Here is a 72,089-nt window from a genome sequence, read left to right on the forward strand (position 1 = left end):
CTCACAGGCCAGCACATAGTCCCAGGGCCAGCTAACCAAGCTTCTCGGTTCCCTTGCAGGTGTTAGAGGAGTCCAAATGCCTGGTCCGGAGCTTCTTGAAGTCAGTACTGGAAGATGTGAATGAGAAGGAGTGCCTCATGCTCAAGCAGCTCTGGAGCTCCTCTAAAGGCCTGGATTCCCTGTTCAGCTACCTGCAGGACAAAATCTACGAGGTCTGAAGAGCCCTCGCTCACCTGCCCCCGCGTTCATGGGCGCCTGACTTCCAGCTTGGCCCTGTGTTCTGGCCATTGGAGCCCAGGATCTGCCCCTGCCAAGAGTTCATCAGGGTGTCTCTTTACACCTAGGGTTGTGTCCATTCCTGTGTTTGGTTGTTCCTCATTGGTTTGCTTTCGTTTTACAAGGAAGCGCAGCACACCTGACCTCCCCACACGCTGCCCCAATTTGCCACAGAGCTGTCGAGGGCTACATCTTCCCAAAGCTCTGTTGGGTTCTGCTGTCCTTTCCCTATTTGCTGGAATGCACCGCCATGGTCCACGAGGGGAAGACCACTCTCCCTTGTCCTGACTCAGGCTGTGTCTACACAGTGCCTCTGATTTAGAGGCCACCATAGTTCTCTGGTTCAGTGCAGATTTGTGGCCAGGGGTTGACTGTCTTAGGGAATTCTCAGACCAGTGAGCAAGCCACTGTGTAGACCCGGCCTCAGTCTCCTCTCCAATGCAATTCTGTGTGACTATTAGGGCTTTGGTCTTAAAACCGAACTGAGCGATTCACAAACCCAGATATTGTACATTTAGAAATGTTTTGTTAAATATATATTTTTAAAACAATGTACGTGGAAATTCTGATAATTTATGTGTATTATATGTAAAGCTAGTTTTGCAAAATGTGAACTACTAGGAAATTTTTTTCTCTTTATTTGGGCTTATTTATTTATTTTTGTTTATATATTATGATGTCTGATGTTCACACAGATCTTATTTTCATATTGCCCTGGACCAAATACCATTCAAAGTTCATGTCATTTGGTGTACTCTAGCAATGAACCACATAGAAAGATAATTCAGACAGATGAAAACAGAAGGATTTCTGCATCAGGCCCTCTTGTGTAGCTGTAATGTCCTAATACCAGTTCTGCAGTTTGTTCTTAGGAGAAATCCTGCTGGAGTCTTCTTCTCACTTGCTGTCTTTAAGGAGGCAAAGGTTTCTGCCAGCCTGCGTGGTCCCGGAGCACACCCAGTCCCTAACTATGTGCCATGGGGAGGAGGAGGGGAGACCCTGCTGGGGATGGTGTATTTCCCAGAATGTGATGCTGACTGAACTTGGGTTGTAGAGACCGTCTCCCTTCTGCAGAAATTCAGTGATTTCTGGTTTTTGCCTTCCAGGGAGGTGGGAAAGAAATTGATACCTCTTTGTTTCTAGCTGTTCACTTACTTAAAAGAGCAGCAGCCAGGAGGAGGTACCTTTGCCCCAGTGCCCGTGGGCAGCAAGAGGTCTCCAGCATCTGCACGCGGACCATCCGCCTATAGTCTCTGGATCTGCGGCAAGAGGGAGGCGCTCATTTGAGGTTTGTTTTTGGTTTGCGGTTTGGGTCAGTGAAGAGTGGTATGAGCACTGAGGCTGGAGCAGCTCTGCACCAGTCGAAAATTCTTAGGGAGATGGGATTTTTCATTTTTAGTCACAACCTCAAGTATTTCTTTGTTCTCTCTCCTTCTTTTCCTCTGAGTTGCCAGCCTTTGCTTGGCTCTTTCTTGGAACCCTGAGTGCGGCAGAAAGAGTTGGGCACAGCTGGCAGAGAGGAAGCTGGTTGGCTACAAAGAGGAAGAGCCAGGGGGAGCCTTCTCTGCCTCCTGTGGTCCTTTGGTCTTTTTCCTTTTCCTACAAGTGGCTAGGTGCTCCGGGCAGCATAGGTAGAAGGGGTTGCATAGTCCCGGGCTTTGAGTTCACAGCTGAATGTCTACCCTAGAGCAAGAGAAACGGCCCTTGAAACAGTGGCTCTCACGGATATCAAGCCTCCTGGCTCTTAAGATGACCTTTTCTTCACCAGAAAACCTTTTCAGTCCAGGGAAGAGGAAGTTCCCTGCCATTCTCCTCCAGCCTCTGCCATTTTGAGGGCCGAAAGAGACAACCTCCTTGGCTATGTTTAGCCAGAGGAAGTTGGGATTGAAGTCATGCCTAGCTCCCTTGTAGGATCCCATAGGAGCCGAGTACCTGGAGCATAGGAACGAGCACTGGGAAATGCTTGCTTCTGCCCTGGTGCCTGAGTGAGTCTCATGATTGCTGCCCCCCAAGCCCTTAGGTAAACGTCATTCTTGTGTGTGTGGCAGAGACTCATCGCTGTTGCTGCATCTCCGCTGTTTAGCGTCTGATGAGGGTGGTGCTTGTGTTTGATGTCTACAGAATCCCACTGAAAATGGAAAGGGAATGTTTTGAATTTTCTTTATCAGTCTGTACCTTTGTTTTCTGCTGAAAGAAGCGGAAGTGTTTAAGCGTTGGGCATATCATTATTTCCAAGTATATGAACACGCCAGGGATTTATAATGTCTATGGTAGCTGTGTGAACCCCTCTTTAAGGTAGAATTCATGCTGGTCATTTTTAGGTTCTGGGTGCAATTGGATTTTTATTTTAAAGACTCTTCATTTTGGTTGTTTGTACAAAGTCAATTCAATAGGAGAGTTCTACCAACAGAGAAAAAGTTAGTAAATGTGATTGCTCCAGGTTAGACGAGACCGTTATAATTTTTATTTTTCAAATAGTTGTTTGGGCAACATATACCAGATCTATGGTTGTGTCAAAGGATAGCTTTCTCATGATAGGACTCAGACTTGTTTTTAATCTTACACCCCAGTGTCTTTTCTCCACCCCTAGAGTGCTTTCTCCCTTTCTTTCCTTTCCCCTGCTCCCTCTACCCTTGCTGGGGCTTGGAAGGATCTTTGAGGAATTGTGGTTGGATTTAGCAATCCCATCCCAGAATTCCTTGTGGAATTCCTAAGTAAACAGCTATGGTGGGAAGTTGGGAGGACCTCTATTTACCAAGGACCCCAGCAAACCACCATCTCCATTTCTTTGCCGCCCTTGGAACTTTCCTTCCTGCTCTGTCTCAGCGCTCATGATCTCTCTCATAATTTTGCCATGGAGCCATTGGAGTGAAAGCCTTGTTCCAGACTTTTTTCTTTTGCATAGTTTTTGTCGAGATGATCAGACATTCTCATCAATTGGAAGCCAGAGCCTAATGTGGAGGTCATATTCGCGTGTCCCTTCCTGCTTAGAAATAATGTCTGTGCATAAAAACCAAGTTGTTGGTTTTTGTTGTTTTTTTTTGCTAAGAATGAAATTGGATAACTATGAGAAAGAAGGAAGTAGAGAACTAATGTAAACGTTGTCTTGTTGTTTGGTGTAGATTAAACTAGGAAATGTTCTCTCCAAAGCATGAAAATACATTTTCCCCACGTGAAGTTTAGTATGAAGATGGGAAAGTAGTAATCACAATAGACTTTGAACAATGCAACCCTATTTCTGAATAGCCACATTTAAAAATAGCCTTGACCGAATGCTGAATTGCATTTCCCATTATTAACTGTTGGTTTTAAAACTAAAAAAAAAGACACTTTTTAAAAGTTTGTAAACTTTTTTTAATTTGGAATTTAGTCACATTCATGCAGTTTTTCAATCTAGTTTCTGTAGAAAATTTTTTTAACAAAGAGAAACAAATAGAAACATCTGCAGATCTTCCTAAGTAAATAGTTAAGATGCAGAATTGCGTCTTTAATGTGTTTCTGTATTTAGATATTTAGATCTGTTGTATATATTAGTCAAGATACTCTCGCTAATATACACAGTATTTAAGACTCAAAATGAGATTTCTTAAGTATTTTATTTTATTCTCTGTAAATGGTTTTGTAAAATCTTTAAAAAAATCTACACTTTGCCTTTGTAGATACATCTTTGGGGTTTGTCTTGCATGTCTACTTTTGTTGTAGATAAGTGTTATTTAGTTCTTTCTGCAAATTTGGGTTAAAATGCTTACAGACTTTAATACAGTATATATTTTCAGAATATAAACTTTTATATTTCCGTGGTAAGTTAAGATATGCGTTTTAGGCAATCTTTTCCATTAATATCATTTGTTCTTTTTAAAAATAGCATACTGGTTTGGTGCCAATGTGTTTTTTTTTTTAAACATAATGCTCTTATATTGTTAGAGAGCAGAGGTTAATTTTCTTTTTTTTTTTTAAAGAAATTATTGGGTTTGAAGTATCATTTGAAAATGTACTGAATTTGTGAATAAGCCTTACCATTAGGATCAGTTAAACTTTCCAACTTTTGCAACTACGTGTAGAGTTTAAGGTCGTCTCATAAGTTCTCATTGTGTGGCTATTGAAGGAGTTTGGGAACAGAGCCTTAAGCTTGTTGCAAATATATAGATATATATATTAACAAATAGGGTAATACGGGTTGTTTCCTCCATGTAACCATGTTAATGGGCTCAGTGCAGTCTGTAATTCATGGCTAATCTGAAGAGTGTGGTTTAATTGATGGTGGCAGGGACCAGGTAGATTCCTTAGTGATGGTCTTTAGCCCTCCAATTGGACCAGGGACAGGTTTTCTAGAGCCACTTACTTACTATTCGCATAGTTCAGACACGGTCATGAGGAGGAATGCTGGTTCATCATTTGTTTTGAACAAATGGTATTTCCTGCTTCTGACCCAGGTGGTGGACCACAGGTTCCTTGTGGATGACCTGGAAATGTCCATTTTGGCTGAGCTCAGCACTCCTTGAGAGATGTTAACAAAGTTTACATATGAGTCTTACTGTGTAGACAATCTGAAGTCAATTTTCGTTCCACAATCAGCATTCCACGTGTCCTCTGTGTCTCTGTGTGTCAAGCCATACGAAGGTGGAATGGAGCAGGATGAAGGCAGACTAGATGCAGAACAGGAACACCAGCTGTGTCAGTCTCTTCAGGCTGAGACAGTACAGTCATGAAATTTATCAGCGATGTGTTCTCTGTGTCTGGGATCTCATAAAACCAATTAAGATTCCCATTTATTTTTATTTAAATATGATTCCTTTTGGTTGGCCATACTCCAGTAGTCATCCATTGAATATTCTCACCAACACTTTAAGTAGGAGCTTTAGTCCAGGGCTATAGTGTAGCTGAAGCCATATGGTCCACCTCTAGTAAGTTTTCATTGTCACTTGATCACCCATTTGCATGAAGATTTGCTGATTTGCTTCCCATTTCTTCAGTGTGTGTGTTTGTGTGTGCGCATGTGTGTATGTGTGTGTGTGTGTGTGTGTGTGTGAGAGAGAGAGAGAGAGAGAGAGAGAGAGAGAGAGAGAGAGAGAGAGAGAGAGAGAGAGAGAAAGAACCAAAGTCTGATGTTAAACTTCTTCTCTGATGTCTCTCTGGTTTGACCTCAACTTGGTGGCCCAATGCCTCTCTTGATCCTGGACCTCATTATGTTGATTTTGGATAGTTTAGAGATACAGGCTTTTCCACCTAGTATTTATTTTGTCCCTGTGCCATTAGTCCCAACTTGAAGTCATTTGCCAATGTCTGTGTTGACAGGATTGTGAAAATAATTGCCTTTCATAAAACCAAGGACCAAAGAATTCCATTATTCCAACAAAACTTAAGTTATCGTAGTTGATAGGCACATCTGGACAGATGTGTGAGCTTGATGGCACAGAGAAACCACTCAGTTTCCCCCAATCTCCTGCTTTCCCCTGGCTGGCCATACTGAGAGGATTGTTGTCACATGGAGAAGGCTCTGAAAGAGGAGTTTCTAAGATTGGAACTCAGTATCTCAGGTGGATGTTTTCTGCTGTGTAGTCCTCTGTCTTTATTCATATCATAAGTAGTGGAGGTCTGGCATTTCCCCGGGTTGTGTGACCAGTGTAGACTCATCCATTTGCATCTGAGCCTCCAGCAGGAGCTCTGCAGATGTGTCTCCCCGAGCAATGGGATCCTGCAACTGCCAGACGTCCACCTCTTTTGTTCCACATGGACCCATTCCAGTTCCTGTTTGGCAGAGGAGAGCTTTTTCTCAGTTCTCACACCAGGTGTTACTCCATTCTCATTCATGATGAAATCATTGATCCATTAACCAATTGAGAAATGAAGGATGCTGATGAAGTGCTATTCTATTGGTAAGGCTTATTACCAAACTTCTGATAATGAAGCAGGCTACCAAAAACATAATCCAGCCCACTCTCAGAATGTTTGGGTTTGATCATGGATGTAGCACACACACCCAAATCCACGGAGACCTTTGCAAATTAGGCTACTTGTTTTTATTTTGCCAGATTATCATGAGAAAGTCTTTTAACTAGTTCTGAATACTTGTAAGTATGAGTACTTCATAGAGTTACAAAGCAGGTACAGCTGGCTCATTCTCACCACGTTGTAAATACTTCCCTGAACTGGGTGCAGTACTGAGGATAATAATCAGATTTATCAACTGCTGACTGTCTAGAGCAAATTGTACACTCTCTTTGTGAATGGTCCTGTAACGTGTATGAACACATTTCTGGGTGCCTTAGAAGTTGTATTTTTCATGTGTGCTAATACGCAGTATTTATACATTGTGAGAAGCTGCTTTGAATAAAAAGGTTGAAACTTCGCCTCCATTTGCTGTGTTCCCACTTTGGCAGTCTGTACTGAAAGCTCACAAACAAGCTCTGTGGTTTCTGAGTAGAGAAGTCTCTGGTTTTATGTCTGGATTCTTGCAAGCCCGGGGCCCCTGGCCTCCCTACCCAGCTCTTACCTGAAGCTCTAGGTATTCAGGGAGATAGCTGTAGGGGAAGTGAGGGGACCCTAGAAATGGAGAGAACACATGGGGCTCACACATTTATCTATTCCCTAACTCACTCGAAGCATTTCTCACACGGGTCCCCCTCTTCAGTGTGGACAGCCTTCCGTAGAGCTTGATTTCGTACAACCCAAGCTGCTACATTTGACCAACAATATTTGTCACTGTGGATGATGTCCTTTCATGGCATGATCTCATTGCTTTGTTCGTACAACATGGCTCTGAGGAGAGATCTGGCTTCCAGGGCTAAATTCAAACACATGGGACTGCAGGGACGAGAAAGAGGAAGGCATGAGGAAGGCATTCCGGATGTTGAGATAATGGATACTGCAAAAGGGATTTACATAAGATTACCTGTGTGTCTGTCTGCCCACTCACCTATCCATCTTTCTGTCCACCTGTCTGTCCATTCAGTCTCCCATCTGGCAGCAATCATTGTTGACCACCCCATCCACTGTGAATCAACCTGTATGGGTGCTGGGATGCAGATTCCTCAGACAGCTCTTGTATAAATGACCTTAGATCTCGTCGTGTATGAAAGGTGATTCTCAAGATGTCCACATCCCAGGACTGCAGAGGGCATGTTCTCAGAAATCATTACCTTTGAAGTTGAGAAGATAGTGTGTCACTCATGGTCCATATTCTCTTGAGTCACTTAGTTTGTGTGCTGCATTTCTGCTCCTTTTTCCTTGGTGCCCTCATCATTATCTTCATGGTGGTGATTATGAGTACCTCTTCCTCTTCAAGGTCCTGATTCCATCCTAGGTAGGTGGTCCAAGTCAAGCCTGAAAGTCCTTTGCGTCTCCATTGTCATGCGGTCCTCCTGCAGGTTGGAGGAGTGTTTTGAACGTTGGTTGTAACATCTGTAAACACAAAAAAACTCGCTGTCTATACTGTCACTCAAAGGCTTCTTTGATGTGATATTTTGCTCAACGAGCCCCTTCCTCAATAGGAGAGAGGAAAATGAGTGATGGAACTGAAACTCCCTGCTTGGCCGGAAATACCAACAATTAGATGATACGTAGTACATTGGAGATTCAGTAATGGAGTATAAGCACAAAAGCAACTTTCTGTTACCTCTCAAGGTCCCTTTAGGTCTGCCTGATTTAGGGTAAGGTGACAGGGTAGTCCTTCTGTGATCAGAATGAAGCCCTAAAAATGTACTTCTGGACCTTTCTGCTATCATAGATTCTAGGAGTCACAAACAGACTCAACTCATTCACAATTACCATGTTGGGTTTAGAAGTCCTTTCAGCTATATTCAAGAGTACAGCTTTGCTGACACACGCTTGCCTTTACTGGCTGGATGCAGACAGTAGGAAAGATGTTGCACGAATGGTGATGTCAGATGGGGTTTTGTTCTGTGGGCCTCAAAGATGTTCATTCTCGACTCTCAGAATTTCATGGGTTTCTTGGTAACTCCCTAAGTGTACAGTGGGCAGTCCCTGTAGTTGAATCAATTAATTCTATGTAATACTCATCCCCCTTTCACCTCAACAGTCCCAAGGAGTCTGGGAAGAATATTCCTCACACACCCTTCTGGATGCACAGAGGCACAGATTACAGGTAGACATCAGTCAGGTTCTAACAGTGATGTCAATGTGTGGGCGAGTCTCCTAAGAGAGGCAGGCTGTAGGGCTTTGGGGGTTGTAATGAGAGCAGGACTCGGGGGGGGGGGGCCCTGGAGGGTGCAGGGGGAGTGGCCCTGGCTGACTTAGCTTTCACAGATTTGTTCCAGGACAGCAGAGGAGACCAGGGAGGGCAGAAGCAAAGTCACCAGCAGGAGACTTGGGATTGCACCTTGACTCGGGCTTGAACCAGGGATGAGGCAGGCAGCTAGGCAGTGGTGAGGAGTGAAATCCCGTCTATGGTGATGACAGATCAAGATTTGCAGGTTGGTTCGTTGGCAAGTTGGGGAGTCAGTCAGGTGGACCTGAGCTTGAGCTCAAGGGTCTGGCAGAGGAAACTTCCCCTAACTGATGCAGGGATGGAGCTGGGACTAAAGAATGTTGCTGTGAGTGAAATTGCCAGAGGCTGGGCTGAGACCTGGCTTCTCAGGCAGCAGGTAGCAGGTATGCAGCCTTGCTCAGCCTGAGGATGGTGGCCTGGGCCTCTGGCGAGGTTTTGAATGATGAAAGGAAGTTTACACATACACGTGCATATGTATGGGTGTGCCTGTGCCTGTGTGTAATTTCATACATTTGAGATGTATTGAAGTCTGGAAATAACATTGATTGTATATATGAACCTCCTGTGGGCAGGGAGTCATTTTTAATGGACATATGATTCATATAAAATACGTCATTGTGTATAATTTTTATGTTATGAACACAGTCGTTATACAATGACTTAATAAGATACACATATGTGTATATGTGAGCTTTTATGTACGTGAGATTTACGCACACATAAAGGTTTATTTAAGTGAGACGTACATACTTGCAATTTTTCTATATATAAAACTGTCTAGAACTGTTGGTTGTTGGCAAGTGATCAGTAATTAAATGAGGTTTACATATATGCATACAATTATGTATTAGATTGACTGAAAATACCAATAGTAGTCAGATATATCGAAACGCCCACAGCTTCAGGACACTTGTTGGCACAGTATATTGGCACCATGTAATAGCAGTAGCTATACTAGGACTTCACTGCAGGATACCTTGGCTAGAGCTGGGCTGTCGCTCCTCCTCTCTTCTGTACTTAGACCTCCCAGTGCCTCTGTCAGGGAGTCTTGAGGATGCAGGGTGTGTGTGTGTGTCCCTGAGATTCCATAGAGGTGCTCTGGCGACTCCTGCATGCTGAGGCTTCTAGAGAAGACACCGAGGCAGTGGTATTGAGGCAGGGATGCACCAAGATCGTTCCTAAACAACCTGGAGTCAAGTCTAAAGTCAGGATTAGGAGACTTGAACAGAGCATCAGTCTGGGAAAAGCCAGGGCCCAGAGTGGCAGAGGGACAAGAGCCACTGTGAGGCTGTGTGACGTGGACAGGTGTGGGGCAGAACACGGGCACTTGGATGGGGCTGTGGCCATCAGGCCTGTGGACCGGGAGCTGGCTCTAGGAACCAGGTGGACAGGAAGTGCCACTGTGTGTGTGAATCAAGGCTGACTGGTCCTGCCAGCCATCAGCTGGAACAACTGTGCAGAGATCTGACTCCACCAAGTGTGTAGACAGAAAGAGCATAGTTGGGAGCAGAACAACCTTGTAATTAAGCTCTCCAATTAGTTTTCTTCTTGATTGTGTCACACACCTTTCCTCATCTGGACAACGGGCAGTAATACCCACTATAGTTATTACAAAGCTCATTCAGGCTAACTGGAGGACGCCCAGAAGAGGAACTGCCTCATAGCAAGCATCCTCTGAGCACATTCATCTTCTCTTTACCAAAAAAGCGACAGAAACCTGGCTGGAGGGCGGGGGAAAGAGTGCAGGGAGCAAATCGGGAGACAGCGCGCCTCAGCAAGGTGCCATCAGGGACTGACACCCAAGCCGAAGTAGTTGAAGGGTGTCAGGAGACCGCCCCCGCTCCCCCCCCCCGGGGGAAAGCCCCCTGCCAGATGGTGCCTTGTGGGATGTAACTTAATAACATCCTAGATTAAAGGACTTAAAAATGATCTGTGGCTGCAGAATGGTTGGCGTCCGTAGGTTTAGCTCTATGTGCAGAGAAACATTCGGGTGCCAGCATCCCTGTGGCACTTGGCGATGTGCACCTGGGAGACTGCAGGAACCGCTGATCCTGGCCACCGTGGAACACAGAGTCTTTGTCTCTGTGAGTGCACGGTGCCCAGGTGACAGGATACCTGGTGGGTCTAACTTCATGCGTGCATGGTGTCCCAGGATGCCACCTATAACATTGTTAACCCTCTCCTTAACAGAGAGACACATGAGCTGCTGTTCCAGCAATTGGGTGGCAACAAAGAGGGGAAAATTCAGATGTTGTAGGTTAATGCCTGGTTGACGATTTTTTTTAAAGAATCTCATGGTCTGGGCTAGGAGGTTGGCTCAGTGGTAGAGTGCTTGCCTCGCATGCATGAGGCCCTGGGTTCAATTCCTCAGCTCCACATAAGCAAAAAAACCTGGAAGTGATGCTGTGGCTCAAGTGGTAGGGTGCTAGCCTTGAACTAAAGAGATGAGGGACAATGCCCAGAGTTCAAGCCCCACGACTGACAAAAAAAAAGAATCTCACGGTCATGTCTTTAAGGTGGGATCTCTCCTCAGCTACACTTTCTGTTTGATTATGAAGCTTTTCTCTACCCCCTGCAAGCCCTTGCATGCTTCCCCATACTATTAGCATAACTAAGAAGGTGATCTACCACTTGAACCACACCTCAGCCATTCTTTCCTCTTATGTATTTTTCAGGTAGAGTCTTGCATTTGTCTAGGGCCAGGCTCAGACTGCCATCCTTCTGCCTATGGTCCCTCACGTAGCTGGAATCATGGGTGCTTACCACCACGCCGGGCTTGTTGATAACATTTAGTCCCAACTCCAGTCCTTCTGAACTCTTGCTTCCTGAGTAGCTGGAATTACAGGTATGAACCACAGCACCTAGCTATACATAACATTTTTCATGAAAAATCATTGTATCCTGTCAGATAAGAAAAGAGTGAGGGAGCTGGGAAGGTGGCTCAGTGGTAGAGTGCTTGCCTTGCATGCCTGAGGCCCTGGATTCGATTCCTCAGCACCACATAAGAAAAAAGCCAGAAGTGGCACTGTGGCTCAAGTGGTAGAGAAGAGCTGAGGGACAGCGCCCAGGCCCAGAGTTCAGACCCCACGACCGGACCAAAAAAAAAAAGAGTGAGAAGAGTGGTATTCTTTTGCAATTTTTCAAATCTCTTTAACGTCAGGCTGGATAGATTTTTATATCAGTTTCTACATTCAATCTGTTCTGGTATCTTAGGTTATTTAATGTCTAGAATATACTATCAGACACATGAGAAGATGACTGTTTACAATAGCATGCTATTATTATTAATATGACAATACCACCATGATGTAGGTCCCCAGGAAGAGCCTTAGGGACAACCTCCCTCTGTCCCTACAGAGTACCTAGACCACACTTTGAGAGCTGCAGTTCTACACCACAGGTCATGAAAGAAAAGAGAAGATGAGTTTGAACACACTTCTTTGGGAGTTGCATTGGATAGTCCCTCAGTTCTTGGTTGACAGGTAACACTCATGAGGTGTCTAGAACTTTGACTCAAAGGAAAGCAGCTCATTAGTCTGGCTGTTCTAGGTCCCAGAAGTTTTCATAACAGGAAAGAGGATGTGATAACTGGAGGAGTGCTGATGATGAGAGTCAAAGTGTGTCTCAAAATGATGCTGATGGGGCTGGAAAGGAGTGCTTGCCTCTCATGCATGAGACCCTGGGTTCGAATTCTCAGCACCACATACACTGAAAAACCTGGAAGTGGCACTGTGGCTCAAGTAGTAGAGTTCTAGCCTTGAGATGAAGAGCTGAAGGTTAGCAGAGTTCAGGCCCCATGACCAACACACACACACACACACACACACACACACACACACACACACACACACACACACACACACACACACACACACACACACACACACACACGATGATTACGATGATTACTATTAGGGTGTGCCTATAAATCTACAAGTACATCGGATAGATTGTGAAAGACAAATAATTACACCTGGCCATGATTAATTAAACCACACAGTGTGAACAAAGAAGGATAGATATTCTTAGGAGAGAATCACAAGGGTTCAGTAGCTATGTGCATATGATCATATAAAATGCTTAGTGAACTGAACTCCCAAGAAATGGAAACAAAGGTTTTCTATTGTACTGTTTGCAGTTATTTCCCTCTCCCTTTGGTTTACTCCCTTTTGCCACTGTTTTTGATTTCTGTAGTTTTTGTCTTGTATATAAGTTTATTTGATTTGGGGAGGAGAAGGGGAAGCAAAGATACGGTGGGAGAAAGGGTAGACCCATTCAGCAGTGATACTAGTAGACACTATGTTAGAAATGAACCCTACAACTTGGAAGGGAGGAGGGAAGTCAGGAGGGGAAAAACTGGGAGAAAACAAGGGAGGGGTGACACTGCTCAAAAAGAAATGTACTCATTACTTATGTAACTCTAACCCCTTTGTACATCACCTTAACAATAAAATTTAAGTAAAAAAAGAAGAAAACTGATGATCATGACTAAAACATATTGAGTAATCGCTAAATGCTCTACTAATCAAATTTGCCCCATCGTTTAATATGAGAAACAACTAGAGAGAGATCTTGCCATCTCACACCTGGCAGATGGCAGAGCTGAGCATGAAAGTAGGAGAGGGAAACTTTATTTTTTAATTTTAATTTTTTTTTAACCTAAGTATAGCTTGGCTTCATGCCTTCAGGGCCTCTGGTCTGGTCTTTTGTTGTTTGTTTCTTTGCTTTCTTTTGTTATTTTTAGCTTTAGTTTTTACTTAGTCTAGTCTTTCTTGGGGTGAATGCTCCAACCACAAGATGAATGTGCAAGTTGTAGCTTTTCGAGCTGTGGTTTTTAGCAAAGTCTAGCTTAGGGACTTTTCTGTGGTATTCCTTCTAGACAATTTTGAAAAAAAAAATACCCAATTGTCAGCTCCCTACCCGGAAAAGAAATGCCAAAAACAAATCTGATTAAGACCAAAACTCCTAATGTCACCAACTTTCCAAGCACGTGCCCTCCGGAGGTGGTGCGTGGCAGGCTGTAGCTAGGGGAGCTGACTCATCTGACTAGGAACCTGGTAGCTTTGGCTATTGCCCACAAGAGCATTTCACCTGCCCACTGCCCTCTTGGCACTGTGGATCTGCCCTTCTCCAAGCCACACTGTTCTCACTAAGTGCAAGGCTGGCCCTCAGGAAGGGTCAGTCATTATGTAAACACAGCAGAGCCCAAGCATACTTGGTCTTGGAGTTCCTGATGGACAATTCAGAGCCTCGTCCTCCTTTCGGTGGGGTTGGAGGGCTGAGGTCATGAAGTTGCCTTCTTGTTGCTTGATTTTTAATCTTCCATGTGGAGTCCCTCAGCCTGTCAGGAACTAAGTCTTTGCCAGGGTTCTCATGTTTCTCCACATCTTGTTTCCTCTGTGATGTCCTCCTCTGTGATCCTCTACCCTCTGGACCTCACCAGCATTTCCCATCTTCTTCCTTTGGATTTGGGGCCATATTTTTGCCCATCTGCACTATTCGATTCTCCCAGCTCTATTATGTGAATTTTCATATCGCACAATGTAATGTGTACATGTGTACATGTACACGTGTAATTTTTGAAACTTAGAGCTATATCTCACTCTTCACATTGTCCCTCGCAGCCCTCACAGGTCATCCCTGGGTGTGCAGAGTAGAGTATTTTGTAAATGTGTGACTGCATGAATAAAGTGTCACCCAAATCATGGAGCATTTATTGAACAATCACAACAAACAGAAAGACGCTTGTAAGGTTTACAGTGTACAGTGACAAAAAAGCAAAGAGGCTATGCATGAGTCTTTACAAAACCAGTCCAGCACTAGGAAAACAACTGGACATTTGAAGCTTCCACTTGCTGGTCAGCAGGTTGTTCTGAATGGAAGTTGTGGCTTGGGGACATGATTTGTTGAATTTGCTTGGAGTTGGGGAAAGTCTAGAGGACAGTAGATGGCATCATGAAGGTTTCTAGCTAGAATCTTCTTGGAAAAGAGCATTCATAGGGAAGAAGTTTGATCTCTGATAGGAGTCAGATGCAGGTACCCACTGACATTCCCCCTGGCAAAGCAGGTATAGTGGGGCCTGAACAACAACAACAAAAATTAGAGAGCAGCTTCACATCAAAACTGGGTAAAGCATTGAGAGCACAAGGCTGCGATGGTTTTGTAACTGGGGAAACTGCGTCAGGAGTGGGGCCTGGTACGTCCCCAGCTGGAGTGGCCTCCTTCATGGCTCCATGGAGCACCCAAGAGGAGTTTTCAAGGCCTCTGTGAACTCAACTAAACTGATGAGGAGAGTGATCAGGGCTGATGGGAGGCATGTCAGAAAATAAAAGTATTGGTATTGGCATCACAACTTTGTACTTTTTATTGTTGGTGCAAGTCAGAAAGAGACATACTTGATCCCAGTGCACCAAAGATGTTACTAGAAAGTTTACAGCAGTTAAATCAGCCAAGAGAATCTGACAAGAGAATTCAGCAAGACCTGAAAGTAAGTAATGATGACAGAAAAGTTTGTTAGAGGAGAAATATGCCAAAGAAAGAGAGCACATGGCCTAGACATGCCATAGAGAGACAGCACTTCAGGCATCCCTGCCAGCTGGAGCCATCTTCCTCATTACAGAGCTAGGCCTTGGGTTAAACAGTGAGAACTGGGTGGCTTTCTGATTGATGGGTCTCTTCTGTTTTCTGTGAAGTTGTTATGGTAAAGATTTACTCTCATATCTGTATTTCCTTATTCTCTTGTCCTTCTTACTTCCTCATTCTTTTGCAGCCCCCTGAACCCATTTCCTTGTCAGGCTGGTTTTGGTTTACCAGTTTATCCTGCTATCTGCAAGTTCTAAACGCCACAATCCCCTGATTGGCTGCTTCTCTACCAACGCATATCAGTTGAATCAAGTAAACTCTAGTCCTGAGCTATATAGCTATTGATAGCTGAATGGAATTATACGATAATTCATGTCTCTACATAGTGCTCCACATCTCTTATCTAATAATACTATCTTTTAAAATAATTATTAACAAAGCTAATGGTACCATCAATGGCAGAGGGAGTTTAAAAATAGACTAGGAGTTTCCAAACAGAAAGTTCATGGACTCAATGACGCCCATCTCAGGATAGGTATATTAGCCAGTTCTTACTACTATGACAAAACACTATAAACTTCGTAACCTATAAACAACTGGAATCTGTCCTCACAGTTCTGGAGTCTAAGAAGTTCAAAGTCATGGAAGATAGATTCAGTGTAGGATGAAGGACCATCTTCTGTGAGACAGACAGCCCCTTTTGGTATGTTCACATGGTGGAACTGGAAAAGTTGTTCTCTGGATCTCTTTTTTAAGGACATGAATCTCATTGATGAGCGATCTGCCTTCATAAACTAATCTCTCCAAAGCCTTACCCTGGGGGTTAGGTTTGTAGGCTTGAGTTTTGGGGGAGCACATGCATCCAGACCATAGCAATCAAGTCAGAGATAGAGAAATATCTTTTGGTCATAATTACTATGGCCTCAGTTTCTATCCCTGGGTTAGTAGTAATAGGGCTTGGTAATATTGAAATAAGTGTGCTGAACTCAGGGAAAGAGAAAGGTGCAGAATAGGGACTTTCACATTCCTGGTCCCATCTCAATTCTGCCCACATAGATTGATTGGGTGCTTGATCTAGGTCTTTGGATTTGGCCTTCTTGATCAATGTATTTGAGTTCACTGGCATTTTTCTTATGTGTGTTTTCCCCTCAGGAAAGACAGGGAAACGGGCTCAGGGACAGGAAGCTCCCTGGCTAAGTCTTGTTCTTCCCTTTTAAGACTTGCTGGAATAAAGTCTCCCTCAGGTAAAGCCACTTGCCCATGGTTCTGCTCACTGACAGGTGAAGGAAACCAGAGGAAGGAAACCTCAGACACTGCGAATCTAGACTAGTTAGAGCCAGCAGACAGCAGCAACATTTGAACTTCAGACGTCTTTCACCCCACAGTACTGTCTCACACGTGAGAGAGGCCCTTGGATGGGAGGAGAACAACAACGGAGACCAAGTAAGTTTGGATCTGGGCTCCATCTGTGTCCCTGGTTCTTAGGAGGACATCCTGGTCCAGCCCAGGGGGAGACGCCTGCTGGGTGAGCCAGAGAACTGGTTTGGCTGAATGTTCTAAATTTAGAAGGGCATTTGGACTCTCCCTCCCTGGCTTTTGACTGAAGTCCAAAGCTGAGCACATTGGGCTTTTCTCTTGGTCTCCCCGCCGGGCAGGGAAGCTGTTGCCCTCTTCGATTCCTGAGGGCTCAGACGCTGGTGCCAAGTTTATAAATACCTCCTCCGGCTCCCACCCCAGCTGAGCACCAGTAACTTCAGATGTTTTCTGTGGAGCATCTGCATGCAGATTCACCGGGTGCTAATCGAGGCTGGCGGGTCCCCTCTACCTGGGCTGACTCTGCAGCACAAGAGTGGCATGAGCCCGCGAGCCCTGCTGCTGGGAGCTCCCCATGGGGGGCCACGAGGGACATTGAGGTGTCCAGTGGGGCAATGGCATGCTTCTCGGCCTCACCCATGTAAAGGAGGTGGAGGTTAGCGCTCATGAGGCAGAGAACTCTTGGGTGGGCAGGGGGTGCATGCGATGAGTACTGACTGTTTGCCAGGCCTGTGCCAAGTGATTCGATGTTAGCATACGTTGTGGGTGATGGTGAGCATTTGCTCTGGGCCAGAACAATGGGCAATTTTACATGGACTCTTATTTACTGACTCTGGTGATTCTATGTCATTGATTCCAGGGACTGACATGATCGTTTATGGAGAGACATGGGAGGCTCTGAAAAGCATAGTGACTTATTCAAATTGCACAGTAGGCACCAACGTGTTCCTTCTTTCCTCCAGGCCGCAGCAAGTGTGCTAATCTCTAGCTCTAATTGCACACTGGCAATTAAGAAGCAACCTGCAGCTAGCAAGGTGACAGGGGTTCAAGTCACAGCCCTACCCTGGTTCTGGGAACAGAGCCAAAGTGTTTAAACTGAGTCAAACCTCAGTTTCCTTGTTTGTCCAATAAGAATGAGAGCAAGATTGCACAGGCCATTTATTTGGGAAATAGTATGCCCCGGCTGAATAGCAGTGAAAGATTATAAATAAAAACTAACATGTGTTATGTGCATTGTGTGTTTTATTGAATATTTTAAGCCATCTTAGGAGATTGCTCTTAATTAGCTTTGGCTTCTAAAGGAAAAGTCTTACATCCAAAGAGGCTAAGAAACTTGTTCACCGTCCCACAGTAAGTAGTGAAATGTGGATTTGAATCCAGAGATAGTGAGTCCAAATCTCTGTTCTTATATCCGTTATGCTTCTTTGTCATCATGACTACCACTAATAATGTCTTCATATCACCAGCACCATCATCATCACTGCCACCACCACCTCTACCACCATCAACATCACTACCACCATCATCATTACCACCACCACCTCCACTATTCATTATCACTACCATCATAATCACTACCACCACCGTTATAACCATCACCACCACCGTCATCAATACCACCATTATCATGATTAGATCACCACTATCATTATCATCATCACCACCATTATCAATACCACTGTCATTATCACTACCATCACCACCACCATCACTGTCTTCACTACTACCATCATCACCACCACCACCACCACCACCATCATTATTATATTACCACCATCATCTCTACTACCACCATCAACACCACCACTATCATCACTATAATCATCATCCCCATCATCAATATCACTACCACCATCACTACCACCATTACCATCATCAACCAATGTCATTATCACATCACCACCACCACCGCTGTCACCATCACCACCTCTGTCATCGACATATCACCACCATCATCATCAACACCATAATCATCATCATCACCGTCACCACCATCATCATTATCATCAGCACTGTCACCATCGTCACCAGATGTGAAACGGGTAAAATTAATAAAACCTCTCTGGGCCTCAGTTGTGAGATGGGTGCACTATGTCCGTAAGTGGTATGTGGGAGAACTGGAAGAGCTGTATCACAAGCATCACAAGGTGATAAGGATGTATTAACTCTCTTCCCCTTCTGTGATGCGTGTGCCTCTGTGTGTGTGTGTATGCATGCACACGTGTGGGCTACCATGCGCCCAGCCTCTTCTGAACCCTTTCACAGCCCAAAGCCAAAGCAGCCTGGCAGCTCCCGTCCTCTTTCCCACACCAACCCAGACCTGTAGACTCACCTTAGTCCTGCCGAGAATTTTTTCAGATTCTGTTGTTTTGTTGTGTTTTTTTAACAAAAATTTCTTTCTTCCTTTTTTTTTAAAGAAGGCAGAAGATCATGGGTCTTCACTATCAACAAAATTCAACCTTTCCTGAAATTGGAGAGAATAAAGGGATATCGGGACTCAAAGGTTCTGTCTGGCTCAGAGGTGAGCTGCCTCCCCCTCCTCTTCTCCCCTTCCCCTTCCCTCCTTCACCCCCAGCTTCCTCCTAGCCCTCCAGTCCTCCACATCCCTGAATTTCAGTCAGGAGTAGCCATAGGAAGCCAAAGGCTGTGTTTTCTTTAAATTTCACACTTCCTTTAGCGCCAATGATGATATATTGGCTTTATAACTGTAGGTGACAGTCGAGCTTGGGCGAAAGCTCAGGCTTGAGCTCGTGGTAGGATGTTGGGCAAGTTGCTTAAAATCTTTCTAAACAATTGATTCAGGCCTGTGTTTCCCTATTTGTAAAACCAGGGTGGTAATTAGACCTCTTGGCAAGATTGTGGGGACTCGGCGATGGGTTCGTGTCTGCCCAGGGCTGGCTCCACAGAGGTGGTCCCTAGTGCCTGCACCTTCTGCCTTCACCTGGGGTGTCTCACCACCGCCCAGCCGATGTTTGAGCTGGAACTTTCTTTGAGGTGGGGGCTGTCCTGGGCATTGCAGGATGTTTAAAACCTCCTCTTCCCCTACCCAGCCTGAAGCACTGAACATGTCTGGAGACATTGCCGGATGTCCCGTGTGTGTGTGTGTGTGTGTGTGTGTGTGTGTGTGTGTGTGTGTGTGTGTGTGTGTGTGTGTGTGTGTGTGTGTGTGTGTGTGTGTGAGTGTGTGATCTGCCCCTTGGGAGCGCATCACAGATGTGCCGGGAATGGCACACAGGCTGTCCTTCCCCAAGCAGCGCGGGCCGGGGGGCTGCGCGATCTGCCGGGGTGGCCAGACCTGGCTCCTGGTGCAGCTTGGCACCCAGCTCGCTGTTTTGGTGTCAATTATCTGAACAGAAGCGCCCTAATTGCCTGTGGATCGGGTTTCCTCTGGGGGTCATTTCTTTCAGGGCTCCTGTTGCAGTTTATTTATACTCATCCCAATAAAAAGCATGTGCTCAGCTGCCTGGAGTATTAATGATGGGAGGGTCGCTCCAGATGGCGCCCAGGGAGCCGCCCGCAGAGGCCCCGCATCCGCCCCTGGGACCCGGGCTGACGTGTGTGTTTGTGCACGTGCACGCTGAGAAGTGGGCGCTTGTTGCCTCTCTGTTTGCACTTGAAATAACTCAAGCAGCTTGTCCAGGACGTTCTGCCCTGGTCTGTGTCCACCACAGCAGGCTCCATCAGCCCAGACTTCCCTCGCGCACCCCAGGCCTCTGTGGCTGTCAACCTATTGGTGAGGGGTGCTGAGACCCACCGTGATCCTAGCCGGCTCCGCCCTTTGGGGAGTGAGTGAAGTTAACAAGGAAGCAGAATGGCAGTGTTGACGACTGTGCCTCCTTCACTGCGCTCTTGCCAGTGTGGGCAGCGTTCAATAAACAGCTATTGTTGAGCCCGACTGGGTGCCAACCGGGATGTTCATTCATTTGCTTATTTGTCAGTCATTCATTTAGACACTCGAACTTGGGGAAGCGGCGTGCTGCTGGGGACAAGCCGTCGCCCTGTGCTAGAAGACTGAGAAGCAGCAAGAAGCTCCCAAAGACAGGACAGTTTTGCAGACGCTGCCATCCACACACTCAGAAGAGAAGCATTCCCAATGAGCTCCCTTCAGTTGCTGATAAAAACCAGGAAGAAAACACAGGAGGCAGTTAGGGCAAGATGTGCCGAGGACAACTTCCTGAACATGGCATGCATCAGAGGGGACCCCTGATGAGACCGGAAGGGCCAAAGATGGGTGACAGTGCTCCTGCAAAGGAGTAAATGTCCACAGGTGGCAAAGAGCTTGGGCAACTCCAGGAGCAGAAAGCTTCTTAGATTCCCAGAGCTGAGAGGCAAAGAGGCCCATGCGGGGTCCCCAGGGGCAAGGGGGAGGGTGTGCTCAGAGGTCTGCAGGCACCAGGCCACCAAGGGCTTTTCAGACCCTGACGAAGAACTGAAATGACGTTCTAAGGATGATGGGTGACATTGGCAGGTTTCACGGACCAAAGTGATAGGATCTGTGAATGGACCTTAATTGGCCCACGTTGTCTGCAGGGCAGGAGATGGACAAGAAGGGGTCAGCAGGAACCTGGGGAGACCAGGAATAAGTAGAAGGCAATGAGGAGGTGGCCAAGGACTAACAAACTTGCCACTGACTTTTGAATCATGCATGTGCGGCCTCTGAGTTTGCAGATCGAGTCTAAAATGGGCCCCACAGTGCTCAGATCAAGGCAGGGCTGAGTTCTGTCTGCAGGCTCCTGGGGATGGGGCGGGGTCCATTCCCTGCCTTTCCCAGCCTCTAGTGCCACCTGCATTCATTAACCTGTAGCCACTTGCTTATCTTGTTTTCCTCTCTCTCTCTCTCTCTCTCTCTCTCTCTCTCTCTCTCTCTCTCTCTCTCTCTCTCTCTCTCTCTCTCTCTCTCTCTCTCGGTGTGTGTCTCTCTCTCTGTGGGTGCTTCTTCACCCTCCTCATCTTATCTAGACTCTCTTGGTGACCCCCCCAAGCACTTCTCCACCCCAAAGTCCTTTCCTTTATCATATCTTAAGCATCCTCTCTGTGAAGTGAGCTCACTTCACAGGTCATCATCCGTCTCTGATCAGGGCAACTGAGGCACAAGGGAAGCTGGCTGGCACTGGTGGGATGACGAGCAGCAGGTGGACTAGGGATTTGTTCTGAGGTGAATGGGGGGGGTCTGGGAGGGAAAGTCAGTGATTGAGGGGGAGCCCTCACTGAGGTGGGGAGAGCAAGCGTGAGGACAGGAGGCTGAGGGAAGGTGGAGGAGGCCACACCCATTTTGAGATGCCCACTGGACAGCCTAGGGGAAACGTCCACCAGGCATTTAAAGGGATAGTTCTAGAAATGAGGACAGAAGCCAGGGCTGGTGATAAGAATGGGTGAGTGAGTGGGAATAGTCTATGGAGAAAACTGAGTCACAAGACCAGGTGGACCATGCTAAAGACAGGGTGAGATGGAGAATGTAGAGGAGGAGGAGCCAGCAATGTAATTCTTCTAAAGCACAGCTCTGACCACGTGGCCCAGGGCGCACCGTCCCCTCGGTCAGTCTCAGCACCGGCATGGGGGGATGGAGATGGTGCCAGGCCAGCAGCTGTTGAGTACTGTGCCCACGGTCAATGCTTTGGGCTCTCTCGTCCCCTGGAGCTGCACACAGAGCATACTCAGAACTGAGCAGTGCCTCCTGGGGGAGGCTTGACACCTACCCCTTTCCTATTGCCACCAGGGCAGCGGTGGCATCTGGCCTGCTGCCACGTTAAAATAATCTGAGGAGCTTCTGGAATGTGTAAGTGGAAAAGCAACTGAATGGAAATTCAGAGAAGGGAGGCCAAAGGAGCCAGGCTTCTGTCTCTTGAAATGTTGCTAGTTGATCCTGATGCTTGGTGGGTTGAGAAGCCTGAGTGTAGGGGCCTAGGAGGTTGAACCCCATAACCGGGGCTAGAGCGAAGTAGATTCCAGAGGGGATATAGGACAGGACTGTGGATTTGACTTAGCTAGGGATGTCTGGGATGGCTTCCCAGAGGAAATGACCTTTGAGTTGAGATCAGAAGGACAAAGAAGGAAACAAAAAGATGGACAGAAAGAAGCACGTGCAAGGGCCCTGTGGCTGAGGATTAGGGCAAAGCTCTCAGAAGGAACTGCTGCGGCTGGAGCCAGGAGAGCTGGTTGGGGATGCTGGTGCGCAGGGAGTTGGAGGGGAGCAGGAGAGGAGTCAGACTCCTCAGGCTTTGTTATTTTTGCCAGCTAAAATAGAACCTTTCTGTTCCTGAGATGAAAGAGAAAGTAAAGGGTGCTGAGCATGGGCTGGCATGCCCACACTTACACGCACACCGCAGGCTGCAGGTGGAAGCGTGCACTGAGTTCCTGGTGCACTTCAGAGAGGCCAGTCGGGAGGCCATGTTGTGGTCCAGAAGGGAGGTGAGAACCTGGGATTGTGGGATTGGCGGTTAAAAAGGTGGCCTGATGCCAGGGCTTAAGTCATTTGGCTAGGATCATATGCCAACAAGTCAACCCTAGTCCAATTGTCATACAAAGCTCACGTGTCAAGCCACCGCAGTCCTAAATAGAGTGTTTGCTCATGCAATCAGGCCACCATTTTGTGGATCACAACCAACTAGAATTTGCAAAGGAAAGCAAAGCAAAAGAAATGGAAAGAAGGAAGAAAGGGAGGAAGGAAGGGAGGGAAGGAAGGAGTGAAGGTGGGAGGGAAGAAAGAGAAGGGAGGGAAGGAAGATAAGTAGAAAGGGAGGAAAGGAGAGAAAGAAAGAGGGAAGATAAGGAAGGTAGGAGGCAAGGTAAAGAGAAAGGGAAAAGGAAGGATAGAGGAAAAAGGTAGGAATAATGGATAGATGGAGGGAAGATAAGGGAAGGGAGAACAGAAGAAGAAAGGGATGAAAGAAGGGAGGAAGAAAGAATGGAGGGAGAAGAAGAAGGAGTCAGGTAGAATGAAACCCATTTCTTGCAAAGATCTGAGGGTCGCTTCCTGGGTCCAAGCTTGTTTGGTGGGCACAGCCATAGCGGCATGCCCTGGGTGTGATACAGATGGTTTATGGGGCTGGTCAAAGCCCTCTTAGAGACTCTTTTATCATCTTCCACCCCCTCTCACTGGCTGACTCTGGGCCCTGTGTAATGAGTCACAGAGAGTCATTTCCCTCCATTCTGCTATGAACATCACGGCTTCTGACAATGCAGTTGGGGAAGGCTGGTAGAGGGTCCCAGGCTGCAAACTGGGCTGCCATGGTGGGCTGTCCCCAGGGTGGGGAAGGCAATGTGGGTCCTCAGTGATGCAGAGTCCTTCCTAGCCCAGCCCCACGGTAACGTATAAGCCGCCTTGGAGTATTGCCATATTACTTATTCACAGCTACAACCCCCAGCCATGAGTCAGAGCACCCGTGACCAGATTCGCCCCCATCCCTGGCTGTGGCTGCAAGGCAGGAATGGAGCTATGGAGCCGAGAGGGCTTTAATTTGCCATCAGATGGAGTGAGTTGCCGATGACGCCTGCTCCCGAGAAAGACAGCACATAGCTCTCACAGGAAGGAGCTGGAGAGAAGAAGACAAAATGGAGACAGGCTACTCCCCTCCCCTTCATGTCCCCCCCCCTTCTCTGGGCCCTGAGAACCCATGATCTGGTCTAATGGGATGGGTGAGCATTAGTCAGGTTTCTGTCTCTGTGAAAAATAATCTAAGAAAATCAACTTATACAGAGGAAGAGTTTATTTTGGCTCATAGTTCCAAAGGTTCAAGTCCAGGTTCCTTGCTTGGTTCCATTGTTTGGGGCCTGTAGTAAGGCCATGCAATACAGTGAAGCACGTCTGGTAGAGCAAAGCTGATCATCTCATGGTGGCCAGGAAGCAGAGGGACAGAGAGACAGACAGAGGCAGAGAGAGACCGAGAGAGAAACAGGGACAGAGACACAAAGAAACAGAGACAGATTCAATAAGACAAAGGCAGAGAGAGACAGAGACAAAGACAGAGACAGAGAGGAAGGGTGTGGGGGTCCCAACACCCTCCTCAAGGCACACCCCCAATGACCTAACTACCTTCCACTAGGCTCCACCTCCTAAAGATTCTACCACCTCCCAATAGTGTTATAGGCCAGTGACAAAACCTTTAATACATGACCTTTGAGATCCAGATGATGTGGAGAAAATATACAGACCAGGGCTGCTGAGTATCTTGGAGTCAGTGTTGAGCCTCAGATGTGCAACGAAAGGCTTGAGTCACCCCTGTGAGTATCAGTCTCCTCATTTGTACAGTCCCATCACTGGAAACATGGTTATGCTTTCATTGACATGCACAGTGATTGATTTTCTTCCAGTTAGATCCTGAAGTGGAAAAGAATGGCAAGGAAGAAAGGCTGGCTCCAGTCACCTGTTTATTAACCCCTCTCCTTTGCTTCCCTCTGCTTATATTTCTAGAATCCTCTGTAGCCAGTCCTGCTTAGTAAAAGGTTGTCAGAGGTTCTTCCCCCCTCCTTCTCCTCCTCTTCTTCCTCTTCCTCTTCTTTTTCTTCCTTCTCCTCCTGCTCTTCATTTTCCTCTCTCCCCTCTCTTCTCTCTCTCTCCTGGAATCATACTTGCTAAGCAGGCACTCTACCTCTTGAGCTATGCCCTCACCCTGGAAGGCTTCTTTGTTCAACTGAACCACCTCCCTCTTCGACATGGTTATGATGTCTGGACATAGAGCAGCCATTTGAGACCATAAGGATGCATGATAAAGATAAAAGAGCAGAATTACAGTCGTGTGTTTTATGATGCTGTGTGGCATAGACTTTGAACTGTGTACCTTCAGAATTCATATTTATTTAAGCAGTGAGATTAGTTCTTTTACTTATAGGCAGGTGTACTTGACTTACATAATGATCTATTTATGTTTAGCTTTATTCTTAAATTTATTCAATAAACACCGATGCACTTATCTGTTATGTGGTAGACAGTGCAACTGCAGAGTTTAATCACATTTGGGTCCTTGCCTGTAAAAGCTTAATGTCTAATGTGTGAGGCAGGAATACAAAACCTTCTTTACAACAAGGTCTATCTGCTCTTTGAGTTCCATTTCTGAACAGGTACTCCTGTGAATTCCAAGGTGGTTTTATAAACTCAAGTTCACATTTAGCTCTGGCTTGTTTTTGCTTCTTTTGGGATGTTCTCATATCTAAATTTAATCTTCATTCCTTGTTACTTCCAGCACAGATCCAAACAGGAAACGTGTCTTCTTTTATCAACCAATAAACCACCTCTTGCTATTCAGAAAAATAATCAAACAGAAACACTTATCCAATGCCATAATGCCATACCCAATCTCATTGTATCACTTGGTAAGGAAGGACTCCTTTTTCTCCTGTAAACTGGAGAAGTACGAATCCACTCTGACTGTTATCCTTCTTTTCTTAAATTGATAGGCGCTTCATACAACATCAAATTCACCCTCTTAAAATGGGTGCAACTCAATGTGGTTAAGTCTATTCACAGAGCTGTGTAGTCATTATGACTCATTCCTGAACATTTTCACCATGTTAAAAAGAAGCCTTGTGCTGTTTGTTAGCTACCAACCCTCTTTCCCATGTCTGGTGCTCCCTAATCCATATCCATATTCTTGAAACTGTGGAGAGTTCTGGAATCAATGCCTCCAGTCTGTGGGCTGTGAACTCCCTTTTATACAGCTTTCGTCCTATACTCTGCTACTTCTCTGACAACTGTTTGTCTTGGTTGCCCTACAGGTGAATCTCCTGTGCATGTTTGTGGAACCCTTGAGTGTCCAAGTTCCTGTAGGAAGCAGTAGTCATCTGTCCCCATTAAAGTTAAATCAGCTAGAGATAGGGTTTCCCAGACTCCCTTGCAGCTAGTCCTCTGATGTATCAACTAGATTCAAGTTTAACCAATGACTTTGAATTGAAATCCATGGCCTGAAAGGCCAGAGACATTGGAGAATTTTGTCTGGAGTTGTGGTTGCAAGCTGAGTAGTATCAATGGTCTATAGGAGGTCATGGTAGGATGAGGAGCCCATGTTCAGTGGCACTGAAGTCTGTATTGGGTTATTCTGATTCTTACTGCAGCCTGGCCATCTCTTAATGTACCTTTGTTCCTGGGCACTTTTTAATCTGACTAATATGTGATCTAGACCCCATCTTTCAAATAGATTTATTTCCTGCTGAAGTTATGTAGAATTTGTTTCCGTTCTTTCAACCAAGATTTGTATCAGCAAGTAGCATTTTGTGAACAGTGTTTCAACAGGAGCAGGTATATGTACCTGCTTCAGGGTTTGACCCTGAAGTATTATAGTTTGGAGGATGCACATTAGGACATGATCTCCCCTCTCCCATACCCTTCCTTCTTGTTGCCCTACAGTGGAGAGCTAGCCTTGTCTTTTATCATTGCCCCTTTCATAGCAGGTAAAACAAGATGGAGATGCCAACTTGGATCAAGGATATTGGGTGCCCATCCTGGAGTTGCTCTGTGGGAGTAGTAGCCAAGACCTTCCTCATCTCTCTTAATCTCCTTGTTCAGAAATGTAGTTTCTGGCTACCTGAGATATGTTATAGTTCCTTCCAAAGATATCTTAAGTCCTAACACCCAGTACCTAAGGATATGGTTTTATTTAGAAATAAGGTGACTTCAGATATAAGATGAGGTCATTCAGAAGTTCCGTGGGCCTTTAAATCAGTCTAAGTGCTGTCCTAAGGAGAGGATAGAGGATGACACGAGGACACACACACCAGGAGGAGGCCATGTGCTGGCAGAGGCCGACACTGGAAAGAACCAGCTGCCAGCCAAGGCAGGCCAGAGATGCCAGTCACTGCCCCAGGGCAGGGGATGAAGGAAGGATTTTATCCTCCAGAACTGCCAGTGAGTAATTCCTGTTATTTTACACCCTCCCAATGCAGTAAAAGTGGAGGAAACGACCACATCCATCATACCTAGATTCCTGGCAATGGCTCCGCTTAAGAAAACAGCATTAGAAACAGACAACTGAGCTTGAGTCTTAGCTCCATTACTGTCATCTGCATGGGTGATGGGAGCTGTTTACCTTCCTGGAATCTCCAGTTCCTCACCTGTAAATTCCTGGTGCATATGCTTGGGATTTAGAGCGGTGCCCGGCACACAAATGGCCGCCATTAATATCAGACAAGTGTATCTTAATAGTAATAATAATCTGTCCCTGTCAGTCCTTTCCTATGATCCCTTTTTAGGGGTATGTCTAAACTCATAGGGTCCTGATCGATGCTATGTGTTATTCAAAAGCAGTGAATTTCTTTTCCAAAAACTCCAAAAAACAAAAACCCTGATAACTTCATGTCAGCCATGCTACCACTCCCTACTGATTTAATATTTTTCTGCATCCTTAATTTGGGGTGTAGGAAGATAAGTGAGAGTTAACTTGTTCACACAGGGTTGCCTGTCATTGCCCAAGCCTGCAGCCCACCTTCCTCCTAGCCTGGGCAAGAGTGGAAGGGTGCAAACGCTGCACAAAACTGTCAGGAATCTGGCCACTGATCTAGGGAAGCGCAGGGCAACTGTGCCTTTAATATCCGCTCTCCCCCGCTTCATCTCCACTAGAGATGGCTATGCTGATTGTAAGGCAATAAAGCTGGAGTTATGGGTATGTGTGTGGTGGTGGTGGGGGGTCTGCTGTTCCTGGTTATTTCATTTAGAAGCCACTGAGATGCTCTTCAGGGAGAGATAGGAGCAAGCAGGTAATTCAGGACTCTAGGAGTCCAGGATGTTGATGATTGCTTCTGACCCTGGGGATTTTATGATGCGCAGCATGTGAGTGCACAAGTCTAGCATACTGCTCACACAGGGAGACATTTAACAGGTGTGAGAACCAACCTACCTGTGTCAAGTGATTTATACACAACTGTCTACAGATTCCTTACCTACACCTTTAGGCCGCAGGAGACTGACCAGGTGCCTTGGATGTAGATCACGTAAGGGAAGGATTTCTGTGCAAGTGACTTAGTAAGCAAGACTCTCCAATAGGAAACAGGCAAAGGAAGGAAGGGGAAGGGGGAGGAGAAGTAGAAGAAGTCCAGTGAGAGTGTGATTTCAGGCCAAGACCCATGCAGGGCCTAATGTGGCTTCCCGAGCTATCATGCATGTGGCTGCCCCTTCCCTCCTCTTTGCATTTCTAATGCCCTTCATACAGAGTTTTCTTGCTGTTGACTCACTATTGAAGATGTAGGCTTTTGTACATGCCCATCCTCATGGTCACACCAGGAGCTCTTTTGGACAGGGATGATACTATTTGTTCCTAGGCACAGAGCATGCCTGGCATGAAGAAAGTTCTAGTTAAATGCTTGCAGAATGAGGGGGCACCTGTTTCATGGGCACCTGATTACAAAGCACATCTCCTTTCCTTTGACTCCTCAGATGGAGGCGATACACCTTTTTATTAATTCAAAATTTCATAAAAGGCTAATAATGCATGTTTGCCTCTCACGGAAATTGCCAGGCCTGTCAAGGGCAGGTAAACGTGTTCAGCTAACATCTCCCTCTCTCATCTGATAGTCTTGGGCTTTTTTTTGTTGTGTTTTGTTTTTCTCCTGGAGATGCTAGATGATTACTCTTCTCTATTTTCCCCAAGCTTTGATGAAATCCCCAAACAAAAAGGTTCAGAGGTGGCCAGCAGCTTAAAGTTCATGCCAGATGTGGTTGGCAGCCCTGTTTGGGAAATTGCAGTCCACAGATGCTGGCATGAGCCCATTCCCCAGAGGTCTGGGACTTGCTGATACAGGCCTGCCGTGCACACTCTGCAGAGGGTGCAGCTGGGAACGCTGGATCCACTTCTGAGGTGTTGCTCCCTCCCCCACTGGATACCTCTTTGGGAATAGCCAGGAAGCAGAAAGGTTGTAGAGGCACAGGCACAGGCGCAGGAGGAGGCCTGGGAATCAGTGGCCTCCCTTGATTTCTTTCTGTTTTGATTGATTGATTGATTTTCCTATGGGAATTGAGAACTTTCAAGTATGAAAGCATTCATAGGTCAGAATCTTGTCTTTGCGATTTACCTAACTGGGCCAATTTCAAAAATGGTCATTAACTTGTTGGACCCCTTTGCAGTCAATCTCAAGAGCCAGGGAACAGTGCAAATGGAGCCTGGGAGGGGATGGAGACCTTGGCTGTTCACCTTTCAGACCCTGAGCCCTCCTAATTCCATAAGCTCTGTCAGGCCAGAGAAGACAGTGCTTATGTCCTCAAGCCTCATGTGCTGTCCAGTGCACAGCATAGATCAGCTCCTCTTGACTGGATTGTTGAGTCAATGAAGCCAGTCAGCACAGGCCTGAAAATCAGTTTGATGGGTCAGACTGCCCATAATTCAGACGAAACAGAAAAGACTAGCTATATAGGTAGGCGGTGTAGAGACAGGAAGAAGGGATCATTTGAACTGGTGACAAGTATAAACATGATAGAAGGGAATAAAGCATAGTACAAAGTCTTTTTATGTATAGGGCAGAGATGTATGGGTGTATTCTGGCTCAGGCTTAATCCAATGAGCTGTTCATGGGACATGGTATATGAAGGGAATGGTAGCCAACAACCTGTTGACTGGATGGATAGTTTGATTGCCAGGATTTGAGACACTCAGAGGAAAAGTTGGAGTAACTACTGTATTGGGTGATTCCCCCCCCCCCCGCAGGGAATATCATCAAATACTAAAATCTGACATCAGTCTTATTCATGGTGATAACATACTGGCTGCTAAGGCCATGTCTCACTATTTATTGGTATTCCAGGTAGTAGCAAACATGGTAGTAATGCTGGTAGCAACTACCAATTGTATAACATCTACAAAGTGTCAGTAGTGATTTATATAATTTATTCTGGTCTCTCAATGACCTAGCATAAGGGGATTATGCCTATAATTCATAGGCAAGGATTCTGAGTCTCAAAGAGGGTAATTTCCTTGCCATGTATCTGGTGAATAGGCAACATAGAAATGCTTAAGTAAATGTGTGCCAGGATCAAGTATCAGGGCTCAGAATGCCTCTTCTTACACCCCCCCCGACAAACCCCCAACCTCAATAGACTTTGGGTTACCTACAAAGCTTTATTAAAGTCTTGGTGTTTTCATCTGTACAGTGTGGCGGGAATCCAATGTGGCATTCTATAAGTGACCAATTAGTCTTAACTGTGTTTGCTGCTATTCTTTTTGTTGTTGTTGTTGGTCATGGGGCTTGAAGGCTGGGCCTGGGTACTGTCCCTCAGTTCTTCAGTTCAAGGCTAGCACTCTACCACTTGAGCCACAGTGCCACTTCTGGCTTTTTCTGTTTATGTGGTGCTGAGGAATCGAATCCAGGGCCTCATGCATGTGAGGCAAGCACTCTACCACTGAGCCATCACTATTCTTTTTCTTGTTTCCTTTTTATTTCTATTATTGCTAGCAGGGCTGGAAGACTAAGATGGCTCTGTCTGCCTGTAAATCAGTGTCCTTTCTTCTGTACCACATTGTGTAGTAGGAGATCAGGTGAATTTGTCCAATACTTCTTTATATCCTTTTTCTTCTTGTGTAGTTCTCCACCATTCTGGACACCATTGGCCACCTGGAGTAGGATTTGGGGAATGAACAATTCATTTCTTAGCCAATTAAAGAAGAAAAGGCCACTCTCTAGGTGGAAATGATGACGAATCCCAGTGAGAGAAATACCTCAGGGCTTCTTCATCCTCCAGAGCTCTGCTTGCTGAAGTGTCCATTGGGGCCCTCCCTCCTGTCTATACTGGGAAGCAAAGGAGAGGGCGATGGTGCCCCATCTGTTCTGATCTCTGATTAATACACACTTCCTGGGGAGTCGCTGGGATAGCTCTGATTCTTCGGCAGTGTCTGATCAAATTAGCTGGAGTTGACCCAAACAAAGTCCAAATGTGTTGTATCTGTTAACGTCCTTTGGTTTTAGACAATAGAAAATGGCTCTAGAGTTTAATCCCTAGTACCACAGATAAAACTAAACACAAGACAAATGAACAACCCCACCCTGATTGTGTGTACTAAAGGGAATGACTTGACATAGATTAAGATGCATTCTATACATAGTGTGCTTTGTTAAATGGCAGAAATTCAACATATATCCTACAAAATTAAGTGAGGGAAGGCTTGGGTTGGGGGGGAGAGGGTGACAATGTGGAAGGGCGTGACATTGATCCAGGTGTACTATATACATAAACTTCTTTGTTGAATGGCAACTCCTTTGTACACCTTATAGAACTGAAGGTTCCAAATGAAGCTGAGGACCTGGACAGTGACAGGTAACTCACATGATGAGCGCCCCGCCTCTTGCTCTTTGTTACAGTGCATGGCTGCTGGGTGCTCTCTGATATCCCCTGTGGAAATATGACCATCTTAACTTCTGTGTTTGTGCACAGGTTCAGCACATGGGGGACTTCTCTCTAACTGAAACTTGATGTCAGGGAAGTATCTCTCATTGGACTGGTTTATTCTTTGTGAATACTCTGGCTGGAGATTTTACCTCTACTGTGAAAGCTCTGTGATACCACCAAATGTAATTGACTTTTTTTTTAAGACATGGATTATAAGACTACATACTGGCTGGAGATGGTCAGTTCATCTTTATGGGTTACCATTCTCATTTTTATAATTTTCTAATACCAGAAGTGTGAGGATATCTTACCCCATGTTGAACACATGTTGGGGTTCATTGCAATTTTTCAAAAGCCAAGGAGGAAAGTGATTCAAGCTTTGGTGTATGGCAATTTTGGCTTTGAAGAAAATAGGTGATATTATTCTAGAGTCTTGACCTCCTGACCTCCCCCAACCTCTATTGGGATGACCCTACTCTTCAGAGATGAAGATTGTGGGGCTTGTAATGCTAATGATGAGTAAGTGCATTTTCAGTTACTTTATTAAGCTGGCTTTTTCAGGTTCCTTATCATTAATATTTATGATTAGGATATGTTTCTCTAGAGACTCTGAAAATTGCTTTCCTATTGCTCACATAAAATTTATGGCTAAGAGGAGATCCCACACAAACCAAGACTTCTATTTCTTGCAGGAAATGAAAGCTCTACCAATGGCATTGGATGGTGTCACTCTTTAGTCAATGGGTCTGGCCATCTTTTAAACAACTATGAATCCAAGAGAGAATGTGAAGGTCTGTGTACTGGAAAGCAGAGGCATGGAATAAATTCTCCATGACCACATCCTCCTCTGTTGTAATTGGCCCTGGCAAGTTCAACCTTTTGCTTCCGCAGTGTTTTTTCCAAATGAAGGTAGTTTCCTTTGACCGCTGGGAGCTCCCTGCCCTGCAGGATGGAGGGGCCTTCCTCCTCAGCAGAGCCCACACAGAACCCTGGCACTCAAGGCAGTGCCATCTGCGACCTGCCAGCGATTTTGCACTGTTCCATCTCAAATGGGGCTTGAAATTTCTGGCTGGGCCAGGAGGAAGGAAGTGGCTTTATACCACTCGGCTTCGCATCTGCTCATGAGCTCTCATGGGCTCAGGAACTCAAGAGGAGATTTCAGATTTAGGTGTTGGAATCAAACATTATTTCTGGTGTAATTTTTTCAACAACGAGCAATTCTGTACTAAAAATAACTTTTGAAGGGTATGATAAAATCTTACAAGAGCCCCTAATAAGATCACCAGTGCCAGTTCTGCAGGCATGACTAGACAAATACAGTCTCATGCATCTAGTGTTTTAAGGACACCGACTCTAGGTTCAGGTGTAATCCTTGCCTGTAAATCCCTAGCATTTTGAATAGTAGTGGTCCTCTCCAGCTCTATAAATTTGTAACACTTGTGAAATGGTCCATTTCTGTTAGTGCACTTGCTTGCTTTTTTTTGGCCCTTGTTTATGTTGGAATTCTCAGTTGATGCTGGAGTGGTCTAGGAGTGAAGGTGTTTACTCAGCCTATGTGGGGTTGAATGAAGGGGAAGCTATCACCCACTCTTCACCTGCATTACTTGGCAGTATAACTGGACCCAGCCAAGAAGTGCTCTAGGGGATTAAGGGCCAGGTGGCACTGGGGACCCTCAAGAGGGCAAATATAAATTTGATTGTGTTTAAGGACGTTTCTAAAAGCAGCTGAACAGCTAAGGAGACATGATAACAAAATGTATTGGGTGGCCCTTGATAGTGCCATGCATAGGAAATAGCTATAAAAGACATTACTGGGACCACTGGGGAAGTTTGCATGCAGCTTCATTTTGGGTGATGTTATTCTATCAATATTAAATTTATTAAGATGAACTAGAGGAGGTCATTGTTTTGGAGAAAAACTTGAGGCTTTATAGGGTGTATAGTACATATTATACATGAATATATAAATATATGTATATATATAACATGTATTTATAGCGGATGAAGCAAATGTCATGTTAGCAGTTGGTGACTGTATGTACATGTGTGAATTCATTGTGCTGTGCTGTTCTTATCTTCTGTAAACTCCAAGTATTTTAAATAGAAAGTGTGGGGGAGTCATGCAGAAGTCAGGCCTGTGCTACCGCATGGGTTGTCCACTTGCCAGTCCCTTCATCTTGCTTGGTTCACCCATAGGCATGGAATGCTTGCTCCTATTGTATGATTTGGGATCACTTCTTTTATCCTCTCCTCTCTGAAGACAGTGTCAACATCTTGCCTGTGATTGTGCCAATGTGGTGATACAAGGGTGCAGGACTGACAGTGATACCTGTTCTTGTGACCTGTGTCCAGTGTCTGGACCCACTCCCCGACTATCCAAGCTAACATCTGTTGAGTTCATCTGCAGCAGCTCAGCTGTTTCTCACAGACTCTGGTCGGTTCTCTCATTCCATTTCACAAATGAAGTTATGGGGTGTATGCTGCTTGCAAATGGCAGAGACAGAATATAAAGATGCAGGACCCATGATCCCCAGTCCACATTCCTATCCACTACTCAGTGGGCCTCAGGCTGGAGTTGCTTTGCAATTCCCTGTTGAGTGTTTTCCCAATCCAAGGGTTTTGTTATGCAGTGGGGCTCAGACATTACTGGATAGGCTTGGTTGGTTGGTTTCAGCCTCTTCATCCAGCTAACGGCAGGGAAGTTCCCTCTGTGACCTGTGTCTTCTCCCAGCATCTGCTGAAGTGGAAATCTTATGGATTTGACCATATGGATTTGCTTCAGTCTTGCCTCTCTGTGTATATACATTGTCCATAGCCTCACAGGAAGTAAATGGGTGGGGATGAACCACATTCATCCGCTCCCTCAACTAGCTTGCAGTGGAAGGGTAGCAGGAACTTACTGAAGGTGCCTGAGAGCTCCCGTGGGGTGAGTAGGGGGGACTCCTGATAAGAGACCTCTGGGGAAGTAGGACAGAAGCACGAGGGGTGGGGCAGGATACAACTCTTCCATAATGTTCTCACTATCCTCACTCAACCTGGGGAAACATCGGGGGTTCTGGGCATGGGAATTTCTGCTTTCCTTATGACTGTCATGGTGCACCATTGAAAATCCTTGACATATCATGGAAACAGGAAAAATTATACTTTTTTCCCATGGAGACAGCCACTTCTAAAGAACAATCACCGGAAGGCTGTCCTCTTACTAAAAGCCTTCAGTTTTGTGTATTATTAAAAAAAAACCTAGAGACATACATGCCAGCATTTGTTTATTATGTAGCAAAAGTACAAGTTTGCAGTGTAATCAAAAGGGACATGTAGATGAGTTTTAGATGTAAAAATAGAAAAGAATGTGCACAGACTTAGATTGCAATTCAGTCTCAAGAATCACTAAGGAGTGAAGTGTTTCCAGCTCAGTGTCACAAGGACAGACGTGGCTGTAGCAGGTCTACTCACATGGATTCTGAATGACAATCAGAAGATATTCCTTATCTAGAAAGAAATGTGGACAAAATTAATTCACCCTAGAAATTACATGTAATCAGCGAACATTTCAGCTAGTCTGCATTTGTCTTCCATACACGGCATACATGTAGATTGAAGGCTGCACATCCAAAGGTTGGCCCTAGAGATTCTGATTTTATTGGTATATGTGCATCCTAGACATACTTTTTTAAAAAAAATAAAAAGCTCTCCAAGTGCTATTAGAAGATATCCATGGTGAGGACAGAGCTATAGAGAAAGCTTTGTTTTATGGTCATTTCTGATTGGACAGATGTGCTATGAGAACTTCTAGACTAGATTTGAAAACTGAACAGGGAGACTGTTCAGGCCTTGGATCCACCCCCCTTCTTTATTCGCTGGACAGAGGACATGTCTGCTACTCTTTGAAGAGTCTCTGTGCTCAGCTCACTGAAAATGAGAACTATGTCTAGATTTTTGATGATTAAAAATGCACATGGAAAAAAAATCAACACAGTCAAAGGTGAAATAGCTGTGTTTTGAAGTTTAACTTTTCAGATTCAAACATGAATTTTTTGGAGGAACTGTAGTTTGAACTCTTGGCCTCATGCTTGCTAGACTATGGGCTATCTGTAGACTAGGTGTTATACTATTGGTTCATACCTCCAGACCTTTTGTGTACTGCTTATTTTTGAGATATAGCCTGGCTTCCCATCCAGGCAGGTTGCAGAGTCCACAGTCTGCCTTTTTCACCTTCTCATCATAGCTGGGATGATAGGCATGCATCACTATGACCAGCTTCTGGACTTCTCTAATCAGGCTGGCTAGAACAACTCTTTCCGTCTCACCCTCTGTTTAGCTAAGATGGCAGGTGCACACCCATATATAAGTTGAGAATGGATCTAACTTTTCTTTTTGGATGGCCTCTAAATGTAGTCCTCTTATTCTCAGGCTACTAGGTAGTTAGAATTACAGGTAATTAGCCACTGGCAGTTGGCTTAAACATCTTCATTTTTAATTCAAAGAATATTGTTTCATACTTTATGCTAAAAACCTATGTTTTTCGTTCTCCATTGTTTTAAACAAGGATTTGAACCACTGAAGTAGAACAATGCTGCAAACGTGAAATGAAATGCCAAATTACCTGGAGCTACCATGATTTCATGTTTCTTTGATCTGATCCTAAGAAAGGTGAGGTCATTCTGAGGATCAATATCACGGACTGTGCTCTTGGCTTTCATTGTGAGCTGATGAAGAAGGCCTGCATATTGAACTGTGGTTGAGTTGTCCAAGGTTGTACGGATTGGAATGCCTATTGTGAGATTTAATCGGGAGTTAGTTATTTTTTTATGACGAGAAAATTCACATTGTAAAATACTGGAAGGCGTTGATAATTGCAAAGAATAAAAATTACCATGGATAGGATCACTGGTATTCAATTTTAGTTTATTTCCTTACATTCTTTTTACCTCGACATAGATTCTATTGAAGTATCTAGTTAGTATTTTTTCTCAGTAAAGCAGAATCAAGCATATGTTATTAACATTCAGGAGTTCCGACCACTTGCCATGTTGCAGAATGGATCTACTGGTACAGGACACACAGTTCTGGCTTGACCAGTTGCTCTATGTACATTTCTAAGGATAGCTGATTCAAACTACATTGACAGATTTAGCTGTTTCTTTTTCCCCATTTAAGTTAGGTAATCCAAGTTGTCTTTGTTGATAATGTCATCACACTATTTTAAATCTCTGCTTTTTTTTTTTAGTCTAATAATGGTTTTTTTTATTTCTCTGTCCTTGGAATGTTACCCAGTTAAGATGGAGCAAGAAGCAGATTCAGCTGTCCTTTCTCTAAGAGGGGCTTACCTTGTAAGTAATTCTGATTTTAAGTGTTCAATCCTTCCATCTGAAAAGCACTAAACTTTCATTTTTTCTGCCACACTACTCCAGAATCAAACACTTTGTCCATTTGACAAATTTCTATTCATTCTTGAACACTTTTGCTTACCTAATCCCAAACCATTTGGTCAATTTGTTTTTTCAGTCAGTCCTGGGGCTTGAACTCTGAGTCTGGGTGCTTTCCCTGTGCTCTTCAGCTCAAGGCGAGCACTCTACCGCTTGAGCCATAGCACCACTTCCAGTTTTCTAGGGGTTTATTGGAGATAAGAGTCTCATGGAGTTTCTTGCCTGGGCTGGCTTTGAACAGCGATCCTCAGATCTCAGCCTCCTGAGTAACTAGGATTACAGGTGTGAGCCACCAGCACCTGGCTAGGGCAATTTTTTTTTTTTTTTTTGTCCGATCGTGGGCCTGAACTCTGGGCCTGGGCACTGTCCCTCAGCCCTTCAGCTCAAGGCTAGCACTCTACCACTTGAGCCACAGCGCCACTTCTGGCTTTTTTTTTTTTTTTAATTGTAAAGATACTATACAGAGGGTTACAGTTACATGAGTGAGGTAATGAGTATACTTCCTCTTGAACATTGTTACCCCCTCCATTGTTTTTCATCCCCAATTGTTTGGCCATTTGATAATTCTTATAGCTAATAAGAAACATTTCTGTTCAGAAAGCATTTGGAATCTGTTGAGTATTTCAGTGCTTAATTGACGGTTTTTGTTTGTGTTTTGTGTTTGATGGTACTAGGAATTGAGCTCAGGGCCTGGGTGCTATTCTGAAGCTTCTTTTTTTTCTCAAGGCTAATATTCTCCCACTAGTGGAATTAGAGCTCCATTTCCAGCTTTTGGGTGGGGGGTAATTTATTAGGAATAAGGGTCTCATGGATTTTCCTGCCTGGGCTGACTTCGAACCATGATCCTCAGCTCTCAACCTCCTCAGTAGCTAGGATTACAGGTGTGAGCCACCATTCCTGGCTTTCATGTATTTAAAAAAAATATTATAAAAGCATTGAATAGAGGGAGTAGAATTGTATAAGTCAGATAAAGAGAACATTTCTTTTTGGACACCCCTTCCTTTGTTCTCTCCAAGTGTTTCTCTCCCTTCCTGGATTTTTAATTTTTTGGGGGGGAGCATGGGGACTGAACTCTGGGCCTGGGCGCTGTCCCTCAGCTCTTCAGCTCAAGGCTAGCGCCCTACCACTGAGCCACTTCCTAGCCCCCTTCATGGATTTTTATATAAAATATTTTTCGAAGTATCTTATCTACAGAAAATCTTTTAAATATTTGGTCTGTGACAATGTGTTAATCTTCTCTGAAACCAGAAATGTAAAGACATTAGCACTGTCCACACTAGAGAGTACCTCAAAATGTATTTTCAAAATTTCTTCCTAACTCCTCACATAGTATTTTGCAAGCCTTCCATTTTATTTTAGCAGCACATGTTAATAGAGATACTCTAGTTTTGCTGTACACTATTTAATTTGCATTCATTTTTTTGTTGTTGTTGGTTGTGGGGCATGCACTCTGGGCTTGGGCACTGTCCCTGTGCTCTTCAGCTCAAGGCGAGCGCTCTACCACTTGAGCGACAGTGCCACTTCTAGTGGTTTATTGGAGATAAGAGTCTCACGGAGTTTCTTGCCCGGGCTGGCTTTGAACTGTTATCCTCAGATCTCAGCCTCCTAAGTAGCTAGGATTACAGGTGTGAGCCACTGGTGCCTGGCTTGCATTCATTTTTGACTTAAGCATTAAGTTTGGTCTTTTAGTCTTTCTACTGTTCTAGTATATAAGTTAAAGACATAATCTATTAATTTAACTATGAAATTCTAGCCAGACAAACATGCAAGTAGAATTCAGTTCAGATCACTGAAGGCTCAATTTGGGTGACCCAGAACTTAATGCTTATTAGTAACAAGTACTGATAGGTATTTTACATATACTGTAATCTATGATAGCTTTCATGTTATTTTGAAAATTACTGGAGAGACAGCAATTCCAGGGATTTTATTTGCAAATGTGTCACATTAAGTGACCTTGGGATAGCTGTCAAATTCCTTCAGTACCTGAAGTACCAGTTAGTAAGAGTCTAACATGGCTTTTGATTTTCCTTACAAAGTGTAGCTCAAGAAAATACTAAACTACCCTTTCTAGAGTTAAAATATTTAAAAGGAGGATTTTTTTTCATGAAACTGTTAGAGACGATATGTGTGTGTATGTGCGCGTGTGCGCGTATGTGTGGGTGCATGTGCAAGCACACCAGTCCTGGGGCTTGAGCTCTGGATTTGTGTGCTGCCCCTGAGCTTTCTAGCTCAATGTTAATGCTCTACTACTTGAGCCATAGCCCCACTTCTGGCTTTACAGTGGTTAGAGAGTCTCATGAACTTTCCTGCTCATCCTGGCTTCAAACTGTGATCCTCAGATCTCAGCCCATGAGTAGCTAAGATTACAGGTTTGAGCCACCTGTGCCTGGCTGGAGACCATCTCTATTGACTTTGAAACAGCCTAATATCTTCTGAAGATAGCTACTATCTCCAGAATAAGTCTTGCTAAACAGTACCAGGAAAACATTTTCAGAGAAACCTACTAGGATAGACAAGGTATTATAGAAAATTGGTAATTTCTGATAGTTACAGTTTTGTTGGCCATTTTTCCCATAAAAGACAGTCTTTTGCACCTGATAAAAGATCACAAGGCACAGATTTTTAGACAGTAGGAATCAGAAATGGAGTAGGCACTCAACTTTTAAGGAGTTTTATTTTGCACCCTAAATTGTGACTATCTATGAAGTAAGCATTGCTCAGTGTCAAGACAAGAAATACAACTGGAATACATTATTCAAAATCTAGATGACAAGATTATGAATCAGATCTTCATGCCTATTTAGTCTGTCTTTTCATGAGCCAAACAAGAAATAAACCAGCTGGCCTTTCTGAATAATAAGCACATAGTATGGAAACTCATAGTAGGCTTACAAAACTTGGGAGGTTTGTATGTACACCACTGACAAATGAATATAAACAATCTGGATATATATTTATTAAGTTGATCTAAGATAATTATTAAAAAGTAATTTTAGCATAAAATTCACCTGCCTCCTTTCTGAGAAGTGCCCACTGCTCCTAGTTTCTTAGGCCTCCAAGTTCTGCTAGTTCAATCCAAAAATCTATGTGTTTGGGTTTATGTTCTTTATTTTAATGGTGTCATTATTCTGTACTGCATGCTTTTCATTTCAGACCCTTAGGCAATTGTTTGAGTCAGTACATGTAAAGCTAGGTCATGCATGTTAATGAATGTATGACAGCCTATTGAATGGATGTTTTGTAATATACAGCCATTATGTGCATTAGCCTGTGCTCAGTCTTTGGCTTTCATAAACAAGGCTACTGAGTATGTCCTTGTGATGTCATTTCACATATGTATGTATGTGTAGGGTAAATTCCTGAGATAGAGCTCTTAGAACAAAGAGTATGTGCATTTTAAAACTGGATATTGACAAATTTATGGTACTACTTTAAAAATATGACTATGATCCTGGTAAGCTGGTATTTGTTATATTTCAATTTGTCATCTTCAACTGTACATTTGTGCTTTGGTTGATAGATTGTGTTTCAAAGTAAAAGAAATTGGCTGGATAGCTGACAAAATCTAATGAAATTCAAATGGGGGATTGTTAGAAATGTCAAGAATATTTAAAATTAGAGCCTACAGAAATTGGGCTTATACACAGATGAAAATAGGACAGATATGACTGCCTGCGAGATAGACGTTTATATTTGCCACTATCTAGTGTAACGATAAGTGTTGCAATACTCTAAAGGGAATCGTTTTACAAATGGGAAACCAGTTCTTACAAAGAATCTAATCTAAAGACCTATATCATTCAGCATTGACAAATTGATAAGTCAACTTTATTGTTACACCTAGGAAGTAACAGCGAATCCAAAAGACTAATGTTTAATATGATATATGATGACATATAAAGGGAAAAAAGCATAGCGACTCTATCCAACCACATAGACCATCTGAAAATATGTTGAAATGACTTCCTATAATTAGTAGACCAAAACTACTAGCAGAGAACAAGAAGACCCAATCACCACCTTAAATATTTTTAGTACTGGATTTCCAAAACTTGTAAAGCTGCAAGACTGAACTATAATAAATGACACTTTCATCCAAAATTGAGTAGGCTGTTGAGATTGAGTATTTTATTACATTCTGGTCACATAACTTATGCCATATGTCATTAATGAACATCCATGTCATACACTCTGGTTATTAATAATCTGACTATAAAAAAGCCTCTCATTTATATTTTGGAGAAAAAGGTTAATTTGACTTTCAGGTAAAAATTTGAGTATCCAATAATCTTGAGAACTGCCCTGAATCTTAACGTAATCTTATCCTAGTAGAGGTTAATGAAAAGTTAATGGGTATTAAAAATAATATTTTGTTGCCTTCAGATAAGCAAGGTTTTAATTGAGAAACCTTAGGAAAATAGACAGAAAAGTCACTTAGACTTCCAATACTCAAAGATCATGATAACATAACCTTTCCTTATTTTAAGTGTAGTGTGTGTACTTGCTGTAGGAATGATAAAAACAGCTGGTTGCAGCTTCATTCCGTGTTCTCATCTGAATAGTTCATTGTTATTCCTCAAATATTCATCAACATTTAAAATAGTCATGTTCATCAAGTAAATAGTTAATGACTAAGTTAAAAAACTGCCTTGCCTACTATCCAAATAAAATTTCTGATTTGACTGTTATTATTATTACATATGATGCCATAGTGAGTATTCTTCTATCTTAATCTTTGCTTCCTCCTTATGATAAATTCTTAGGGGTAGAGTTACTGATCCAGGCTGTAGATATTTTTTCAGGCATTTGACATATATTGCCAGGGTAGTGTGGTTTTGACTAAGATATTCCAATGAAGCACATTAGATGTATTGGCTTGGGAGCCATGGGAGAATGACCTTTCTACTGGATAGACAGGTCTCTCCATATTCAAGTCCACCTGAAATTCAGAAGGTTACCTTATTTTGAATAAATGTAATTAGTTACAATACAGCCATATTAGATTAGTTTGGGTTCTAGTTCATAGTAGATAGACACACAGACCACAGAATGCCCTGGGCCTTAGGGACAGACATGAACATTGTAAGCCAAAGGAGCATCAAGGACTGAGAAGAGCCACCTAAAGCTAGGAGCTAGAACAGTCCCTTCTCCGGAGTTTTCAATGACAGAATGACTCAGTGATGTCATAGCTTCAACTCTGGCCTTTAGACTGAGAAAAAATCTGGTATGTTTTAAAAACCACCAAGTGCATGGTATTTTGTTTCTGCAGCCAAAGGAAGCTAACACAGCACCTCAAATTGTGTACATAGCTCACCACAGGGGTGAGGCAGCATATGCAACTACTGAAAGTCAAATCAGCTTATCCAGAGCCACACACTGAGCTGGACCACTTACTGGAAATATTTGGCATAGCTCTTGACTAGCTTGTAAAGATGACCCCAGTCCTCTGATTACTCAAGTTGGGTGAATTTATTGTGGTCTATTCATTATCATCATTGAGTTATGTTTTATTTTATAAGACCAATGAAATTTGTTCTCTGTAAAATAAATTAAAATTTCCGCATTCTCAGAATAATTAACGTGTTGGCTGCTGTGTCTGACACTTGGCAATCATCTCATTTAATTGTCACAACCACCAGTAAAGTAGGTGATTTTTCTATCCTTAATGGGAAGGGAATAAATGTCTACTCATGGTTGCACAGTAAGTATTCATTGATAGATTTGCCAGATTATGAACTGGTAACAAACCAATTCTATGCTATACTATGACTTATGTGAAGCAGCTACTCTTATTTCAATGAATGTCCTGCAATTTCTGGTACCTCTTTTCCTTACAATTGCCTGAATGAGCAAGAGAACCAACAGGAACCTTGAAGATGTTGCTACTGTAGCCAAGCACAGATCAAATGCCAGAGAAAATGCCAAGGTGATCCTTAATAAGGATTGTGCAGTGGGAGCAAGTTTTTGGCAAGGAATCAGGTTTCCTGATTGGAGATGTATTGACCCTTCTTATCCTACATCCGTGAAGACTATCCTATAAGTGATATGACAACCAATTCTCAAAGGTTGTGTTTTTTTTTTTTTTTTTTTTTTTTTTTTTTTTTTTTTACTAGATGTGGAAAAAGAATGAAGACTGAAACTCGGTATCCTTTATAATGTTGACACAAAACCAAACATCCAAAAATGATATTCTCCTTATCTTCAACGTAACAGTTTTATTAGTACTCCTAAAATGATGAAAGAGAATTACCCAAGTTTTAAAAGTTGATAATCTATAGTGTTTCTTAAGAATATGAACACATTTTAGACATACTGCATTCATATTTATAGCCCTAGTTCTTAGCAGAGGGTTTTGCATGTGACAGATACTCAACAGATGTTTGTGAAATAAATGCAATGGATAAAATATACAGAATAGGCTTTTGGTGTCAGATTCTAAGATGTGTGTCTAAGTGCCTGGCACAACAAACAGGTTTCTGGTTGCCCCTGATGTGTCGGGAAGGCAGACTGGGAAGTGTTTACCTTCTGCATTTACCACCATAGTCCCAATAACCCCTTTATGACTCTGGATCCTCTTCAGGGTTTCCTCCACCTCCGCCTGGAAGAGATCAGGGAACTAATTCACCAAAAGGGTGACACCCACTCTAAACAGAACGCATCCAGAGAGACACTTACTCCCTTATCTCCTCAATCTATGGTGATGGGTACTATGTTCTTAGATTCTTATAAATCAGACTGGAGATGGTCAAGTCTTACATACCAACCTATTGGAAGACCCCACCCCTGCCTAAGTCTGACAAGTCTCTAGCAAGCCCTGACAAGTTTCTGGAACCCTTGTAGAGACAGGGAGCTTATTGCCCCCACAAGATTTTAGTATGTTTTTGTCTGTCTTTACTAGAAAAGAATTTTTTACACTGGACAGAAATTTGTCCCAGACCATCTTTTAGCCATGGATATTTTATATTTACAAAAATTACTGAGTTCTCCCTGTCCAAAATTTGTGTTTTGTGAGAAGTCCCATTTTATTGTTCCCTAAATGAGGGTTTACTTGGATGACTAATTTATAGAGGGGTATTCTGCAACCCCCTGACATATCCCAGGATTTCCTTTTCATAATTATAGCTTGAGTCTCCATACAAGATAAACCTACAACCATGAATGATTATGGTGGCTTTTAAACTCATTTATCTGAATGAATTTTATGTGTTCACCCTCTTATTCCACTTCTTCTCTTTGAAATGCCCAAATCAAGAATAGTCTTTTCTAAACCTGCATAATTGAACAATCAATCATTATTTTGAATTTATACGGCATTATGCAGAGTCTCTTTATGAGAATTTTAAAAATGTTCTCATCCCCAACATCCTAAGATGAACATTGTTACTTTAGTTAAGATACACCTAATGCAAGCATAGAAATGTAACCTCTTTCTACCACCACAATAAGTGTTCTCTGGATTTTGGGAAGGGATGTATTAGATTCACATTTTTTATTAATAAATGCTATCTATTTTTACTAGCATGTCCTTTAAGTTATTTCATTGTGAAATCCTTAAGTAAGTGCATCTTAAAAGGAAACCATTATCACTATTAATAGAAGTCTAGCATCCTTTGTCAAGATGAAAATGACTGTAAAAACAAATAAAATGAAGAAAGGACATGTTATTAAAAATTCCACTGGAATGAAGGTCTTGAGCTTGAGGTCTGTTCTTCAGGTGAAAACTAGAAATTATCAACTGGTGATAGTATTAAGGAACTAATAGTAGTAAAAGCTTTTTGTCCCACGTACTGTCTAAACGAGGGGGAGAAAAGGGAGGGGATGTTTGCACGATGTGATTCATTCTGTTTTCACTCTGGTATGTCTACATTCCTTTTTGGGAAACTGCACTTCATCCTAATAGCTGTGCTGGAGGATCAATAATTGGTTCCATTTCTGACCACTCGTGAGACAATGTCCACTGCTCCGCACAACACTCTATTCTCCCCGCCCCGTGCTTCTCTTCTTCTGATTGCTGAGTCCTTCTGGTACAATCTATTCCTCCTCACGTGTACCCCCTTCCCCCTCTTAAAGCTCTTTGTTTCCCCCATTCCCTTTTGGCTTTTTCTTGCTTTTTAATCTCGAAAGAAGAATGGTCCTCCCTGATCCCCTTCACTTCTTTCCAAAGCCACTTTCTCCTGATCTTCTTTTCTCCTCCCTCTCCTCCCTCCCCATCCCATCTCTTTCTCCTCTCATTTTTGCCCCCCTGGACCTTGCAAACTGTCCTACTTTCCAAGACTTCCCATCCTCCTCAGCATCCCCCATCCACTCCACCTCTCCTCTCTCTCCCCTTCATCCACTCCATCTCTCCTGTCTCCTCGACATCTACTGCATCTCTCCTCTTTCTTTCTCCCCATCACCTTTCCCGAATTGTCACCCCCCAAATCAGCCCTCTACCTAGCTAGACATCTCGCCCCCACCCCCAAGAAGCTTTTTGGGTAGCTAGCTTCGCCATGGCCCCAGGACGCCACTTCCACCTGAGGCCCCAAGACTTTACCATTGCGTGGCCGGCGCGACTTCAGGCTCAAGACAGTACCAAGGCCTCCGGGGATATTAACAACGCTTCCCCCGTTGCTAGGAGACCGGGGAGGAAGCGGCCTCCCGGAAGCGCCGCGACGCGCACGCGCACGCACGAGGTGGGCAGAAGCTGAAAGCGCGGCTCTTCCGCCCTCACCGCGGCAGGACGCGTGCGGGCCGCGGCTGGGAGTGTTCTCGAAAGCCGCGGCGGGCGGGCGCTCGCTCCCCCGCGCTCCTCACAGACTAGTGGGGAGCTAGGGCGGCCGAGGCGGGACGCGGGCGAGCGCGCCTCCGAGGGAAGCCGCTGGGTCCCCGGTCCCCGTCAGGCACGCGGTAGCGTTACCTGCCGCCCGCGCGCGCGGTCGGGAGCCACGTTCCGGCTCCCTGAGGGGCCTGCGCGCTTCTCACGGCCAGACCGACGGACGCCACGGCGCAGCCACGTGTCCACGTGCGACCGGATAGTGTCCACGTGAGGTACGGGGTCGGGGCCGAGGCCGAGGAGGCCTGACGCCGGGCCGGTGGCCGCGCCGCCTCGCCTCGCGTGTCTCAGTGGCGCCCCCCACAGCCCAGAGAGGCCCCCAGCACAGCGCGCTCCAGCACAGCGCGCTCCCGCCCCGCCTCTATGCTCCCCCTCCCTCCCTCTCCCCCGTCCCTCCCTCCCTTCCCCATCACCCCCCCCCCCCCCCCGTCACCTATACCTTTCTATGCCTATTGCCTATCTCTATTATATCACTTACCTCCCTGTGTCATTTATGTGCCTATATCATCTATATCTGCCATCCATATTGATTATCATCTATATTTGTCTACCTGTCTATCATCAGTGTGTCTACCACCTACCTACCTATCATATCTGCCTATCTGTACATATATATGATTATGCCACCCCCACCCCCCAGGTCAGTAGAGGAAGGAAGCACCATCTCACATCTTAGGCTGTAACAATGCTGTACCTACACCACCCCTTTACACCTATCACCTCAGCTGAAGAGTTGCTACTCAGCTGTACTTTTACTCCTTGGTCCATTTGGGTTCTTTTTGCCAACCCCCCACGCCCCTTTTTTGGGGGGTCCACTAGGCCTTGAGTTACAGGAAAAACATTGCAAGTGATAGTGCTGGAGAGTCTACAGATTGCCACAGATGAAGATTCTGCTGGGAATTTAAAGACGAGATAGAGGAATCAGAAGTTAAAAATCAATTAGGTATGGTCAGAAGGGACTTGTCTTTTTGAAGGGAACTGATACTATTATGCATAGCCTGGGAGGAAGCGGCCGACTTCACAGCAGAACTTTTTTTTTTTTTTTTCCTTTAAATGGTTGAAGTCATGTTGTGAATTCCTGGGGCCTGAAGAGAACTCATGTTGATGACTGAATGCAGCTTGTAAGTTTAGGACTATATTGTAATGGATTGCTGTAATACTGACTTAGTTTGGACTTCTATTGTCAGAGTCTCATCCAACCTTAAAAAATGGGTGCTTTTTGCTAGGACTGTTAGCTAGAATCTGAATAGACCCTTGGTGGGGATTCTCAGCAACAATCAACTTGGTGATTTTGGACTAGATTTTTATTTTTGCCATTTATATATATATATATATATATATATATATATATATATATATATATTTTACATCTCAAGTCTTATTTGTGATACCAACTTAGATTCTGAAGAGCTGAGAAATTCTAGTTCTGTTTCAGTCTTGAGAGGTGGATGATTTGGGCCACTGTAACCAACTCCTTCCCTTTTCATTTATGTGTCTTACAATGGCAACCAATATCTGGGACTCCAACTGACATCATTTGGAAAGGAAGCTAGGGTGTAGGACATGAATCTGAATTTGAGAGGGGTGTGTGTGTGTGTGTGTGTGTGTGTGTGTGTGTGTGTGTGTGTGTGTTTGGATATGTGTACAGATTTGTCTCCTAACCGACTACCATTTGTCAGTAATAAAAAGTCTTTTTGCAGTAACACTGGATGAATTGTGTGAGGACTGGTTCTTGGACTCAGAGTGTTTTTGATCAAGATGATGCCCACTTGAATTTACCCATAGCCATTTGCCTCCCCCCCCCCTTTTAAAGTCAGTGGCAGTGTACCATATCTTGTGTCAATCAGCTTTAATGAAGAAACTGACTGCGTATGCATGGGGTGTGAACTCTTTCCTTTCTAGAGTGAGGGTGTCAAACTCATTCAATAGCTGACAGCTGTGATTAGAGCAAAGCAGGACTCCAGCAGAAAGGCAATGACAGGAGAACCCAACTGCTAAAAAAGAAATGAGAAGGAGCCAAACTGACTTCCAACCAACAGTCAAGTTTGACTCACTGTGCACAGGAAATCAATGAGGAGAATATGAGCTATTTTCTCTCTATTGATTTTCACTTCTAATTATTCTTTGTAGGTAGCTTTATTTAATTTTTGTGGGGGGTTTAATGAATATCCAAGGTAGGGCTATATACACTGCTGTGGCAGTGTCTGATATGTGCCCACACACTATGGTACATGTGTACAGTACAGATGTGAATTCTCCCTACTCTCTCCCCCACCTTCTGTCCTCTTCTTTTTGGCCTCACAATAAATGTTAAATAGTTCTGAACTTAAAGTATTTATGAATATTACTTTACTCAAATACTTGGACATAACCCCAAAAGTTGTGGTATATGCAGAGAGAAATTCTATCATTTCTCTATCACTTTTGTCGAAATGAAATGATTTTCCTCTAGGGGACACCACTCTTGATCTTTGATAATTCTGGAGTACTCTCTGGTTAGTCTGGAGAGGTCCATATGATTTCTTTTTGTATCCCCTTGAAAATTTCTGTATTATCCCACATATCTATTTTTGGCATTCCTTCTGTTTGGCAAATACTATGGACTGGGCTATTCTTTCTCTCTTCTGTCCATTTTTTTCTTAAAGAGGCATTGTTTGTCAATGTAAACAAGACTTCTAGCTCTCTACTGGTTTCATGCCAGAAAATAGAAAATAGACAGTTCTAAAATGCCCCACAATTGTAAGGCAGAATTAGAGGATATGGGTGATCCCAGTAAGTATTCCACAGAACTGACCTACTGTCATAGACTCACAAAAATGAATCTTAGTTCTATAAAGTCAGCCATTTTCTTCTGAGGGCAGAATCACTCCAGGGCAATTCTTTTCAGGATCTGAGTGTAGCATAAATGTTTAACCTCCCTGTTGGTACTGAGTTGTTTCTTGGGTCACAGGATTTGGTCTTGTGCATCCCTAGAGTTGACATTTTTAGGTGTAGTCCCATAAATAAACTCCAAGCTTCAGTTTCTACATTAGTAATACAAGAATGACAATACCTACTGACTGGGTTGGTGTGAGGTTTCAATGATACTATGTAGGTGACATGTCTGATTCACACCGGGTACTTGTACTTGATATGGATCATTTCACATTGTTTCTTTTATATTTTCCTATTTCTAGTTAGCTTTTTGTTCTTTCCTCTGTTCTTTTCTCTCTTTCTCTTCTCACCTTTCCATTTCACTGCTCCTTACCTCCCTCCCTCTATCCTCTGTTTCCCTTCTCTCTTCCTTCTTAATTCTCTTCTCTTAAATTTCCTCTTTTGCATCCTCCCTAGGAAAAATCTCCAGTTCTCGTGAACTTTTCCCCTAAATAACAGCTTTTCCCTTTCCCTTTAGGCAGTCTCTTACTCATGTTGACCCTTCTAAGTCTCACCCTGATTTCACAACCCCCATTTACATCTCCAGCAGACACACTTCCCATTTTATTATAGTGCAACCAGTAGATATGACCTGTTTCTCAGCGTTGAGAGAAAACGTAAATATTTCCTGGCCTACAAATTTTGTGCAAAGAAAGAAAAGTGCGAAGGGAGCAAATGATCCCATATAATATGTAACGCTTCTTTTCTCTGGTAATCCAGTCTCAAGGTCTGTAACCTATATTTTCAAGATTTATGATCAAGTTAGTTTAAAATTTAATTGTAAGTATGAGACAAAAAAGTAAAGTACGTACAGCAAACCACAAAACATAACAGCAAACCACAAAACTTAAGGAATAAAACACTGCTCATCTCCCAAAAGCTTCTATGTGTGGCCAATCTCGGTCACTGCATCTGTCTTTCACTAGGTTATTTACCTGACTTCTAGCAATATTACTTAGATTACCTCACTTAAAATTATACCTTTAAGTGCACTTTTTGGTGGATGTTATGTGTAGTTCTAAGTAATGATTCCAAGTTATTCATGTGTTTGCTATTGAGAGGAATTTTGGATGCGTCTTCGTTTTTATATTGTGAGTAAAGGACCACGAAGCTCCTTTCACATGTCATTGGGTGTATGTGTGCATTCATTTATTCTGCGTATATTTCTGTGGTGAGACTTTTCCAAAATGGTGGTGCCAGTGTATGCAACAGTAGTGTAAGAGAAATACTTTTGGTTTGCATCTTTTTAAATTGTTGATATTGTTGGTCTTTTTAATTTTTAGCCATTTTGCTCTGTGTATTTTCATTTCTTCCTGTGGTTAAATTTTGAATGTGTAAATGCATATATGTATCTATATGCTAGCTATTTATTAGTTATATCCTATATCTTCATTTACATCTATAGGAGTATGTAGCTGTATATCTGTATTACATGTAGATATTGCAAATGAATTCTATGTCATGGATAGTGTCTCTGAAGAATGGAATTTCTTAATTATTTATTCTAGAAATCAGTATTATTTTCTTTTATATCTTGTTTAGGAAATATGTTCCCTATCCCAAGGCTATAAAGACATTTCATTTATTTTCTCATAAACATCAAATTGACACAGTACATTAATTGCTGGGGTTTGTGCTTGATTTTATTAATAACCAGAGGAACAAAAATTTAAAAGCCACTGGGAGATATGACAATACACATACAATTGAGAAGCTTAACAATATCAACTAATGAAAAAGCTGCAGACACTAAAAGGGTCAATTAGTTTCCCACTTCTCTCTTCCACATGCATGTTTTCTTGCCTTTCTGTCTTTCACCAGATGATGCAGAGAGAAGGTCCTTGCCAGATGATGGTACCCTGATACTGAATTTCCTGGCCTTCTAGAACCGTAAGCAATAACTTTTTCTTTCTCTAAATTAAGTATTCTGTGACATTCTGTTAAAGCAACCTAAATTGGACTCATAATCAGGCACTGGAAAGACTCCTATCTCCACTGTTCCAAAGGGCCATATCTGACATATATGAAGTTCTCATACATGTGTGCCTGTTTTTCTTTTAATTTTTATTTTTTATTGTTAATGGAAAGGTGATGTACAGAAGGGTTACAGTTGTATAAGTCAGTTAATAAGTACATTTCTTTTTAGACAATGTCACCTTTTCCCTCTCTCCCAGTTTTTCCCTCCCATCTCGATCCATAATGTGCCTCTCTTTTAAAAATACACTATTTTAGCTGGGCGCCAGTGGCTCATGCCTGTAATCCTAGCTACTCAGGAGGCTGAGATCTGAGGATCATGTGAACCTGGCTTTGAACAAGCCAGCCAGGGCAGGAAAGTCCTGAGACTCTTATCTCCAATAAGCCACTAGAAAACTGGAAGTGGTGCTGTGGCTCAAGCAGTAGAGTGTTCACCTTGAGCTGAAGAGCTGAGGGATAACTCCCAAGCCCAGAGTTCAAGCCCCACGACTGACAAAAACAAAAAAACGAAACAAAACAAAAAACCACTGTCTTGGATTTTCAGAACACAGCTAAAAGAATTATGAGAAGGGAATTAATGGTGTTAAATGTGTTGTTAGAAAAGGTAAGTCTTAAGTTAATCTGATTCTGATTTAAAAATAAATTCTGTTGATAATTTAACATTTTTTTTCCACAAGAAATATTCTCTGCAGATTCACTGGAAAATTCTACCAAACATTTAAGGAAGCATTTACACCATTTTATGCAATATCTGTTTTAAATCACCCTTTTATTTATTTTTAAAAATAATTTTTTTTTTTTGTCGGTCATGCGGCTTAAACTCTGGGCCTGGGCGCTATCCCTCAGCTCTTCAGCTCAAGGCTAGCGCTCTACCACTTGAGCTACAGCGCCACTTCCGGTTTTCTAGTGGTTTATTGGAGATAGGAGTCTCACGGTCTTTCCTGCCCGGGCTGGCTTTGAACCGCAATTCTCAGATCTCAGCCTCCTGAGTAGCTAGGATTACAGGCGTGAGCCACCGGCGCCCGGCTTTTAAAAATAATTTTATTGTTGCTGTATAGAGGGGTTACAATTTTATCAGTCAGGTAATGAGTACATTTCCCTTTTTTCTTGGACAATGTCACCCCTTCCTTTTATTCAGTCTCTTTTAATGCTTTGATAATGTTAACTTTGCCCTTCTACCAAAAGTAGAGATGACAGGAATGTGCCTGACATCTTTGCTGTTAGCTGAAGGTAAATAGGTACAATCTGTTTTTCCTGAAGTCACTTTTGGCAAGACCACTTTATAAGCCCCCTATCTGTGACCCAAATCATGGGGTCTGACTGGCCCTGATGCTCCCCAGACGATGCTTCTGTTAGTAAGTCCCCCAGTAGCTTGTGCTGAATGCATTCCTGAACCTGTCTGCCCTTTTCTGTCTCATGGTACCTTGGGAATAGTTTCATATACTGGGAGTCGCTTGTTCATGAATAAGGATATAAAAATATAAATAAGCACATAAAATATACTCAGCATCATTAACTCTTAGGGAAGTGCAACTTAAAACCATAATGAGACATCATTGCACACTTATTGGAATGGCTAAAATGAAAGACAGTACAACCCCAAGAATGCAAAGAAAATGAATCATTTATTGTTATTTCATTATATGAATTTGTCTTGTTTGGAGTTCACTGTAATTCTTGAAACTGTCCTACTGTCTTCTGTCAGTTTTGGAAAACTTTCATTCTCCCATCAATTCTATAATCTAAAAAGTGGTTTTTTTTTTTGTTTTTTTTTGGGTCCGGTTGTGGGGCCTGAACTCTGGGCCTGGGCGCTGTCCCTCAGCTCTTCAGCTCAAGGCTAGCACTCTACCACTTGAGCCATAGCTCCACTTCCGGCTTTTTTCTTATCTGGTGCTGGGGAATCGAACCCAGGGCCTCAGGCATGCAAGGCAAGCGCTCTACCACTGAGCCACCTTCCCAGCCCCTAAAAAGTGTTTTTTAAGAATGCATAAATATTATCCTTTTCTAAGAGAATTGATGGAGACACATTTACCTACATTGTATATCAAGTTTCCATTAAGTATGGAAACAAAACAGAACAACTATACATGACATTTTCCTGTATTGTACTCAAAATGATCTTTCTCTCACCTGGATGTATAAAATACTTTTGTTGTATGTTTTATTCCTAGTTAGAGTTAACATTTATTAGGATATGAGGCAGTTAGCTGTTATTATCAGACTTTTAAAAGCTTAAGGATATTGGGTGTTGGGTCAGTTCTTTATTAACACTTAAAACTCTTGGATTGCTAAAGTTTTTGTTAGCTGAGTATAGCTTTTTAATGCTTCCAGGATCTCTGTCTCAATTTCCTTTACTATAGTCCTTTGAGCTGTCAAGCTTAGCTCCATTTTGCAGATGATATCTCTCTGACACGAAGAAGTTAAATGACAAAACAAGCATACCGGGGTGGGAAATCTCACTTTCTACCATTCTAAAACATTTCACAAGATGCCTTCTATATTTGAGTGCCCTCTATATATCCGTCAAATTGTCTAGATTATCCTTCCTTGGGCAAAATAAGGGCTGAATAAAACCAGGAGCAAAATAGAGCTTCCTCATATTCTCTGTGCTTTTATGCCACCTCATAGGAGAGAGAGGAAAGGAGGATTTTTTGCTTTCACTGCAACAAGGATGCTGCTTCAGCATAGTATACAAAGCTTCCCAGATATGTCCCTCTTGAAATGTGTTGCTTGATTGCTGGTAGCTGACCGGGGAAATGGGATGAGTTGCTTGTAGATTCTATATTGACTTTGGAGATGGTGAAAAGATAGCTAAGCAAAATTGCGATGAGCCTTGGCTATCAATAAATGTGTTGAATTGTGAGTACCTCTTTTGATCACTTTGAGGATTAGGAGAATAAGGTATGAGTGTGAGACATGGAGATGACTGAGGCACATGTTTGGAAGGCACAGAAATGGAACATGAGAGTTGCTCTCAAGATAAACCATACTTATATAGGACAACCATTCTGTCAGCAGTGTTGATGGAGTAAAGGCAGAACAAGGGAATAGAAGCAACTCCTAGTTTCATAAAACCTGCAGCCTAGTGGGAGGATGGTTAAGAAACAAGTAGTTACAAAACGTCACATCAAGTTTTATCAGGAGGAAAGAAGAGGTTTCAAATGGGGTACTGGAAGTTGTCCCAACCCAGCATGGGAGAGGCCGGGAAGCATTTTTTGAGCTGGTCATAGCTCCCCAAGGAAACCCTAAAAGAAGATCACATACTATTCAGGAGGCAAACTGAGGAATAACATATGCAGGAAAATGGAACCAGAGTTACTTGGTATAACGTTAGCTATGGCTTTAGTATACTGGATGAGATTTCTCTAGGCATAGTAGTACTTTGGTAAACTGGGCAAGGATGCATTGCTTGAAATTTATAGTCTCTCCATGGTTTGAGCCATTGCCTCCCTACAATTGGAATGCTCATTTAGGAATCTGATTCATTTGTGGAGGGAAACAAAGTACAGGGTAAGGCCCACTTCTGCATTGAACTGCTTGCCTGTAAGTGGGACCAATTTCTCCATGGAGGCAGAGAGTGCCCTCTGGTGGAAATACAATGAACACCCTCTTGTACCTTAAGGACCCCTAACCTACAGAGCAGGCATTTTTGGCAATTACCTATGAACCATAGAAAGCAAAGTCAGCTGAAACTCTGATTCCAGATTAATGCAATGGCAGAGTTACTTTCTATGAAGAGCTGGATAATCCTGTTACCTACATTTTAATCCTCTTAATATGTGTAAAGAAGTTTCCAGATTAAGATAAACTGCAAAAAATGGGAAATATTTGGTCATTTCTCTTTCAACTCCACTCATAGAACACTGATTTAGTTTTGGGTAGTAAAGTGAGTTAGTAACTGGATCTTCTGGTGTAAACAGTGTCCACAGAGAAAGTTCATTTCTTCTCATCTCCTCAAAATACTCATTGAAGAGTATGGCTTAGGAATGTGACTTTGACTCATTGTGAAATGTCTGGTCTTTCCAGTTGCTCTAGTGGCTGTTCAGGACAAAATGAGAAGCTGTGCCTGAGGGAGGAGTCAGCCATGTCACAGTGTACCAGGGCTTGGCTACTCTGGAACACACCAGATTACCACCTCCTGCAGGAGATGAATTGCCATCCTCTGTGCAAATGTGCGGTGGCTTTGAGGTCATTCAGTTTAACTTGAGATGCTTCAAAAGGCACAAGGTACTGAAAGAAGAAAGGTGTTCTCAGCAGGAAGAGGGCAAGTTGGGAAAATAAGCCTGTGTTGCTCCCAGAATCCTCTAGGTGGTGCTGCTGTGACACCTATTAGTAGGATTTTTTTTTTTAGCGTAATGATCACACCAAATATTTAACTTTAAGTGTTTTGTACTTATAGTTAATTGTTAAGATAATACAATTGATAATATATACACCACATTTACATTAGAGTCTTATGAGAACTAGCCTGCAGCCACAAGTTACACGACAAAGCAAATTTCAAGGTTTAGAATACATGTACTTCCTGGTTAGCAGTTAATTATATTAAGTCGCATGTGAGTAAAGTTTGCCACATATATAAAAATCAACGCTATGATGAACTCTCCCTTACCTGTACCAAGTGAGACAAAGCAGTGCTTTGTTCACAGGTGCCAAATTAATTTTTACCAAAGGACCTTGTTCTTTTTTGCTTTTCCCCTTTAACTTCTTTTTGTGGATAAAGGTAAATAACTACATTAAGTATTTAAAAATCCTTAGTCACAGCTTGCTGCTTATCTTTGCTAATAAAAAGGTTTAGAAACCATTTTTTCTTTATCCCTGAGAATGGCCTGAGTGTGTGTGTGTGTGTGTGTGTGTGTGTGTGTGTGTGTGTGTGTGTGTCTAATCACTAATCACTTCTTTATTTTAAAGCAAATTGGTTTTTGAGCTTGGATCCATTGAAATGCAGGAGTGGTGTGAAAATTTGTGTTTGATAATTGTCCCAATCTTAATCAAGATTTTATTAAAATCAATATTTGATATGCTGCTCAATTTAATTAAATTAAGCCACAGAGAAATGAGTAGTAAATGAGTTTGAAAATCAATCACAGAATAAGGTATGTTTCTTTTAATTAGTGGAATATCTGAAATGTTGGGTAAGGCAAGTGCTGATGAGGAAAGAGAGAAACAAACAAGATGCCACTTTTGTTTATATAAGAAGAGCACATTCTTCCTGCCAGGCACTCATGAAACATAGTCTGTATGTGTCTTCATTTCTTCTGGAATGAAATGAGGAGGTCTGTTTCCTCAGTTTAAGATTCAGGCCCCAGTGGGAACCATGAGGGCTGTGTAGTCCATCTGTTGGTAAATGGCAGGCCTAAATTTTAGTACAGTGTCCAAGTTCAAGTTGCTCACAAATCGGAAGGACAAGCACAGTCTATGTCTATTTTAGAGAACTTCATAGGCACTAATTTCCTTCTTAAATGTAGTTGTCATAGGAAAGTAATTAGGAAGGGGAAACTCAGATTAAAAAGCATGAGAGTTAACTGGACCTGGTGGTACATGCTGCTAATTCCAGCTCTCTGGAGGCTGAGGCAGGAGGATCCAGATATTGAGGCTATCTGGGCAAAATAGGGAGAACCTATCTCAAACAAAACAAGGGAAAATGCCATGATAGTTATGTGGCAGGTCTGAGTCCCCAGGTAGACACAGAATATAATTCTTCACTGCATAATTTATGTTTATTGAGTGGCTGAGGGTAATAGTGTTAGTAACAAAGTGTTCTAATGAGGGATAGCTAAATGTGGTGGGATTAGAATACAATTCAGTACCTAATAAGCAAGAAAACAAATTTAATATGCATGTTAATTCCTTCACTCATAAATATTTATTGAAGGGCTACTGTGCACCAGTTGCTATTCTAGGTGATGTGGATATAATTGTTAAGTCAGAGCAACTGCTAGAATTACAGGAACTGGGGCTGGGAAGGTGGCTCAGTGGTAGAGCACTTGCCTTGCATGCCTGAGGCCCTGGGTTCGATTCCTCAGCACCACATAAGCAAAAAGAAAAAAGCCGGAGGAAGTAGTGCTGTGGCTCAAGTGGTAGAATGTTTGCCTTGGACAGCACCCAGGCCCAGAGTTCAAGCCCCATGACCAACAAAAAAACAAAAACAAAAACAAAACAAAACAAAAAAACATAGTCCTTTCATTTCCTCTTAACTCAGGAACAAGACAAGGATGCCCACTCTCTCCACTTCTCTTCAATCTAGTATTAGAATGCCTAGCTACAGCAATAAGACAAGATGCAGACATAAAGGGATCCAAATAGGGAAAGAAGAAATAAAACTCTCCCTCTTTGCAGATGACATGATCTTGTATTTAAAGAATCCCATAGACTCCACTCCCAAATTACTCAAGCTGATTCAAAACTTTGGCAAAGTAGCAGGTTATAAAATTAACCCCCAAAAATCAATGGCTTTTCTATATGCCAACAATGAGAAAAGTGTGGCTGAAATTAGGAAAGCAACTCCATTTGTAATAGCCCCACAAAAAATAAAATACCTAGGAATTAACTTAACCAAAGAAGTGAAGGACCTCTATGATGAAAACTTTAAAATCTTGAAAAAGGAAATCAACACAGAACTAAAAAAATGGCAAAGCCTCCCATGCTCCTGGATTGGAAAGATTAACATCGTGAAAATGGCAATACTTCCCAAGGCTATCTACAAATTCAACGCAATACCTATCAAAATTCCAACCTCATTCTTCAAGGAAATAGAAGAGGCAATCCAAAAAGTCATATGGAACAATAAAAGACCCCGAATAGCAAAAATGCTCCTCAACGGAAAGAACACTGCTGGAGGAATATCAATACCAAATTTCAAACTCTACTATAAAGCCATAGTAATCAAAACAGCTTGGTATTGGCATAAGAACAGCCCTCAGGACCAATGGAATAGAATTGAAAACCCAGAAATGAACCTACAGACCTATAGCCATCTAATCTTCGATAAGGGAGCTAAAACAATAGAATGGAAGAAAGACAGCCTCTTCAGTAAATGGTGCTGGCAAAATTGGTTAACTACATGTAGAAAACTAAAGCTAGATCCTTATATATCACCCTGCACCAGAATCAACTCCAAATGGATCAAACACCTTGAACTCAAAGCAGACACTCTGAAAACATTACAGGATGGAATAGGAGAAACCCTAGGTCTCCTTGGCTCAGGCCGAAATTTTTTGAATAGAGACCCGGAAACACAACAAATCAAAGAAAGGTTGGACAAATGGGATTGCATAAAGTTGCAGAGCTTCTGCAGGGCAAATGACATAGCTAGCAAGATCAATAGAAAGCCCACGGATTGGGAGAAGATCTTCATTAGCCATACAACGGACAAGGGTCTCATATCTAAAATATACTTGGAACTCAAAAAATTAAACCACCCAACAACAAATCCTCAAAGAAACAACTGCCCAATAAATAAGTGGCCGAAAGACTTAAAGAGAAACTTCTCTGAAGAAGAAAGAAGGATGGCCAATAGACACATGAAGAAATGTTCAACATCCCTAGCCATAAAAGAAATGCAAATCAAAACAACATTGAGATATCACCTCACCCCAGTTAGAACGGCAAAAATCAAGAACTCTAACAACAACAGATGCTGGAGGGGATGTGGACAGAAAGGAACCTTACTTCATTGTTGGTGGGAATGTAAACTTGTTCAACCACTTTGGAAAGCAGTATGCAGGTTCCTCAAAAGACTTCACATAGAACTCCCCTATGACCCAGCAATCCCACTTTTGGGCATTTACCCAAATGTTTACAAACAAGACCACACTAAAGCCACCAGCACAACAATGTTTATTGCAGCATTATTTACCATAGCTAAGATATGGAACCAACCCAGATGCCCCTCAGTAGATGAATGGATCAAGAAAATGTGGTATATATACACAATGGAATTCTATGCCTCCATCAGAAAGAATGACATTGCCCCATTTGTTAGGAAATGGAAAAACTTGGAAAAAATTATATTAAGTGAAGTAAGCCAGGCCCAAAGAAACATAGGTCCCATGGTTTCCCTTATTTGCAATATCTAGTATATGTATGAGTCAAGCGGAAAAGGTCAGATAATGTGATGTCAGGAAAATGAACCCTTAGATATGTATTTTAATGTTTTTTTTCTTTTATGCATGTGTTTCTAATGCATTTATAAGATTATCTCTTTGTTGCTTTGTATGTCCCTCCCCCACAGTATAACCCCTGCTTTCACTATATTTGATGTCAGTATAACTTGTGGAGGAGATGGGGAAAAACCAGTTGTTTAAGGATACAGGTGGACCTGTTGCAACAATGAGAAGTACAAGTTGTCATGTCCAAAATGAGCTTTACAACGACGGTGCGGGGGCAGGGGGAGGGTAAGGGGGGGAAGGAGAAGGATTGGGATTGGGGGGGAGCGGGGAGGCTGGGAAGGGATGTGGTGAAGGGTAAACCAAAGGAGGAGGCTGCAATGCTTGGTAAGACATGTACGCATTATCCTGCCCATGTAATTGTAACCCCTCTGTACAGTATGTTCACAAATAAAATAAAATTAAATTAAAAAAAAAGAAACAAGCCGGAAGTGGCACTGTGGCTCAAGTGGTAGAGCGCTAGCCTTGAGCTGAAGAGCGAGGGATAGCACCCAGGCCCAGAGTTCAGGCCCCACGACCTGACCCCCCCCCCCAAAAAAAAAAAAAGTAGAATTACAGGAACCAGTTTTAGTATGAGAAGTTGAAAAAGCAATCCTTTTATGAATAGAGGATTTTTATTTGGGTAGGATGTTGTGGAGAATTGACATTCTCATTATTATTGTTAGTGCTAGCATTGGATATAAGTGGCCCCCTTTCTGATTAACTGCACATATATGGAGGAATACTCCTTAGGTTTGATGAGTCATTTTATCACATCAAGACAATATCTAATCTTCTTAGTTCAACATTTATTCATTCATTAACTTACACGTGTTACCAAAATATGCTTGTAAGGTGCTTACATTCTTGTATCTACTGAAGGTATTAAAATGACATTGGGCTCTTCCTTAAGAAACCCATTAAAGAGTAGAAGAAAGATGTAGCTATAGGTAAGTGGTCAGAATCTTCCTAAAAACCCAGAAAAGGAGTGGTCACAGTCCAGAGTCATTTGTGAATTGCATTTGCATGTAGCACCTGCTGTGATTTGCACACACTCTGTTCAAACTACCCTGACACAAGTCCCAGTCGTCAAATACATCATGGTGAAGTAGCAAGCAACTCACTATTCTGTTGGGAGAACCATCCTGGGAAGACTATTCTCTTAAACTAAAAGAAGTGTCATCATGGTCCATTGTAGAAAGATCAAAATGGCACCCTTAGGTGCTCAGTCCACAGAACTTCATTTCCATGCATGGTTTCTCTGTCTGCAGCTGAGATGGCAATGCACTGCTTTTCTCTCATTGCAGTATTTTTTGACCCCTCATCTAGACTTTAAATACTCAGCAAGATTTGAAGTTGTCAAAGAATTCCAAACTTCTCTGATCTTAGGAAAAAATAACTGCCATCTTATTTTAAGAGCAAATAGATGCACATTCCTAGTGGTTTGAATGGGAACTATGAAGGCATAAGAAACAAAACAAAAAGGAAAACACTCCGAGTGTTGAGGTTGCTATTTCTGACCAAGTTGGAACTGGGAAATATCAGCTGTCTCAAAGGAAATCTTATTTTGCCAGAAGACAATCTTGGCCTAAGCGTGGCTCTGCATGTTTGTATCTACCACTGCAGACTCAGACCGCTTTCTGTCATTTATTATCATTCACAAGGTGGTGTTAGATGCTCAGCTTTTAAAAGATCTGGCTTTTCAGCAGTATTTTTACCCCTGAGAGTATATATGAAGAGCTCTATGTTGTATATTAATCAGAGCTTTCACGACTTGCTTGGAATGGTATTCGAAATGTGTCTGGGAATGTGGTGAATGAACTATGCTCAAAGTGTGCTCTATTATTTATTACTCAGGAGTCATTCCATCTGAGACCTAGGCTGAAATAAAAGGCACCAAATACCTATCTTTACTGACTCAGTGTTCTTCCTTTCTCCTCCCTGAGCACTCTCCTATCTACAAAGGATTCTAGGATTTGATTCCTCCTAAGAGCCAGTTTGTAAGTACAATTAGATTAAAATCTGTGATTTAAATGTCTGCCTCTTTGTGTGGATATGTAGATGTCAGAGTACATGCCATGCACTTAGCAAACATGCCTAGAAGTTGTTCTTCCTAGAAATACTCCCCCCTCCCTGCTTTTTCCCAGATGGAAAGCTCTTATACATCCTACAAAACCTGGCTCAAATGTCGCTCCCTCTTCTACCTTCTTTGATTGCCGCAGGAAGTTAGTTGTTCACTTTCCTATACTCTTGCCATTTTTCCATAGATGTCTATCATATGCATTTTCCATGGGGTACTATTACCCCAACAATGTGAAATTAGCTCTTGGAGGATAGGGGATAAAAGGAAAGAATTTTATGTATAAACTACACACACACACACACACACACACACACACACACAAATACGTGTGTGTATATATACATATGAATAAAATGCACATAGAGACAGTTTTTAAAATTTTTGAGGGAATGTTAAGAAAAATGTATCATGAAATGTTCCATATTAGGATGTCAGTAATGAGAACAGAATGAGAAATGCTTTGGATTTTTGTAACAATTGCCTTTGTGCAACGGTAGTTAGCATTAGTCTGTGTATCTCTCACAAATTTGAAAACTGAACTTTTGAAAGTGTAGCCTCTAGTGCAGTACTTTCACACACTAGTCTGGGCGTGTACCAGTTTCTTGAAGGAGTAAATGATGATTGATGTTTGCTTCCAATCAAAACTGCTTCATACCAAAAACTTTTGCAGAAATCCTGAATATTATTTCCAAGATCTTCCTCCAGAAATTTTACTTTACTAGCTCAGGAATCAGGCCATTTTATAATGGGAATGATTATCCTGTTCAAGATTTACTTTTCTATTGTTTCCATTTATAAGAACAAAATTCTTAACCATAAGATGTTAAAAAAATTCTGTTGATATTTCTCATCCTGGTCAGACCACAGAACACTGGTTTACATTCAGTGTCATTTTCTAGGAAAAATATTGGCAGGTTTGAACATTTCCAGAAAAGTTCAACAATGTGAGCTTCTCTCCTTTGTGAGAACATTAGATTGAAGGGTAATAGGAGTGTGGCAGGCAGTGTGGTCTGGCTTACCCCCAGGAACGCCCTGGGCAGGATTTCTTGGTCAGAGTGGACAAATTTGAACAATTTTGTAAGTGAATGAATGTCTAGGGGCTGTTTAACAGAGACATAGGAAGGTGATTTCTAGTGGTGTGACATGAGCTCTTTAGTTGTGTCCTAGAAGAAATCATTTCAGAGATTTGACTGAAACTATGGGAGACATACTTATCAAATTTATAGATTGCACATGCTACAGAGGACTAAAACACAAGAAAGACACTTCTTTATGAACTTTCAAGTGAGTCAGAGCAGAGCTTCTCAAGCCTTTCAGATACAACACCCACTTTATATAAAATACTTTGTAATGCCACCTTTCCTGTTGTGAAATAAATGAACATCACAGACAATATAAGCTCTCTGTCTCTACACATAATTTCCAGACATTAGCATGATGCTGTGAATGTAATATAAAGAAGAAATAAAAGGGATGGAAAAAATAAAATTACACTGGGAAGCATAATGAAGTGCAATCAATCCTGTGTAATGCTTTTGAAGATGCAAATTTGTTCCGACATAATTGATATATTAGGGAACATTTTGAGCATTTGTGTTTGATTATGCATCATTTCATGTGTAAGAAACAAGGTGAACATGGACTCTACACAGCTGAACTCATCCCACAGAACATACTAAACTTGTATTTGCACACAACTCAGACATACACTCCCCACTTCAGTTCTGCACATGTGACGAGCCACATGCACACCTGGTGTGATTACTTCCTTCCCAGTCTGACAGCCCTCCTTTTTCTCCTTTGTAATAACACGGACCTAAAGCAAACAGCAGTCTTTTTCAAGACTTACGGTAGTTCTTGTGGTTCTTATGTATAGACCATTTGCCACGAGTAATACAAGGCAATATTTATTTATTGTTTTTTTTATTGGTTGGGTGTGGTGCTTGAACTCAAGGCTTGGGTGCTGTCCCTGAGGTTTCCCCCCCTCCCCCAAGGCTAATGCTCTACTGCTTGAGCCACAGTACCACTTCTGTTTTTCTGGTAGTTAATTGGAGATAAGAGTCTCACCAATTTTCCTGCCTGGGCTGGCTTTGAACTACTATCCTTACATCTCAGCCTCCTCAGTAGCTATAACTACAGCTGTGAGCTACTGGTGCTCGGCTAGTGCAATCAGTTTTATTGGGTTCTTTTCTCTGTACGTCACCATTGACATGAGTGTTGTGCTCCTAATTCCACTTTCTTCTTAAGTCCAGTGGTTTTTATCATGTGATCTTGCATAATGTGGTGTTTTGTGGGCATGCATTTATATATAGCTGGTTGTACTCAGATGCTTGTTTCTAGTGAATTATTTCAAAGTTAGGATAAGTAATATTCTTCAAGTAAGTAGTATTGACACTCTTTCCATCTGACATTTTGAAATAAGGGTTAAGCAAGTTTATTAGCACATGTGTGTGACATTATTTGACTGGACCCTTCAGTGATACCAGTACAGTTGAATTACTCTGGAGACTTAAATATTAGAAGTGGACTTGTAAATGATAAATTTTCTGTAATAATGAATATTGTCTTTTAAAATTCTTTACAAAACCAAATATACCTTGCCACTGATTTACCCAGTAGTTCCTTTCCTGGGAAATTTCTTTACATTAGTCCTATGCAAAACATACTTGTATTTATAACAAAAATGGACTATAGAGATAGCATATGGGCAGGACAAGAGAGACTATGAGAAGCCCAGGCTCCTGCCTTCTTTTTTTTTTTTTTTTGGTCAGTTATTGGGCTTGAACTCTGGGTTAGGCACTGTCCCTGTGCTCTTCAGCTCAAGGCAAGTGCTCTACTGATTGCACCACATCGCCACTTCTGGTTATCTAGTGGTTTTTATTGGAGATAAGAGTCTCACGAGACTTTCCAGCCCAGGCTGGCTTTGAGCTGCAATCCTCAGATCTCAGTCTCCTGAATAGCTAAGAGTACAGGCGTAAGCCACTGGCTCCTGGCTCCTGCCTCCTTGAATACAGTACTGTCTCCTCCTTATCATAAGACAACCCAAATACTCTCCACAAATTCCGTCTGATGATCCAGAGGGTTATAGCAATAGACTACAGCATTCTGGCACCATCAAGGGCATGTGCTTACTCCGTTTTTCCTCCCTTTTCTCCTTCCCTCCCTTTCTTTGTTTCAGTTGTACTGGGGATTGAATTCAAGGCCTCAAGCTTGTTAGGTAAGCACTCTGCATTTAAGTAATGCCTTTGTCCTTTTGATTTTAAGTTTATTTTTCAGATAGGATCTCCAGCTTTTGCTTGGACAGGCCTCAGACCAAGATCTTCCTACTTCTGTCCCCAGAGTAGGATGGGACCAAATGTATATGCCAGCATGCTCAGCCCTCCTGCCTTTCTGTCCTGATTTTCTCAGTGTGGCTTCTGTTCTTCTCATCTAGAGTTAGTAACTGACAGAGCTAGGGTCTATATGAAGACTTCTATTTAGAGACCATGATCTTAGTTGCTAGCTAATGGACATTTGGAGGACTTTCTGTCTTTTGACTTATAAGGCATTAGGAAGGTCAAGTCCTCCTGCCAATTCTAGGTGATGCCATTGAGGTGACCACTGAGCCAGAAAGGTCCTAATCTTGACCTGGTATGGCATTTTTCCTTCCTCTGTGGCCTTTTCCTGTCAAGAATGTGTGAAATTCTTTTGTCAGTGATAGCATTTGAATTCATTTTATGGATTCACACCTTTCTCCACTCTTGCCTGATTCTGCATCTATGAACACTGTGAGCTGGAGGCCCATAGAGTTGAAAACCTTTTCCCCAGGGGAATAATTTTCCATCAATACTTTCCAAATGAGTCCCACCCTCCAAAACACTGCTGCCATTCGCATGAAGGGACATGTTCAGAAAAGAGATAAATGAACTAGCTGGTGTCACTTCCTCTTTTGACCTGGGAGACTTCTATTCACTTCTTTAGGCCACACATGACCTCTCACACTACCATCCATAACAGTGAAGAATCCAGCTATCAATAGCTTTTGACTACTCATGACCAGATGAATACCTAAACTATATGGTAAGTAGGAAGAAAGTGGGAATCCTAAGTCAAAGGGAATATAGGTCATTACTACTGTGCATAGGAGACTCAGAAAAATAAAATATCCTTCAACTTCAGAGCAGCTAGAATACTTATGATGAGCCACATGTTTCATTTAGTTGCTGCATAAATTATTTTCTTCAATTCCTGTAAGGAACATCTGAAAGAGAATTTTTATACCCATTGTACAAATGAGTGCATGGAGACTTCCGGAGGTCAAGTGATATTTTCAAGGCCATATAATTGTAAGTGGTGGGAGTGTAATTCAACTATCCTATAGTTTAGACACTAATGAGTGTAGATTAAACAATGGGACATGCTTAACTTGGAATTCTAAAATTGTCCTCTAACTACAGCGGATACCATATAAGAGACATAGAGTGAGAAGCTTTTTTAGTGACTCTAATACTAGCTAATTATCACCTGACCCTAATCACATACACCTTAGAAACTCAGGCACACATATAATCTCCATGTTCCAGTACAAGGTCAGAAGGTACACAAACATCAGTCAAAGAAAGAACACTTGCACTTGAGTGTTCAACGAGCCATCTCTGTGAGGTATAAATAATAATGCAGAATGAAATATGTTAGATGCAAGATGTCAGCTATAATTTCAAGAAAATGTTGATTGCATGCTTTAGGAACTATTTCACAAAGCTTTCCTCCAGTACAGATTTTCCTTGTAAGGTAGTATGAAAAAAGAGAGAGATATTTTTATTTTTACTTCGTGTTCATTGTTTCCTTGTCGGCAGCTGTGCCAATGTGGTGTTGATTATGCAGAGAAGAATTATTTTGATTATTGACAGTTGGCTTTCTTCTCATAATTTGAAGTTCTTCATCTCGGAATTATTTCCTCACCTCCTCTCCTGTCTTCATATGAATAAAAATCTAAACACGCTTGCTAGGATCCTTACCCAAAGCAGCTGTTAGCAGGAGCATAGTTGAAAGTTCAGATGCAATTTTATGTTGAGCTCTCCCTCACACTCATTCCTTTCTCTGAGCATCACTTCAGTGGGGTGAGTTGTCCCTGGCATGTGGTTTGTCTTGAATTCCTGAAAGGGAAATGTCACACACTTTTTCAGGGGTCTCTTTCCTTGAATCCTTCAGGATGACAGAGCACCCAGCAACTGAAGTTCAAAAGCGCATGTCAGTGGCTTATCAGTCAAAGTTGGCTTGCTTGTGCTACTTCCAATATCTTTTGTTAGAAAAAACAAAAATGACCTGCCATGTGGTTTCAAGTGGTATAGATAACAGATGCCGCTGACATCTTGTCTTGCTTCTTCTCACTTCACTTGATTTTTGCTATAGGTAAGACACCCCCAAGTGACAGGAGCTCATCTCAAGCTTTCTCTTTACCTTGAAAATCCTCAGTTCAGGGAATCTGATACCAGGAACCTTCTCCTTTTACTTCCAAGCAGGAGAGAAGCTGAGGATACTCTGGGTTCTACTTTAAGCTCAGTCTTTGCTGCAGCTGGATAACTCTTATGTTCAGGCCTCTTGATGATGCTCCATGTGAGATAAAGTGACATTTGAAGAGTTCAGCCTTCAGAAACACTACTTTGAAGGATTTGGCTGTTGGTGAGAACTCAAGGCACATTTCTCTGATTCTTAATTGTCTAATGTCTTCACCAAAGGCATAAGTATTTCTAAAGAACACTGTTCTAATGGGTCCCGTGTCAGCTTCAGAGCCAGAGTTGGCTCTCAATAGGGAGCCTGTCCACTGACAAGGAAGGTATATGAGTTTCAGGAGGTGAGCGTGTCCTTCAGCTGGCAGCCAGTAGGCAATTGAGACCTCAGTCTTGTATACCTATGTGAAGGCAGAGGTAAGAAAAATATGTTACCTTCCATCACTCCTTTGCCATCCTGGTGACCAGGCAGGCTGCTAGCATAAAAAAGAATGCAGAAGGGAGTCCCCTCAGGGAGAATGGTCTGTGGTCACAAGGATGAGAAATGGATACTGATTGTGCTGTTTCTGGTGTGCAGCAAGCATGCCCTCAACTCCTAGCCCCCTGGTAATCAAGCCTGATTTGGTGGTCTCCTCCAAATACATTCCTACTTTCCTTCTTTTTATTTTTTATTTTTGGTCAGTCATGGGGCCTGAACTCTGGGTCTGGGCGCTGTCCCTCAGCTCTTCAGCTCAAGGCTAGTGCTCTACCCCTTGAGCCACAGTGCCACTTCTGGCTTTTTCTGTTTATGTGGCTCTGAGAAATTGAACCCAGGGCCTCATGCATGCAAGGCAAGCACTTTATCACTGAGCCACCTCCCCAGCCCCTACATTCCTACTTTCTACTCCTTTTGTTAAATGACAGATGGATTTCTAATTGCTTAAGATAAGGGAGTAGTGTATTTTGGAGCTCTGATTAAAAACAATAGTACCTATCTCTAGAGATTAAATTGGGAATGCAACTATCAAGAGTTCTAAGGAGTACTAGGGAGGCTACTGCTTCTGTTTTCTCCCTCTCGGAGCACGTAAGGCCACCACTTGTACTGTTCTCACCAGACCTGGTTGTGGATACTTTCATTGTTACTGCATTTCTTGTTGCTGCAGGAAAATGATGTGGGTATGTACCCAACTGCCAAACAAATTCATAGCGACTCTTCCTAGACTTTAAGACTAGCTTTTGGTTCAAATTCCAGTGAAGGTATATCTCTGACTGGCCAAACCCAATTCACATGACTACACTTCAGTATCAAGAAAATCTAGGAAAACAAATGACTGTAATCAGAGAACTCACAAGACAGGGACATTTTCCAGTCATATAATGGGTATGCACATTGTCCACCATCAAAGTGGCTAGAAATAGTTCGGATGAGAGCTCAAGTAGTAGTCTTTGCCCTTAAGCACTTATGATATAGTTGAGATACTGAATGGTGAAGTGCTTGGGCAATTAACTGTGCAGAATCAGCTTTATTGATTCTAAAGAATTCAGCAGCAGAGGAGAAAAGCTTTTTTTTTTTTAAAATAGCAACAAAGTCAAGCCAGTTGTACTTAAGCACTAAAACTTAAGGAAAAACTAGATCAAGTTAGATTCAATGCACCATTTGGTTCAGAAAAGCATAATATACTATAATAGAAAAATACTAAAGAAATGGGTTAATGGGTTCTCCAGGCATTTCCATTTTCCTCTTGTTGGCTTGGGACCTATTATCTAATCTTCTTCTGGAAGTGTACCTGAAAAGGATATTTGTTAGACTTAACAAATAGAAGTATTGGACATTCAGTTACATTTGAATTCCAAGTATGCAGCAGAATTTATTTTTAGCATAAGTATGTCTAAATTTTGCACAAGACACACCCATACCAAAAATTATTAGTTATTCATCTGAAATTCAAATTTAATTGGGAATTCTATGCTATGTTAGCTTTGGGAACTGTACTTGGAAGAACCTTAATTCTGGCCTTGCTGAGAAGCTCTAGGACTGAGAAGCTGAGCCATGCAGACTCTCAGTAAGTGCTGGAAGTTTCTGGGGTTGGTTTTTGCAGGTTACATACATCTTAGGGCAGGCAAGTCTAATACTAGAGAACAAAGAAGTGTCAAACACAGCTGCACATATGGGGAGAGTAAGTACGGGGGGGTCTTCAAACTGTTGACTGTCAGTTGAAAGAAAGATTAATGCACCCTCCAAAGTCTCTTAATTGAGGGCCAAAATCAGCTGTGCCATTATGGTTAAAACTATTCTTAATGTTGACAGATTTGACAGATCAAGGATACCTTTTCATTTTTACTTAAAAATAGTGCATCAAGACTTTTATTTTGATCATTGACTTTTCTGGAGTGTCTTAATTTTTTTAAACTCTTGTGCTAGTCCTGCCTGTTGAACTTAATAGAGTCTTCTTCTGGGAGTTAATATTCATTACGTGTGCTTTGGGGGGAGCATTGTTACCTGAGTAAGGTAGCTCTACCTTGGAGCATACTGTCTTAGCCCTTAGCTTGTCAGAATCTCTGAAAAAATTCTGTCATCATTCCTTTTCTAGTTGTATCTGTTGGCATCTCTGTCTCTTTGTGGCTTATAATCTTACCCTTATAAGTAAGTAAAGAGAAAAATAGTTCCTATTTCATAAAGCTATTTTGTAAGGATTTAGTGAGATTAGTCCTCAAAGCACATTATCCTTATATTGGTAAATAGGAAACAACAAATGAATGGTATAATAGTAGTGCTTAACATTTATCTAATTTTGTGCTCCAAATAACTGTGTGACATGAGCACTATTTTTATCCTCATTCACAGATTGCAAAGTGGGGCACAGAATGGGGGAGCGGTGTACATGATGTAACTCAACTAGTGGTTAGTGAAGAAGTCAGACTTCCTGAGTCTAGTTGCAGTCCCCAGCTCCAAACAACATACCAGAACCCTGAAGAGAATAAGGAGAACTAGTATATAGAGTGGAAGTTTCTAGACCCTTCTAGAATTGAAAGTATACAATTTTCCCCCTGACCCATAGTGAACCATTATATGTGAAATAATTCTACCTGCATTTTACTATGCCTTTTGATTGACTTTCAGATTTAATATGTGTGTTTAAAGATCTAAGACAACCACAACAAAGTATTAATTTATTAAACATTTGAACATGGAATTATGATTAAGGATAGGGAAATACTTTCTCCCTTTGCTTTTAGAATGCTAGATTACAGTATAGGGAAAATAACTGAAATTTATGAGGCCCTACAGTGAGTAACATTTGGAGAGGACCAGTCGGATTCACTGGGATCTTCCAGTTGATAAGTGATCACCTCCTGGGAAGGCAATGGCTATTCCGAAAGTACTCAGCAGATTTACCTAGAAATAATTGGAATTATCCAGGAGTTAAGGAAAATTTCAAGGTTAAGGCATCACTTTCTTCCTTCCCTAGTAATCTGTTGTACCATATTTATTACCAATGCAAAACCTATAGTAATTAAGAGGAATTCCCATTCGTATTTGAAAGCCAAAAGCCACCAACCATCAAAAAAAGACTTAAAAATCCCTCTTTCAGATTTCTCTCAAACATCCCTTTTTGCTGTTGGCTGTAATGTGTGTCTTGACATCTTTTTATTTGTTTTCCTCTGAGAGTCAGTTATCCAGGAAATAAAATATGTTCTCTTGAGGCAGTTTAGTGTTGTGCTTTAGGTCATGGACTTTGTAAAGAACTGAGTATGAATGTCAGCTCTCTAGATTCCTGTTATATAAAGCTGGGCAAGTTACTCCAGCAATTCAAGCCTTGGCAACTGTATAATAGGCTATCTCCTTTATATATTCTTGAAAGAATTAAATAAGCTAATGCATATAAAGTGCTAGGACCATGTCTTACTGTAAGTAGTCTAAAATGGTTAATTGTTAGTGGGGAAAAGATATAATGCTTTGAGGGATATTTTGAAAATTACCTGAGATTCACTCCTCAACAAACTGTTAACATTGAATGAATATTTGTTGCTGATCCAGTTGGTTTTTTTTAATGTTATTTGGAAAATGTGGATAATGCAGTTAACCTAGTACAGTTGTGAAGAATGAGATTAGCTATGTGAAGGCTTTCCCACTGTGTTCGATGTGGACTAAGAAAGGAGTAGTGGTAAGCTTCTGAGGATGAGCACTGTGTTTTTACATTACTTTATCCCTAGCATCTCTGGCCTAGTGCTGGACATATAATAGACATCCAATAACTAACTATATTATTAATTAGATTCTATTTAATCACAAAGGAAAAAGATCTTGTAAAGAATTACTTGCTCCTTTTGAATTTGATGATGCTTTAAAAATGGGGAATAAAATAAACCCAAGAAGACAGGATGTTCCCAAACTGTGAGATCATCATCACAACCCCTACATTAGAAAGGTCTTTATGGTTCACAGAGAACTTTCATATCCATTATGTCATTCAACATACAGGGAAAAAAAGGCAAGAAATGTCCTTTGGGTCAACCTGGATACAAAGCTCAATTTCTTACAAATGATTTAAAACGCACTCTGTGTGGCTGTAGAAATTGCTTATAGAAAACTTCAGTTACAAAAATGCTAGCCAGCTTGATTTAGCTTAAAGAAACCTTTTGTGACCTTATATAAACAAACATATCCCAGTGGGAGTCCAAGAGGAATTTCAGAATTTTGAAGATGAGCTGAGAGAATTTGCTCAGGAAGGGGATATGTTAAAACAATCTCCACCAAAGGAGTGAGAACAATAAAGAGATTGACTCAGAAGAGAACACAAAGGCCAGTGCCACTTATTGGGGAGCAGTGAGCACCATGCTCATTATAACTTGACTGCCTAGCAATAATGTTTGGGAACATTGCAATCTCAAGAGCAGGCTTATAATGATGTTCATCTGCTCATATGGATAGAAGCCCTTACATAAACTCGGCTGCTCACGGAAAAAAGCTTTTTATCCTTAAAGTACACTATCAGAGTGGGATTGAGTAAGGCTGATTAAAAGACATTTTTATAAATACAAGAATCAACTTCTAAATGCCCATTCTCTGACACAATATTTGTTTTTCCTGAATGCATGGGTGGACTTTTTTTTTACTTTATTTCATGAGTGTGTGGCTAGACTAGTTGAGTGAGTTATTGAAAGAGGAGACAAGAGCTTTATTGGTCAAGATCCAGCAAGAAACAGATGGCTCTAATGGAAGTCCAAGTGATTTGATTGAAGGGACTTTACTATGATTGTATCTTAATCAACCCTTGTACCAGGATTTTGAAAATGGATGAGGATAGTGAGCGAGAGCCCTAAAAGTTTAGCAGTAATAAGATAACCCAACCCGTGGAATATATAGCAGTATGATAATATGGCAAGAAATGAGCAGGCATAGGAGGAATATATGGAAGGAGCTTTGGCCATGGAGAGCTTCATATGTCTCTATAGGCATGACAAAGCAGGGAAGAAATACGTGGGCTTTTCTTTCCTCCACACTATAATTTTCTTCAGGTACTTTTCTTTTTCTTTTTTCTTTTTTAAATTAATTAACTCA

The 72,089-nt window shown here is 42.4% G+C and overlaps 1 protein-coding gene and 1 long non-coding RNA gene across 2 annotated transcripts in view; one reads left to right on the forward strand and one right to left on the reverse strand.

The window, feature by feature from the left end:
* The window catches only part of LOC138825089 (uncharacterized), an 8,369-nt gene extending 1,737 nt beyond the window's left edge, over positions 1-6,632 (forward strand). The window contains exon 2 of the long non-coding RNA XR_011371338.1: positions 60-6,632. This is a non-coding gene — a long non-coding RNA (uncharacterized lncRNA). The remainder of the gene's footprint in view (positions 1-59) is intronic.
* A 28,321-nt stretch (positions 6,633-34,953) lies between these two features.
* Positions 34,954-45,769, reverse strand: LOC138825075 (dynein light chain roadblock-type 2). The gene is made up of 4 exons (XM_070019450.1): positions 45,663-45,769; positions 43,652-43,727; positions 36,304-36,471; positions 34,954-35,189 (listed from the first exon to the last, which is right to left on the reverse strand). The coding sequence occupies exons 1-4, from the start codon at positions 45,663-45,665 to the stop codon at positions 35,146-35,148; spliced, it is 291 nt and encodes a 96-aa protein (XP_069875551.1). The 5' UTR covers positions 45,666-45,769; the 3' UTR covers positions 34,954-35,145.
* Between the last annotated feature and the right edge of the window lie 26,320 nt (positions 45,770-72,089).

The sequence above is a fragment of the Dipodomys merriami genome, unplaced genomic scaffold (genome assembly GCF_024711535.1).
Source record: "Dipodomys merriami isolate MVZ:Mamm:240054 unplaced genomic scaffold, mDipMer1.0.p SCAF_134, whole genome shotgun sequence".
Classification (NCBI taxonomy): Eukaryota; Metazoa; Chordata; class Mammalia; order Rodentia; family Heteromyidae; genus Dipodomys; species Dipodomys merriami.

Bases quoted from the DNA above. Each gene is read 5' to 3' on its own strand.
- LOC138825075 (XM_070019450.1), bottom strand. The intron at 36,472-43,651 runs GTAAACACTTCC...ATCTCACAATAG, and splicing joins TATGGTGGTAAATGCAGAAG to GCATTCCAATCCGTACAACC. The intron at 35,190-36,303 runs GTAATTTGGCAT...ATTTCTTTCTAG, and splicing joins TGAAATCATGGTAGCTCCAG to ATAAGGAATATCTTCTGATT.